At 36.5% G+C, this 72,089-nt stretch overlaps 2 long non-coding RNA genes across 2 annotated transcripts; both read left to right on the top strand.

Moving 5' to 3' along the window:
• Positions 1-23,913: 23,913 nt before the first annotated feature.
• LOC120500455 lies at positions 23,914-37,380 on the top strand. Its single transcript, XR_005627099.1, has 3 exons — positions 23,914-24,120; positions 29,170-29,290; positions 37,197-37,380. It is a non-coding gene; the product is annotated as an uncharacterized LOC120500455 (long non-coding RNA).
• A 616-nt stretch (positions 37,381-37,996) lies between these two features.
• Positions 37,997-56,693, top strand: LOC120500456. The gene is made up of 4 exons (XR_005627100.1): positions 37,997-38,146; positions 45,450-45,566; positions 53,951-54,057; positions 56,557-56,693. It is a non-coding gene; the product is annotated as an uncharacterized LOC120500456 (long non-coding RNA).
• Positions 56,694-72,089: the final 15,396 nt, after the last annotated feature.

The following is a 72,089-nucleotide window of genomic DNA, read 5'->3' as shown; positions in this document are numbered from 1 at the left end:
TGCTCAGGAAAACAGGAGCAATAAGTTCAGCAGAAACAGTAGTATGTAGAACAGAACTGGAAAAAAAAAACGTTTCAAAAAAAGGCTTGCTGTATTCATCTGTCCTGCCAGAAAGTTCTTATATGGTCCAGAGATCAATGAGTGTTAAGAGCCCCTTTCTGGGCTAGGTTGTTGAGATCTTATGTTTAGCCAGTGCCAACCTAAACTTCTGAAGTTATTCTGCAACCTAACGACAAAAGCTATCATTGCACACATTTTTAGCATTTTGTTTCCATACAAAAGGAAAAAAAAAATCAGTTGTGAATAAACAACTCTTTATCAGGCATCTGCATTGATGAAAAAGCCATGATAAGGCCAGACTGAATCTTCCAAATTCAAGTGCATGAGCTGTTCTACCTACATATTATTCCTTCACAATATCATACTATGCGGGGTGTGACAGAAAGACTGCATATCTCTGTCCTATTGCAATACTAAGGAGTCACCAAAAATCTTTTTTGTTTAATACTAGGCAATAAGTTTAGTATCAGATTTGGAAAAATAATCTTATCCCTAAATTTAGCCCATCGCTTTCTCTGCTTTTCTGCAGCACTTCAGCTTATCCAGTTGAGCCATCTCTAGTTCTGAATGAGTAGATAAGCAGCTGTCACATTTCCTTCTGCCATTCACAAGAAACAGGTGCATCCAGAACCGAAGCAGAATCTAAGTGCCAGATTTTATCTTCCCTTTGGGTACATATTCATTGTAGTAAAAGTGCCACACACTGCTACTGACTGTGTTTATTACAGTAATGTCTTGACACATCAAGAGGAGCCCTACACTGGGCTAAGCCAAACTTCCCATTTGCTACATGTGAGTCAGAATTTTATCAACCCTGCTTTTATTGTGATCCTTGATGCTGAGCTATTAACAGGAGTTAACAAGTAATGGAAAACTATTATGACCATTAAAGTATGCAGAGGAATAGTGGCCAACTCATGCTTATGCATATGCCAGAAACCAGAATACACATTTTTTCCAGTTCACAAACACTTGAGAAAGGAATTTTGGCCCTGGCATTTTTGGGAAAAACCAAATGCCTGAAGGACACTTAGTTCCAGCAATGGTGAAGTTTTTTTCTTGGTTTCAGAAGGCAAACCAGGCAAAGATATTGAAAGATGCAATTTTAAAAGAAAAAAAAAATCAACACATTTTATTAATGTTTTGAAAAACACACATTTCAGGTTACTTATTTTCAGCCTAATATTGAAGCCATTTTTCTGAACTTGCCCAGGAAAACTTATTGAAGTCAATAGAAGTTTTGCTCAGTGAGGACTGCAGGATTTGTTTCTAAGAGCCATTAAAATAATGTGTTTATTACTGAAGCAGTAGCAAAATAAGCAGTCACTATGAATCATCCAAAATAACAGTTTCCTTTAAAGACTAGAAATTCAGGCAGATAATTCCATCAGATCTTTGTGTACTTGGATAGAGTGGTCTTTGGCCGACATTTGGATAACTTACAAGAAGCATATGGACATCTAGAAAAAGAAGAGGCAAAGAATGAACTTCTTGTTTGAGGTAAAGACCAGTGCTGTAACTCTAAGTGTGAGGGGATATTAAGGACAGTGGGAAGTTTCTGCCAGGATGCAGGCAGAGTGGATTTCTGGAAGAAAACATGTTTTCACCAAAAGAAAAGGGAAAAAATAAACAAGGTGGAAAAAGAAGCCAACACTTTCCACTGAAAGAAAGAAAAACTATTGAAGGGAAAGAAGAGGTAAAAGAAGAGCTGCTTTGCAGACTTGTCACTTCCTATTGCCCTTTTTGTTTGATGGACTCAAAATCATGGATTTACTTTTTACTTCTGTACTTAAAGGTTATCCTAATTTGATCTTCTTTATTCATGTGCTTGCTTTTAAATTCTGCTTGCTTTCATGTTTCCATTGCCTTTCCTCCCATTAAAAGAGCATGCATGGATATGGATCTCATATAGAACAGTTCTGAAAATATTTCTTTTACTTTACAGCCCTCTCAAGAGACTGCGGATAAAGGTGAGTGTTAGAAGAAAACCATATTCTAGCAAATAGCCTACTTTGTCTGATATTTGGTGTCTGATATCTGGCAGTTTAAAGATGCATTTGAGGAAAGCACTGAAACTCCAATTCTTTGACAACATATCCGGAGGAAAATGCATTTTCTAATATTTATTTATTTACCAAGGTTGTTCTTTCCTCTGATTCATTCCTTACACTGGCATGTGTTAACTTTTCCTCTTTATTTGCTGACTATCTGATTTATGGCTGGGGCTGCTAGACTTCATCACTGTACAGTACAGATAGTCTGGCAATAATTTGCTCTGTTTCTTGTATTTCCTACATCCCTTGTTTAGGAAAGCATCAAAATTCTGGCCCACATATGTTCTATTGTAAACAGGCAAAGTTCAAAAATATATCTTTGCCAATGCCATTTAAAATAAGTATATAAATATAAAAATACTGAAAAGAAGTAACTTATAGAAGTCAAATCAGCTACCAAAATTTAAAAAGCAAATGCAAAAAGTGTTTGTTTTCATAGACTCGGCACTTGAAAATCATAGAATCATGGAATATTCTGAGTTGGAAGGGACCCACAACAATCATCAGGTCCAACTCTTGAACTCTCATGTTATTTTTTAAATATTATGAAAAGCACCACAGGTTTCTTCCACAACCTCACATGTGATCTCTAAGAGCAATCACATTTCAAATTATAAATTTAGCAAATGTGTCTGCAGTATATTTTCATGAAGAAATATACATGAAGTTTTAAGGCAGAGTCTATCAACTTGTTTTCAATCACTGACATGCAAATAAGAGTTCTGACACATTCCCAGGAGATTTAATATGGGCAACTATTTCTAGAGCTGAGAAAAGGGCAGAAGCCAGAACACAGAACTCAAAGCCTCTCTGCTTGGGGACCCATGTCCCCTTTAAGTAGTACATTAACAGGGTGCATGCTAATTGAAGCAACCCTGAGATAGAAGGTATATCAAAATATGGAATATTCAATTTCAGACACTCTTGGTACTGTCAGAGTAGTTGGTTTAGGTTACATAATCCTTCACTGACAAATTAGTGTCATAATTTCAGTGTGTTTTTAAGATATACAGTGCGTTTCTTTGGAAGTCCCACTCTCAGCAATACATTATTTTTGGAATTTTTCCTGCATGAGCTACAATATCAGTGAGATATTGTGAATAAATTCTTCTATTTAGATAACCACCAGGCGTTTGGCTAATCCCAGAGTACCAGTGTAGCTACCCAAGATTTGTGGCAACTCTGCTTATTTTGGGGATATGGCCTCTTACCAGTCTGTGTGCATGTATTAAAGTGCTACACAGCCGACCTTGTGCTTTATCTCACAGACACTTATAAAGCTCAGCTTTGAAACAAAAATTCATGTCCTGGAATGAATTACTATTTTCCAGTAGAGGCAGATTTCAGTGATGAATACTATAGCTGGTTCAGAAAAGGGATATAGGTCACCAGACGGACACTGACTATGGTAGCTTCCTAAAAGGAACTCTCAGGGCAGTTATATCCTGTCTAGAATTCCCTACAATTTATCCACATCAAGAAAAACAGTGCAATTTCAAGGTGGTGAATGGGTTTTCTGTCCTTACAACAACCTTCTTTTCAATAATTTTTTCATGAGCAATGAGAAGCATTCTCAAGCCAAATGTGGGCCTGTTTTTAAGCAAATGGAAATGTTTGTTTCTTAGATGCAGGATGTAAATCAGACAGCCCTCATACAAGAAAATCCAATTGTTCTGTGACTGCAACATTCATCTGACATGAAAGTGTTCTGTCCTTGCATCAAATCAAGCAAACCAGGACTCTACTTCTATTTTCCACTTCCTAGTATTGTCTATTGACTTACTGACTGCTCCAAGTAAGACATGTCACTCCTTAGAGCACTTACACTCCTTCACTGAATTTCCTTCTCTCAAAATATACAAAAGTCCAAATAAAAGGACAACTGCAAATACTTGCCTCATAAAGGGTTGAAAGATGCAAAAAAACTCAGTAGCTACCATTACACAGAACATTTCCAAAGCAGCCCTTTTCAGGGCTTTTTGAAGACCCTAGTCTACAAAAAGACTAAGCTTAAGGAAGAGTGAATAGAAAATGTTGGTCACATGAACCAGTTTCTCCATAGTGCCACTGTCAGTTCAGTTCTTCAATGTAAAATGAATACAATTGGACTCAGAAGTGAAATCAGATCTGCCGCAAAATAGAGGATACTGAGTTGAGTAGTATCAATCTCATAACTATAACTTCTTTACTGGAGTAGCTTGAGGATTGAGCACAAATATTAATTTGTTTCCAAAAGTGTAATGTCCAAATAACTGAAGAAAAAAAATAAAAGGAGTCCCTTTCTGACCTTCAAAGTCCAGACTTGCTCTGATGAGCCGAGAAGGAGAGCATTCTCTTCTGGCCCTTCTCTGATGACAACTTTTTCACATCTTTTCTATAAGTACAACTTTTGCCATCTGGAAAAATCACCACTGCATAAATGGTGTTGGGCAGTTTGACAGCTTTATTCCTGCTGTGAATTGTCTTTATTAGTTTGAAATAATAGTTTCAATTATTCATAAAATTATTTATTATATAATAATCATGAAAATGAGGACTGATTTTGAGCCAGATCTTGGGAATAACAGCCAATTATTATTAAATGCAATCTTCATTCTTTGAAGACTACGGGGTGTGTAGACCACTAGACTCTTTGACTGAATGAATGCAAGATTGATGTTAAGTGTATTAAATATTCATTATTTCAAATTAGTGAAGATCAGCTTTAAATTTACTTTAGTTGCAAAATTACTAGTGATATTTCAAGTAGCAGAATTTTCAATGCAAAGGGAGCAAAAAATTTAATTTGAAATATGTTAGACAACTATGATATTACGCAGTTACTTCTAGAATCAGAGTTGAATTACCACGTCCAAATTGAGGAGAGGATTTATAAGTCCAGCACCTGAGAATTTTAAAACAAGCACTTTGGAAATGGTATGTTTAAAAGATTTGGGTCAGTCACTACATAATGATCTGAATGAGAGTTTTTAAACACTTTCACCAAAAAACCACAAAGAAACAAACATCAAACAAAAGAAAACCCACAAGAAAACCCTACAATTTGGGGCTCAGTTATTTTGATTTTGTTGCATTTTAAATAAAATCAGTACTTGTTTGCATGAAGTTTAATATTCACTCCCTTTTGCATTACAATGTAATATCTACTGCTATCTACTGGTAGCACTATACTGATAAAAACCTTCCCTGACACTACCTCATCCCATTTAAATGACAGACAGTGACCTGGACACCATTTCCCTAAGGAATGTGAGCCAATTTTCAATCATGAAATCCCATGGCAGCTTTTCAAACTACTTCCAAAGAGGTAAATAAATCCCATTTGTTTATCACTTTAATTCTAGATCTTTAATACTTTGTGTTGCCTATCTGATCTGTAACCAGAACAAAAGTTCTGGAAGCCATTAAGAGAGTAACTCCGCAGCAAAGGCACAGAGCATTGCTGAGATTTAAGGGCAAATTCTGTCTGCTGCTTAGCTGGTACACTGGGGATGAGAAGGCCAACATGAAGAATGCTCAGCATCATCACTGTCTATTTTGATTTGAGGGCATAAAGGCTGTACAATGAGACACCCTCTCCTAACCACTGTCAGGATATATTTATTTACAGCTGGAATGATAATTACATGGATGACTCTTTTAAGATGAAGTATGATTCCTCCTTTTCACTTTAAAGTAAGGGTGATCATACTAAATCTGTTATTACAAGTGGTGTTTTCTTTTTCGTGATACTATATAAGACTGCCAGCCTGCCAGCTCAGCAAAGATATCAACAAGCACTTGTTTTGTTGACCAGACAAATTCAAGTGCATTTTGGTTTAAAAACTTCAGCATTTCAAACACATGCTTTTCAAGCAAAATAATACACTTTTCCAAAGGAAGGAACACTTTTTGAGTGAGTTCTCCCGCACCTTCCTTAACTTCAGAGGATGCTGAACTGTGTCAGAGGAAAGGTCCACTGCAGCAGTGTCCAGTCCAACCTGTGGACCTGTTCTGCAGGGATCAAGCATGTGACTGTCTATAAAATAGCTTTAAAAAAAGTATTTTAGAATTTACTACAGACTCTCAATGCTAGTCCTAGACGTACTCTAGAGACTCATTAATTTCAGTAGAAAAAGTAGTTTTGTTTTTATCTCTAGACATTTCTACAAGCATGAAAAAAACCCAAACCCTTCTGTTAATTTTAGAGAATGTTTTTGCCATAAATAAAAAATAAATAGATAAAAAAAGAGAAGCATATCTATATAGGAAAAACTAAAAACATCTAAGTAATAAAAGTTTGAATACCTGATATATCTGAATACCTGATATCAGGTAGAGGCCTGGCTGGAAGACTTACCTTTACTATCTGGCTATCCAATATTATTTTCATGCACTAAGACCAGATGTATAAATATATACCAGGAATTACTTTCATGTGTTTCCATATAAAATATTCTCTCTTCTCATGTTTAATAAATTTCCTGTTTCAAGAGATGTAAGCTCCTTGCTCCCCCTTTCCTTTCTTTTTTTCACTTTTCCTTTCCCACCATTTCATAATTTTTTCCCTTTCCTGCCTCTTTCTTTCTTTTTAACTTTCCTTTTATCATCTACTTCTCATTTTCTTATTTTTATTTTCTTCCACGCAATGCCCTTTTTTCTCTGTTCCATTAAAAAAAAAATACTATGCAAGGGCATAAGTATATGTATAAAATAAAAATTTTTGAATTTCATTAAATTTCATTCTGGAGGGTTCATCCTTTTAGAGTTCCTTTTTTAGAACACATTGTTGCTGTCCACTATCATTTAAGAAAGTTGAGAAGTAAAACTAGAAAAATGGTATTAGCAAAATATAGAGACATGAAGGCTCAAGTTAATATCCAAACAAACATATGCACTAAATAAAATCCTAGTATACATAATTGCAAGTTCATTATAAATATTTGCACACTCTTCCTGTCAAATAAAAGTTGACAGTGAGCAGTGACGAATCACTACGCTTCTTTAAATTTGGAGCTTGAAGATATTAAGGTTTTCTTCTAAAATTTTATTTTGTCCTATATCTTGTAGATGGTAGATGTAGATAGTTACCCAGACACCACAGGGTAACTTTGCAGTCAGTTTCTTGACAAGGCAAAGTCAAAAGCCTGGCTACTGAAAAAACACTTCAGAATTCACAGTTTTGATACAGAAAAACAGGCAAGAAATAAAGTAAAACTCGTACACATTTTTTGTGTAAGTGTATAAACTAATCATCATGCAGAATTGATTTGAAATAATCTCACAACACCTGACACTCATTCTGCGTATTTAGACAATACAGAAGGACACTAGATTTTGCAAATTCCCAGTTGCATTTGTTTTAGCTTGAGAGGCCATTTGCTTGCAAGTAATCCTATGGGTCCTAAGTCCATCTGAACATGAAAACATCACACAGCTCTATTTTTAAACAAGGCATTTCCATTCCTTTGTATGACTAAAACTTCTGAAATCTGCGGAGAAAATAAACCAGCAGTTAGCTACGGTGTGACAGTGCCACTGTTATTTAAATGCTTAAATAGCATCCTGTGGTGCTGCTGGTCAGTGGCATCTGACAGGCTGGCACCCTGCACTGAACCAAGGGCACCTCTGAGAGGGGAAGCACTGTAAGGCGGCACCACCTGTAAAGAACTGTAAAGAAACTGTAAATTTCTGTAAAGAAATTTTAAATGAAAACATAAATTTCAGCTTCATCTTCCAAGTAAAAAGGGAGATGTCTATAGAAGGAAATGGCTCATTTGTAAACTATACAAACCATATGGCTGCTCAGGAGTGAATATAGTCATATTCTGATCCATACCATAAGACCAGAAGAGCAAGCTGACTTAAACTCTCAGTTAACAGAAAAACATAACATTTAATGTGAAATTGAGATAATGCATGAGATGGCTTCATATTCTAGGACTCTCTAAAGTGTATCATAAGTCGTGCTATTCCTGAGTAAAACTTATCTGTCAGTTTTCTTAAGCATTTTCTTCACAAATCTGATATTTAGATTTAACAAAAAAAACCAAAAAAATCCCATGAAATAGCTAGATAATATCGTAAGAATACAAAACTCTTCACCTTAGGGACATGAAGGAGCTCTCTTTTGTCTCCTGGTCAGATTGAAACTTCAAGATGTGTATTACTTACACTTCTCCTTTAGGACTCCAGTAATCACTTCAATTTTGTGTCAGACACGCATATTTAGTGATTTTATACATTTGCCAGAAGTAAAATATCACAATACATCAAGGTATGAAGAAAAAAGTATATAGATCCTTTAATTCATAAATAACATGAATGCAGCCATGCAAAACCTATTGCTATCAAAGACCACTTCCATAGACGATCACCCCTTACACATCTTTGAGGAAAATAAAAAAATGCATATTTAGAAATTACATACTTAGAAATTGTCATGGAAACAAACCCATAATAAAAGGAACAACCCACAAAACCCTCTGAACTTTGTGACTAAAAATGAAAACTAACTAAACTATTTTACCCATAAACACAAATAATTTTGTTCATGTTTTAGCCATGTGCAAGTTTGAAGATCAGTCCTCTTATACCAGCCTAAACAAAAGGACCCAGGGGAAAGCATCAAGCCGCCTCTCTGCTTCATCATGCGAGGCCACACCTGTGCCTGGCCAACTCTTCTGTACAAATTTTAACATCCTGAAGTCTGCTCTAATTTATACCAGATGGTGAAGTTCCAAAGGAGCTGCCTTTGTGGCCATAGCTGACAGGTGCTCAGAAAAGCATCAGTCATGGCTCCAAGCTGACACTGGCACCAAGACAGAATACAGCTTTTCCAGGCTCTTTGCTAGAAGGCATCCCACCTACAAGTCTAGAAAAATATCAGGTATCAGAGTGGTCAAAAGTATTCCTGATGGCAATATTTCTAGAGCTTTCTATTTTAGCTTGTTTATAAACCTACATAAGTAATTACAGTCTGCATTAAATATGTACATTAACATGCAGATAGGTAAAATGTACACTGTTCAAAAGAAAAGGGCTGAATCCAGACACAGGAGAAGAAAAATTTAAAAATATTTTTGTATTTTTCTTTCCCAATGTGCAATACTCACATTTCAGTTTGCTCTTTATTTAACATTATTTCTCATCATCTATCTGTGTTCTATGAAAGTGATGTCTGTATGCCATTAAATGGATCTTCCTTTTTCCATTGAGATGTAAATAGAAGATATAATTATAGGATTTCTTCTGCTGAAAACAGTCATACTTTACACCTTTTTTACTTGTGCCCACTAGGTAGTGATTTTCTCTCTTACCCATTGATTACTCCCTTTCAAATCCATCATTCCTAACTACTCATTTGGTGGAGCACAGAAAGCTTTTTCAATCACTCCTTTTTGCTGACCATGCACATGAGGTTGTGGAACTCAGCCTTGTCAACACAAGAGATTTGTTTTGGTACACTTTTATTGTAAATTTGAAATAATGCAGTTACAACCTTAAATGCAGATGTTTTGCTTTCAATACCACAAAACTTTTTGAAGCTTGTTTGCATCACATGGGAAGAGCTCAAAGTTAAAGTAAGCAAATGCTTCTTCTCTAATAAAAGTGTCCTTGTAGGAGATTATATCCATCCAACATTTCAAATTATTTGTCTCCTGCCCAAACAAAGTCCTAGACAATGACGTGTTCCATGCAGTTATAGAAGCAGTATCCACATGACAGGTCTCAATGCTGTTTTAATTGGTTCAGATAACATGGTTTTCTTTTAAATAGCATGCCTCTATTTTTTTGCCAATTTTTAAAAGAAGATATAACCTTTCAGATGAAATCTTACTATAAGTCATTGAGTGGCAAAGAACCCTTCAAAAACGTGTTATAAAGACTTGGGAAGCCTCAGACTCTGGTAAAATTTATGTAGTAAATATTTTCTAATATTGTGTTTCCCACATGCATGGCACATTCTTTTTATTTTCAGCCATCTAAGGAAAAATAACACCACATGCCATGGTACACAGTTAACAGTCCAAAGAGCGACTTCTGCAAAAAAAAAAATGTACAGACAGGTACTTGGAGAGGAGATTCACATAGTAGAAAATTAAAGAAAAGCTTTCTAGGGGAAAATTCAGGTCCAAAACCACCAGATTTTTTGCACTCAAAAGCGAAAGAAGCCACTTGTCCAAAAAAATATAAATTAAATTTATCATCTGAAAAAATTGATTTTCTTACGACTTCAGTGACAGAATTATAACTCAGTCACAGAGTCCTATAAGGAGAGATGGATGTACTATTTACATGTACACTGAGGAATTTTAGATTAAAAGTACTTATATTAGCTAATTAGATCTGCAAACATTTGCACTAGTTTTCTGTTTCATCTAATCCTTGTGCCCTGAAAACTCCATTTTCTGCTTTTAGTTCAATCAAGAAAACATGGAGGTGAACAGTGTTAGTTCATATGTTGAAAATACTCATATTTCTTTCTAGAGGAAAATTTCAGATAATAAAAGTTAAAATACTACTAGAAATGCAATTTTAAGTCTAGGAAAAGGTGGGTAGCTGCTGCTGACATGAATGCTAAGCAAGCAAGTACCCATCATTTTTAGGAGTTTAGTTAAGAGTACAAACCAATAGGTTTACATAACACTAGTAAACAACTAGTCAAAATTTTTTTGCTTATCTGGCAACCACAAAATCCTTTCTTAGAACTGCCTTTGCTCAGTACTTGACCAGTACATGGTCAAATACAGATACTAAACTAATTTTTGGTATTCCACATATCTTCAGAAAGCCTTATTGCTTTTAAATCATATTGCCTCATATAACTGAAAACAGGGTGGAGCAAATAGAAATTGCATATTTTCTAAGCAATAGAATTCCACACTGCAATTCTAACCTAACTATCTCTTAATTGACAAGACAGTCTTAGAGTTCAAATTCCTTCATTCCACCTAGACAATGCCCTATATCCTTTGTATTCATTTACCACTTTTTACAGGCAAATTCTATAACACTTTTAATTAAAGAATACCTGGAAAATGAAAAAGCAGATAGAAACAGCACTGGAGTGCATTGCTCTGACCCCAAAACCCTTATTTATTCAAGGAATCATAGAATATCATAAGCTGGGAGGGACCCATAAGGATCATTGAAGTCCACCTCCCACCCCTGCACAGGACATCTCCAAGAATTACACTATGTGCCTGAGAGCCAAAATGTTTCTTGAACTTTTGTCAAGCTGGTGCTGTGACCACTTCCCTGTGCAGCCTATTTCAGTGACCAAATACCCTCTGGGTGAAGAACCTTTTCCTAATATCCAACATAAATGTCCCCTAACATAGGTAATTTCCTCAGGTCCTGTCACTAGTCATCACAGAGAAGAGATTGGTACCTGCCACTCTGCATTTCCTCATGAGGAATCTGGAGACAGTTTTGAAGTCTTCCCTCAGTCTCCTCTTGGATGAACAGACCAAATGACCTCAGCCACTCCCCACATAGCTTCCCCTCTAGATCCTTCCCCATCTTCATCCACCCTTCATGTCCTCTTCTGGACTCTCTCCAGAAAGTCAGTGTTCTTCTTATACTTACACCAAACTGCCCCCAGCACTCGAGGTGACACCTTCCCAGCTCAGAGCAGAGCAGGACAATCCCCTCCCTTGCCTGGCTGTGATGCTGTGCCTGATGCACCTCAGGACAGCGATGGCCCTCCTGGCGGCCAGAGCACTGCTGACTCACGTTCAACTTGCCACAGACCAGGACCACCAGGTCCTGTTCCACAGTGCTCCATCTCAGCCTCTCCATTCCCCATTCTGTCCATACACCCAGGGATGCCCCACCCCAGGTGTGGAATCCAGCACTTTCTCTTGTTGAATTTCATGTGGTTGGTGATTGCACAGTTCTCTGATTTGTCAAGGTTTTTCTGCAGGGCCTCTCTGCCTTTGAGGGAGTCAACAGTTCCTCCCAATTTAGTATCATCATTAAACATACCTAGGTCTGTGTTCAAGTCATTTCCCCAAAATGGAACCCTCCAGAACCCCACAGGAATGACTGACAGGTTGCCAGTCTCATGTGACCCCATTTTGCATCCAACCCATGAACCAGTTGCTCACCCATCACATGATGTGTTTATCCAGAGCTAAATTGGACATTTTACCCAAAGGGATACTGTGTGACACAGTACCGAAAGATTTACTAAAATCCATAAATATTAGATCAACTGGCTTCCCTTGATCAGCTAGGTGGGTTACCTTGTCATAAAAGGAAATCAGGCTTGAAAGCAGAACTTTCCCCTCAAGAAGCCATGCTGGTTGTGATTGATGACTGTGTTGTCTTTCAGGTGTTTCCCAATCTTTCCCACAATAATCATCTCCAGAATTTTACCAAACACTGAAGTATTACTGACAGGCCTGTAGTTTTCAGGATCATTCCTCTCACCCTTTATGAAAATTGGGACAACATTAAGGACTTGTAAAAAGTTTACAACCTAATTTTTGTTTAAGAAGAAGAAAGAACAACAGTCAATGTCTTACAAAATTCTACTGTAAGAGAATTTCAAGAATATGTAGGAGTTTGGTCCACAGAATTTAGAGCATTACAAAGGAAAGTTTTTTCTTTACACTAACTGTCCATATGCAGTTGGGAATAGGAAGATCCAATGTCCACCATCTCATCTATATTCTCTATCTTCCAAGATGTGATTCCTTGATGTTCACTGAATATCACCATTTGAAGATCATTTAAGCATTACTTAGCTCCAATATATTCTAAGATTATGTAAACATTTAGACATGCAGTATTTGTGGTATTGCATTAGTTGTTCAGGGTTACCTCTAAGACACATGAAAGAGAGAAGGTTAATGACACTTATGAAATGATGGTGCCACCCAAGTTGCCTTTTCAGAACTGCAAGACCAAGCAGCAGTTTTGCCACAATCAAACTTAAAAGAAAAAATTATTAATTAATTAATTAATAAGTTTCTATCCCTACTTATCACATCAGATCTTCAACATAGATTTCTCTGACTGAAAAAACTCATTTTGTAGGACATACAGGAAGAGATTGCTCCTCAAGCACTTCCCAATAGCAGCATTCCCTAAACACTGAGAATTTATTTCCAGTCACAGGTTCTATCTGAAAACTCCACTTATAAATACCTGATTTAATTCTTGGGCACTTCAGGGGAAGCACAAACTAGGTCTTTTGCATTCCATTTATTTTTTTTCTTTTTCTTTATTTTCTTTTGCTTTCATAAGAAGTCTTTGACAAATTGTTTGCTTTTTTCCTTTAACTTTCCTATATTTATCCAGAAGTAAAAAAATATTAATTACTGCAAACAATTAAGTACTTTTGAGTGCTATATAAATTCCAAGAGTAGTGAGAAAAAAATGGAACCTGGAATGATACCCTGGAAAAACAATACCACATGGGCAAAAAAATGAAAGAAGAGGAAAATGAGGGATAACAAAGACTTAGGAATACCAAGAAGAAATTAGTAACATGCAAGACAATTGCTTATAATTGGTTTGTTTCCCCTAGTTTGTCAGTTCCTCTACATCAGAAGAAAGACAGGATAGATATCTGGTGAGCTCAAATTCCATTATGGACCTACCTGGAGGGGAAATAATGAATCAACAAAATGAGAGTCCTCTAGCACATAATACTTCACACACACACAACTGTTGATTTGTTTCATAAAATTGCTGATTTGTTTTACAGTCCACTGCTAAACTTAGCAAGATGGCTTTCATCTCTACTACAGAAAAGGTTGCTTTTGTCTCATCTTTATGCAAGTAGAACCCATTGTAATACAATAATCTGGGAACAGAATAGTATTTCTACAAATTGATATTATTGCTGAGAATTTCCACTGATACTTGAAATTTCATTCATGTTTAGGGCAAAAATCATATCTTTAGCAGTGTTAGCAAAAGGGTATCTTGGTCCACAAACAGAGTGATCAACATTTCCAGGAAAATATTGTTTCCCCACTGAAGGAAAATTGTGTGCTTTTGGAAATAGGCCAGGTTTTTGCACCTTTTGGTTCTCTAAACAATAAAGAAAAAGCCCATTTCCTTCATTTGCATAACCAGAATATCTTTTTTAGCAGCTGATTTTTCCTAGTATATTGTTCATCTAAGCAAAAAATAATCACTAAATCAATTAATTCTGCCTCTTTCCCTTCATCTGCATATTGCTCCCAAAATGTCCCATTTTTTTACATAATTGATCAGCGTTGGTTGGATGAATGTGTTTGCACAGCTTTGGCAAACCAATGTGGGTTTTTTTCCTTCTCATGCTGGAGGGAACCATCTATTCAAAGAGTTAAACAGCCACAGGGACCCTTGAGATGTTCTACATCCTCTAGCTGTGGTATGCACTCTGCTAAGCTTTGAAAGATACCCTATACAGCAGCCCCTTTGAGGATATGGCTGTGTAAACCATCCAGACGCTTTTCCTACCTATACTAAAGGCCTAGTGTCTCCAGGAAAAAAAAACCCTAACGATTCCTGTAATTGGAAAAAATTACTGCTAGAAAGAATCAACAACAGGAAACGACTGAAATGGATAGGTAATCCAAACACGTGCCTGAAATTCCATCATTCATAATATAATTGGTACAAATATTCTCAACAAAGCTCCACTGTTAGTCACACAAACCACTGTTTACATTGTTGTGATGCTTAGATTACCACAGATATAACTGTACCTTAAGCCTGTGACATTTGTGGCATGACATAAGTCAACCCCCTGTCACATATCTGTTTATCTTGCTGACTTTTAAAACAGAAGTCATCAACAAAGATCCAGATCCCATATGTCCTGAAGTCCCAGAGCTGCATGGGTTTCTTCTGGAAACTGGGATCATAAAGTGAAAAATGCTGTGAAATAAGCCCTTTAAACACAATAGCCAAATTATTTTCTCAGTCACTAACTGTAGCTCAGGAATCTTTACTCTGGCATCATTCCTTTTTCTCAGAAAATAGAAATTAATAACATCCCTCATGTCACCATGTGTGATGGCTCTGTGTAACTTAATATTGTGATCTCTCCCATTCAGTATATACTTGCAGCCACTTAAACACAGCAAAATATTTAGTTAAGTGTGTGCAGGAAAGAGCTAATTTGGACAAGGTATGTTAAACCTCACATTTCCATAACTGATTTACATAGCATTTCACTTCTGAAAATGAAGACTTGTAGGCCAGCTCATCTCTGCTTCTTAATTTAAAGGCAGACAACCTTTTACGACCCCACTTCACTAACTATAACATATCAGAACTTACTCACGTCTAAAAGGCTCCATGGAAAGTTATCAGCTTTATCTTGACAGAAAAAGGGCATTTTAAAATCCTCCAGTCAGACTCCTTTCTTAACAGTCACCTGGTTCACTGTAGGTTCTGAGACCTTTTTTCTGGTGCATGTAAGTACTATACCACTGTAACAGAGTAAGGACAGAGAAAAAGTGAGTCAAGGAAGGAAAACCAATCAAGAATGAAGGTAAACAGCATGGGAAAAACAGATTCCTAAAAGGTTTTTTCCTGGCAGGAAAATGCAGGCATAGGTTGTGCGAAGGGTAGTGGGAATCAAGGAATTGAGTGATCTCTGCTTCAACTGAAGAAAAGATTTCTGGATGTAAGACATTTGCTGTTATTGGAAGATGAACAGAAGCGACAGAATACAGAACCTCTGTAAAATGAATAGACCCAAAGGAGACTGAAACACAGCACTCCAAATAATTTAGGAAAAAAAAAATATTGAGGGCAAACATTTCCTTTATATAACTTGGCAGGCCAGAGCTAAAAAATGAAATGTGGATCTCTATTACTTGGCAAGACCAAATGGCCAAAAATGGCCTTGTGTGAATAATATACACAGCAACTGTGAGTTTTAATTCAATTTATCAGAAAAAATTATGAAAAGGAAGATCTTCTACTCTGCCAAATTTTAAACTGTTTTTCCGATCTGTTTTCTTGAGGGTTTTGTTATTGTCAATTTCTTTTAATTTTAGTGAATATTGTATATCAAACGCTAACAATTATTTATCTATTTCAAAATATAATACAAGTAATAGAATTAACAGCAAAATGCTCAGTAAGTTCAGAATGTCTTTTAGCAATTTTGTAGAAAGAATACATAATTCTATTCTTTTCCTTGAAGTTCATCATGCACTAAACATACTTCAAGAAACAAAAATTAAGGAAAAAGTTTACTACTAAGATTTGATACAGAGAGTTAGAAGCACACTTTTAAGAAGTCTGGTCTCCACCAAAGAGCAACTCAAAATTTATAATATGCAACCATTTCTTGTTTGGGCTTTTCTTAGTAAAAGAGAAGTTTGTAAAAGTTTAAAAAGATAATTATTTGCAAAATTACTGGAGAAGAAAATGACATGTTGGACAACCTTCTACATTAATTCCTTAGCAAACCTCTGCCTTTTTTACCACATTTATTTCTATGAAAGATTAATTTCAATTTTTAGCTTAGTCAAAAGAGCTTTACAAGGTTTATGATTTTTTTATGATGAACAAATAAGAAAGGGGATGAGTCAAAGATGCTATTTCTGCCTCTCTTCTGATTGGTGTTTTATCTAAAAATCTTCTTTTCAGCTACAAGTATTATTCAATGATGAAAGCAAAAGCCCACCGATTTCAACAGAGCAAGAAATCGGCAGATTTTATGATCTGAAATTTGCAAGCTTCTGAAGAAGCACCAATTTCATTACAAGATCTAAGAAGTTCTACTAGGCTTAATCGTTTCATCATCCAATGATAAAACCTCTTGTTTAATCTGTGTTCCCCTCACCATTTCTTTGGACCAGATGATTGCACTGAAGGTCTCAAGATTTATCAGCTACAGGTAGCAAATCCTGACAAACGTTAACCCGAAGGGAAGTTTGATATAAAATTCTGGCCTTTGCAACTCAAAGGAAAGAAACTAAAGGAACACAGGCTGAAAAGAACTGAAAGTGTGTCAAGTCATCCAAATAAGGCCATTTGTAGGACCTATTGATCAGGAAATTATAGACTTATTCCTGCAGCTTTGCACCAGTTGTGGGGAAAGCCTTGGAAAAGAGAAAATGCAAGGTCAGTAAATCACATCTTGAATCAAGGATAGCCAACATGGTCTCAGGAAGGGAAGGGCATGCATGCCTCACTTAGTTGCTGGAATTGTTTGAGCCTGTGGCTGCCAATACAAACATGGGGAATGCTGAGGATACTGTGCACCTGGATTTTCAGAAAACCCTTGCCAGAATTCCTAACTGAGATTATTGTCTAATGTGCAAAGCCATAGTCTAATTTCAAAAGGGCAAAGGTGACCTCACAGAAGTGCCTCACAGAAGAAGAAGAAGAAGAAGAAGAAGAAGGCTGCCCCTTGAGCAGGAAACAAGACAAGTCCCTCTAAATTGCAGGGAGGTTTCTGATGTTAAGACTTGGCCTTATTAATAAGCTTACAAATGCACTGTGAGGTGAAACTAATATGTACCTACACTTGGAAAGAATGAATTATGGCACATCTTGAGGACAAATAGAACATCATGTTATTTATTATGAAGGCTTATTAATAATAAAATTGTCATTTTGTCAATTTTATGAAAGCAAAAAGTGAATTTCAGCATTAAATTCTGGGGCACAGAATTAAATTCAAGGGGAACAGCTGTAATATCACACACAAAGCCACTACAAAACTTGCTAGAAATATAGGCTCGAACACAGCAACAAAGTTTTAAACTCAAGAACCTCTGGGAAAAAAATGTTAAGAGTAACTGTGAAGCTGCAAATAAGTAAATTGTCAATTTAGCTGCAGAATTGAACAGAAGAATCCAAATTTGGGTTTATCTGACATGAAAGTGCAAAAAAAAAAAATTAAGATGAAAAAATTATTAAGGACTAGGAAAACAAACTGGCTCAATTCTTCGTAAATGTTGCATTTCCAAATAGTATTAAAAAAGTGAAGGCACAAAGTTATGAAATAAGAAATTGGCAAAAAATCACTTACTGTGCAACTGAAAGCACTCACTCAGAATAAATTTTAAAAAACCACATATCCCCTGCCATTTTCCTAACCCCTAGAAGTTTGACTTGAATAAATGCACTAGAAGGGGTTTTTTTTCCTATACCACTGTACATATTTTTTCTTCCTTTGAAATTATTCTCCCTTTAAAAATGCATTTACATATTTATTGGGGGGGGGGGGGGGAATTTTCTAATTTTCTAATCAGTGGAGAAACATCCCAGTCCTTGATTTAATAATTATTTTATACCAAGAAAATTTAGGTAATTTAACACTGGCGCCTTTAGATTGGACTAGAAGTCTTTCTTTCAATCAGAAAAATGTGAGGATTCTGTGCAAACCTCTTCAACAGAGAAGATATTTTGTTGTCTAGTGAACATCAGCCTTTGAGGACTCAGCATTTTAATATCACAACCCCTACTGGATAGTTAAATTCTACTACAGATAAATTAAATTCCTGGCAAACTTGGGGAATCACTTCACAGTGAATCACTTCACAGATTTTATCTGTCTGGTTATCATAAACTACATCTACTCTCATTTTCCCAGTACAGAGAATATGGAACTCAAACTGTAAAGTATCAGTTTTAACATACTGGTCTAGAGGTATGAATTTTAAAGATGAATTGTAAAAATTGTTGCCTGATTTTTTCAAAATCACATGGATTTTTTTTCATCAATGTGTAAAATGAAGAAAAAAGACTAGTCATGGTATCATGGTGATAGCCAGAGTCAATTGTATAATAAACAAAGTAACTTTTATTCTGTAATACTCTTGGAGATGATAAATTGAATTGTCCTGTACTCACTTTTGTAGGTTAAAACATCTCTTTGATTTGTCAAAGAAACAAAATATTTTGTTTCTAAAATGAAGTCCTTTCCTTAAAAAAAAACGCAAAAACACTTGTAAGGCTTGATCCTGTATAAATAAGTAGAGGTAACACAAGGGAGACACAGCCTCCTTGGATTAGGAGGAGTCTGCTGGCCTCCAGCAGGACTTCTTCACAAGGTAGGAATACTTCCACTCCAGCTATCACTACTAATAAAGAAAGACAGAACCCACATTTCACCAAATCTGCAGCCTGATAATGAGCTACCGCTAAATATCAGACAGAGGAAGGAGCTTTGTAGCAGGTGATTCAGTGTCTTGAGAGTTCCATACAGCAGTAACTCAGATCTTTACATTTACACAACAGAATTTAACAAAACAGGAGTTTATGTCAGTAATTCACTTGCATACTGAAGATTTCCTTGAAATCCCTCTCTCTTCTGGTCACATCCAGCCCTCTGCTTCAATGTCTGCAGAAAGAAATGTGGCTATTGCCACAACAGCTTGTGGCTCACTTTTCAAAGCAGTCTGCACAAATTCAGTACTGCCTTTATCATAGCAAACTCATAAAACTATGATGGGGTAAATCAGCAGTAGGTGTGTTGAAAAAAATGCAAATATCACGTGTTGCGCATTTATATTGCTACTTTTTTTTTTTCTCACAGGCAAGCGACTGCATGGGAATGAAACTTAACATTAATATAACTTTTTGCAACATCAAGGGGTTTTTTTAGTTTGGGACTGCTGCCTCAAATTACAGTGAATGGATTAGACTAATGAATGAAGGACAAGTTGATTTTCTGTGCAGCACAGAAAATACGGGTAACAGTGGAATGGTATTTTGCAGAACAGAAAAATGCAGTGACACATACATCACAAAGTGATACAATGTTTACTACTTGTTCATCATAAATCAGAAATTCATGTAATCTGGCACCATAATTACATGCCTTTAGAAAGGTATGATACTGTGGCAATTTAGACACTAATTTAAGTGGTAAGAGCCCTGGCAACCTCTATAATTTTAAAGCATCAGGTCAACAAAAGCAAAAATGGCAAAAAATTATTTCAAGAACGGTTTTGAAAAACCTCAGTGGAATAGCTGTGAATCCAGATTTCATTTAATACAAACCACTAAAGCCTGAGGAGAAAGGGAGTTCCTTAAGATGGCCCCGGTTTTGGCATGGTGCTTGGTGTTCAAACAAGACAATTGGAATATGTGTTTTCCTGTACTAAAAACTAAATTGGCATAAATTTTGAAGACAGAAGGAAAACAGACACCACATTCAGGGTCTGTATCTCAATGGCTGGGATAATGGAATTAGACAAGGGATCATGGTTTGAATCAATCTTTACAGTACACGGCAAACTGTGCCTGTGCATGAACAAATAAAGCAGAGTTAATTAAAAAAACCTGATTGCTGAATCTTGGATATTTTGTTCTTCCTTTTATATGTATTTATCATTTGAAAGATTCCTTTGTGCCATGTAATGTGCATGTAGATGGAGGAGGAAAGCAAGAAATCTTAATTTTCTGTGGTAAAACAACTCTAAAAGTATGTTTGTTTAAAAAGCTATTTTCACTATTGCTAAGATTACTAACTATGGTAAGGTGCCTTGGATTTATATGAGGAACACAGCAGTGGAATCAGCAATATTTCCAAAAGTATATAATTCTTTTTAGAGATGCTCAACACAACTCCACTTCAAGAACCACTGGATTACAAACTTGAGTCTTCACTATATTTTGACATTCAAAGGTACTAAGGACAAGCCTCCTAAGAGGATCCAGTGTCACACTTGCTCACAGATTTCGTTGCTAAAAGTTTTTAAAAACAAGTGATAAACTAAAAATATCACTACAGAGCATTCAATGTGTTTCATGTAGTTTGAAAGTAGAGGAAAAGGCCAAAAGTTCTTAAGAAATCATAAATTTTCTATTAAGTTCTCTCTAAAGTTAGCTACTTAATTTAGAAGCACTGAACAAATAACTGAATTACATAAAGACACCTAGCAGATAGAAGTCATAAAGAATAAAAATAAAACACAAAGTCATAAAAACCATAAAACCCATAAGATTCAAGGAAATGTCATGAAACTGTGTCAGGGGAGATTTAGATTGGATATTAGCAAAAGTTCTCCACCCAGAGGGTGGCTGGACACTGGAACAGGCCTTGAGGGAAGTAGTCACAGCAGCAGGCTGTCAGAGTCCAGGAAGCATTTGGAGAATGCTCTCAGGCACATGGTGCAATTCCTGGGGCTCTCCTGTACAGGGCCAGAAGCTGGACTCAGTGATCATTGTGGATCCCTTCCAAATCAGGACATTCTGTGATTGCATTCAGTGATTCTTTCTGTCTGAATTAAGACACAAATCTTGAAGTTAAATATATATATATCTACCTCATTACTCATTCCTTATTTCAGAGGAAATTATTTATTACCTCCGAAAGTGTCTTCATCACAAGCTTCTTAAAGGGCTTCTTGGACGGGCTTCTTAAAGGCCAGATGCAGGGAGCCAACATCCAGCAACAGAACTGCTCTGAGAGGCCTAAAGTCCCAAAATTACTCTTTCAACTCAGCAAATCCACCAGTCCAGATATGCAGCATGTCTCTTTTTCACTTTTGCAGTAAATGAACACAGTTCTTACTGTGCTTGAGGCAGGGAGCATACTACATCTGAAATACTTTCCAAATCAGTAATCACCGCTTTGCAAAGAGAATTGTTCAGCTTCTGAGACAACTAAAATGCCCTGAATTACCTTCTCTGCCACCCTTGGCTTCTGTGTGAGAATAAGCAGGACTGACACAAAAAAACTCTGCTAGGCATTAATCCCCTGCTGACAGAACTGTCATATTCAGTCAAGTACATTTGATGCAGATAACGATTTAGGCTCTGTAAAATACCAATGTTGATAGTTACAATTTTTAGCTGTCAGATTTTATTCCTCTACCAGCAAACTGTTTTCTACTAAAAATGTTAACTGGTTCCCTGGACCATAAAGAGTAAAAAGTGAAGCCGGAAGATACCATGGACAAAGCTGCAATTACAGAAGGTCCTGGTGACAACAGCAAGCTCTGGAACCTTGCCCTTCTGGTTAATTACGATGTCATCATCCGCTCAATGCTCAGTGTTTATACGGCTTTACTTCAGGGCCTATCATTTATTCTATATATTAACATCTAGAACTATAACCATGATATAACCTAGTCATTGGAAAAGGCCACAAACCCTGCTATGCTATGTCTCAATGCCAGTGCTGCAGCTTTACTGCATCTGAGACAGAACCACAAAAAAACATGGGTTTTAAATCTGAGGAAAGTCAGAAAAGCACTGCTAAGGGGGAGGTACTTTGAAGTAACTGATAGCTCTGTACCTCTCGTGCTGTGCAATTTAAAAAGTGTCTGCAAAGGGTACTAATTAATTAACTAACACATATCCACAGCAGGCAACTCATCCTACTGGAGATATGTCTCATTTAGAATATTAAAATGTATGGACTGAGGCTTAGATGTTGGGTTTGATTCCTTTTTTCCCATGTTCAAAACAAGAAACAGATGTGGAATATCTGTTTATGATTTCTACTGCAGTGTATAGATCAGGAGGAGCTCTACTGAGTAAAGCCAGATTACATATAAATTATTTGCCTTGTAAATATTGCAGATGATGTGGAATTAGAGCCCTGGAAGTTGTTTCAGACCACAAGATCTCCTTCTCTCTCTCTAATGTCTCAATAACAAACCTCGCATATCTCCATTTCCAAAACAGAAGACATTATTCCCAGTCAGACCTAACCCTGCCCAGAAGCAAACAAATTATTTTAAAGTTTAAAAACCATGGCTTGTTTTCTTCAAAATCTCCCATGACTGTTATCTAGCCCATCGCTAGAGAAAATGGTATTTAAAAAGAAAAACATAGTGCTGGAAAGTCAACTTCTTGCATTTGACAGAATATTTGTTACTACCCTTGAGATTCTTTCACTTCAGATCCAAGATCTTGAAGATGGCATATTGTGACTTGCTCTACACTATAAACCAGCAAACCTCTAAATATATTTTAGTACTAGTAAATAGACAGGAAAACCTCTCAACACCAATATATATATATTGTTCTGATATGGGATGTGATACAGGCTGATATGGGCACCATTTTTAAAAGTCAAGTCTAGGCATGCACTTAAATAAATGTATTGAGGCAAAAGCATATCTCTGCCTGGATCCTTGGGTGCATAAACAGGATATTTCTTTTTCTTCTACCTTTTGAAATTTACACTTGAAATACTTTAAAACCACCTTTTGAAATTTACACTTGAAATATTTTTAAACTGTTATAACAGAAGTGAAGACCTGAAAAGGTGGCTTCCCCTCTGCTGTTTCTCACTTGGTACTTGGCCAGGCAGCCAGAGTAAAGGTGTTCGGGCTACTTTGTACAGCCCTCTCCCTGAGTTACCGGCGCTGAGAGCCACCCCTGGGGGGTTCCACAGCCGGAATGTCTGAACAGCCCCCGAGCCGGCCGGGGGTACCTCCCGCACCCGGGGCGGGGGCTGTGGAGCAGCGGGGACTCCATGGCCGCTATGGGCTGTGGGGTTCCCAGGATGATGGGGTAGCGGGGACTCCAGGGCCGCTATGGGCTGTGGGGTTCCCAGGATGCGGGGGCAGCGGGGACTCCATGGCCGCTATGGGCTGTGGGGTTCCCAGGATGCGGGGGCAGCGGGGACGCCATGGCCGCTGTGGGCTGTGGGGTTCCCAGGTGCGCGGGTGCGCAGCGCAGCCCCTCGGGCCCGCGGCGGGCGGTGCGCGGGCGCCCTCTGCTGTCCCGCCGCGGCAGCGCCAGCGCCCGCGGAGGCGGGTCCGGAGCTGCGGCTCCGCGGAGGGCCCGGGGCAACGAGAGCCGGGGCATGGGTGGGAAGGCACGGCACGGGCCAGCCAGGAGCGAGTCCGTCGGGAGTTGGCAAACAAACACTACTAGGACCTACCAGATAAAATACGTACTTTTCTTTTCAGATTAAAGGGCGCAGCTGTTATAAATAAGGGGTGAGAATGCCACTGCAGTGTTAAAAATTGTAGGGGCGCACCTAAGCGCACGGACATCCTTCTGCCCGCCCAGCGGTACCGCCAGGGCGGCCCCTCAGCCCCGCAGCGGGCGCGGGCAGCGGCACGGCTCTCTCTGCTCTCTTACCTTGCAGGTGAGTGCATCGGCCTCAAAACATGACCTTCAAGCAGTAAAAATATTCAAGCAATCAGGTCTTCTAGGTCTTCTGCTTCTTCCGTACCAGAAAGCTGCCCGAGGGAATACAGGATGCCACATTCCGCCCTAAGCGGGCCAAGCCAAACCCGGGCTGGCAGGGCAGCTCCCGCACGGCCCTGGCTGCCAGAGGCGCTGCCTTTGCTCTCTGCCCTCGCTCCGGCAAGTCATCCGCGGCAGCGGCCAGCTCTCGGGTTCGGACAGCCCGGTTTGATGCTTTCGTGTTTTCTTAATCTTGATAAAGGGACCAGACAAGCAGAATGTTATGGTAAATAAATATTTGTTTATAACTCTGTCCACTTCAGTGAGGTGGAGCTAGTAGGGGGACAGTATCCTGTGTTAAATGAGTACAGAATGAAAATAAACAGCTTAAAATCTTCAACCCGTTTTAAGAACAAAGATATTTATGAGATTATGACATTTAGGAACCTAAGGAATATTTATGACATTAACCAAAATCAACTAACAGGTCACTTTAGGAAGGCTATATCTGGGTAGTGAAAATCCTGGAACTCTTGAAAAAGAGAACCAAATTCTTTCATTGCATCAATTGTTTTAAATAAACAGTACGCTAAAATGAGGCCTCATATTAAACACCATCATTTTAATGGTTTTCAACAGAAGGAAATGGAAAACATTGGTGAAATTAACCTGACAGATGAGGTAGCAGAGCTGCAATTTTAGAAGTAATATCCTTCCACAAGATCCAAGAAAAATGAAACAGTCCTGTGTTTTTCTGTAGGCTCCTTATTTTATTTTCTGTTGCTTTGACTGGCAAGCCCAAATATTTTAGCATGAATTTTATTGCTGAAGAAAACAACATGATTATTTAATGAAGATTACATCAGAGATGCATCTCATACCTCTAATATCATAATATTAACTTAAGAAAAAAGTTTATCCAGCTGTTCTTATTAAAAACTCAGTAGATCAACAAGCAAATTGTAGCAATGAGGTTTTTTCCATGTTTTTCTGAAATGAGCATTCACAGAAAGTAGAATTTCTGCAAAGTATTTTTCCTTCAGGAAATCTAAAATTTCTGATGAAGATTACAGTGAAAAAAATATAGACACTAGTTAGAAATATATTTTTCTTCTATAGAAGTAGAACTATATCTGTGTCACTGTTTTACCATTTTCCCTATTGATGGTTATTGTGATGTGAAATGTTAGTGGACCCCATGAACAGAATACTGATGGCAGAAAGGAAAGGAAATTGCAGAAATGTGTATTTCTGATTCATTTGGGGTTTGGAAAATATTTTCTTTCTGAATTTACTGCGTGAATTCACACACTTGTTCGTTACACTACAAGTATCTTTACTTACATTTCAGTCTACCAGAAGGACTGAAATGCAATTTTAGTCCAAACCTTTGGATGACCCTTTTTAAAAATACCAATCTGCTGAACAGTGTCACAGACTTGCCTGGAGGTTGCCATCAAGGATAGCAAATCTCTTGGGAAGCCTGAAATACAGGACACTTGCCAGAGTAAATACTATTTATGATTCTTCTGATTTGTGTATAAGTAATGATCATTAGAGCATTTTCAGGGATAGTTATTGAAAGAGTGAGGACTAAGCCTGTTCCCTGACAGCATTACCTGGAGTTACCTAAACAGCAGAGCATGGTTCCATCAATAACTTCATTGTTATAGACAGGGAGAAAAAAAAAATTGTTTTTCTTTCCTATGTAGTCAAAGCATAGAAAGGAATCTGTTTCTTCATAGTGGAGGCAGCCCTTCATCCCTACTAACACCAGCAATGCAAATGTTTCCTACAACAGACAGTGTGTTGTGGGGTTTTATAATAGCTGCCCACTTCTCACTTAAATAAAATGATTATAATTCCATGTAAACAGCCTTTCAGTCATATGTCATATTCTAGTTAAGGCTGACCAGTACAGAATTTGATCTGTGAGAGGAGTCCAATGTGACTGGCAGAATTGTCCCAGGAATAATCAATAAGGATTTATGTTGAAAAATAAACAGGGTAGATGTCATCTGCTGGGAAACACAGCTGAGAAAAAGTAAGAACAGGAAATACCTGAACTGCAGGTCCCACGTGATGAAAGAGCAACATTAAAGAATGTTTTTCTTGGCCTTCACTAAACAGATGGTTTCTCCAAAAGATGTTCTTTAATTAAAAGAAAAATAAGAGTATTCCCTTGATTTAAAAGAAAATAAACCATAACTGATACATTGTAAACTACCTGTTTTCAGGTTTGAATTATCTACTTCATGCACGTAGACAATATGATCCTCTTAACCAGTATTGTAAAGCTTCTTAGCATCAAGAATATGCCATCAAACAGCAACCTCAGTAACCTTATAGGCTATTTGGTCCATGTTTCTGATTTAGGCTGAAGTTGTTTAGTGAAGATTGAAATTTTGTGGGCTCTGCTCAAAGAGAACATGACATTATGCATCCCACACACAGGGATTCATGTAAAAATAGATATGGTTACTTCAAACTGCAAGAAATATAAATACTTCTATTCCAAACATTAGAGAACAAAATTAAGTACTTGTGCTCACATTTTCAACAGGAAGAGAAGAAATAATCACGGTTTTCAGGAGGGTCTCTTTGCACCTGCAGTTTAGTTGCTGCAGTCCATCATCTCCACTACCTTTGAAAGTATACTATTTAAAAAATGTTAAGCCACACTTACAAAGAACTCTGAGTGCTTCCTGTGCTGTCTCCTTGCCTCAGTCTCAACCAGGGCTGGAATCTAATAACTCGGAACTAGTGATTTCCTGGCAAAATATTATATTTCAGCTTACAATCATTCTTTCTGGGAACTGAGGTAGTGCTGTGGAGAGCATTAAATCCATAACTGTGCAGGCTGGATTAGATCTACTCTAATCAATGTTTAAAAACAATATTTACCTTACTTTAGTGGAATTTTAGCCATTTCCTTTATTACTTTGATAATACTTCAGAGATAGTTCTAAACCCAGTTGAGAAGGAAGGAAAAAAAGTCCCAGGGAGAATTAGAGAAGTCTATATAAACGTGACTTTTCCCAGCATTCTGATATATGCATGTTTATATTGATATATGTATATAATACACAATCTGTTATGAAGAAATAGTTTACAGGAAATATTTATATAAAGCATGTTGACACCAGGGATTGCATACTATTTGACATATTCTGTTCTCATTATTGAAAATTATTGGTGCTTTCTAATGTACTGTTGATAAGAAGGCAACCACCACATTAATCTTCCAGGGATTAGCAGTCCAAATCTCCTTCACAAGAGACAACATGAAATGCATTCATATTTTTGCATTCTTATACCAGATCCATATATATCTAGCAAGCACCAACTTATTTTCACCAGTCCTGAAATGATTTGACTGGATGCAGCCTGGAGATTTATGAATACCGCTGTAAGGATCAAAGTTTGTTGTCACCATGTCTGGTTAACACAGGCAATTATTAAAAGGAAGGAGAAAAATATTTGTGCCAGAACTTGGACCCTTTAATAACTCAGAGTTCTATGTTTAGAACAGAACAAGGAATCACAACACACAATATTTTGAGGCTTTATTTCCAGTCATTTTATTCCATTCAGGATTTCAAATAGAAATCCTAAGCTGCCACAGGTTTTGTTTTTGCATGAACAGTTCTTCCACAAACAGGGTAGAAATTACTTTCAGACAGGAATCATTATTTAAATAACACATGATTCCACCCAGTTACAAATACGCTGGCAGAGCAAGAAAATTAAATTGGGGGGGGAAGACCTGGCATGTTTCATCAGTCCAAAGAATTATGAAACAAAGTTCTAGAGGATCTGCAAACTCAAAACACCACAAAGGTCGCTTATCCATAGCTATTTATTCTACTATGCTTAATGACAAGTTTTGCAAGCAAACCATTTGGTAAGAGTTTTATCCTGAAGAAATGAAAATAACAATATTAAAACTTAACAGTTATATAAAATCATATATGTTTAGAGATACACAATTTAAGTGATGAGGTTTTTCCTCAAAGAAAAAAAGCCTTCAAATTGCTACTGAATGGAAAAGAGAGGCTACTCAAAGTACTTGGGGTGATTCAAGTTCACACCTTTCTCAGGAGTAAAAAAGAGTTCACAGTCATTCCTCAATATCCAGAGAATCATTTAATCAGTCTTAGGTGTCTCCAACCTGGGATTCATTTTTCTCCTAGCTCTTTGTTTTCAGGATGCTCACTTCTCTTCTGCAAGAGAGAAAGTTAGATCCACCTTCATCCCTGTAATTCTTACTGGCCTCAATCCCCACATTGTCCATTTGATCTCACACTTAAACCCTCTTTGAGGCAGTTCCCAGCCTGTCCATGTATTTCTGTGGGCAATATTCTTTCATAACACCTGGTTTGGGCAATCACCTTGAGTAAAGCTGAGGACATAATTCGGTCCTCCATGGGCCCTGATATATAGATCATCTACATACCCCCTTACCAGGATGGAAGAGTAATTCTGAAATTAAAATAGTCACAGTCTCTGGAGTTTTACAAAATGTGGACTTTGCCTAAATTTTCTGTTTGGCTACAACTTTCACAAGACGTTAAGTAGCAGTGGGTCCATTTAAAGAATGTTTATGTCTTCTACATAAAGAAGTGAAGACCTTCAGAAGACTTCTGAAGTGAAAGTAGGAAGACTTAACTCATCAAAATTCTTTTCAGTGGTTAGGAAGTTTATTCTTATACAGACTTCAGCTTTACCAGTACTAGAGAGCTCTAGAAGATACAGGAATTGAGGAATACCATCAAAGAACTAAAGCTATACTTCTCAAATCTTGATGATTTGTAATAAATCTTAACAGTATTAAAGCTTGGGGGAAATGATACTTAATTTCATTTTGTTCACTATCTTTTTTTTAAGATACCATGGAAAGTTATGGGAGACTCATCCCAACTTTTGGAGACCCAATCTATCATAAACCCTTAAAATTACATGTTAGCCTATTTAACGGGCTGTTGCTTTCATTTTTCTTGTGTTTCAGCATTTTCTGATGCCATCAGAGACCACAGGTGGGGCGTTGAAATGAAGCAAGAAAGAGTTTTCTCCTGATGAGATGTCCAGACAGACATGACTAAAGAGATGAGCAGCTACCCATATCCTAGGTATGAGGTTCCATTATTATATTACCCAGCACAGGAGAATTTAATCTAATCTGTTTAATTAATTTTAGTACTTACATTTCATGCTACTTATTTTTCCCCACCTCAATATATTGTGACCTGAGGATCTTTTTGAGAGAAAATAATCATTAGAATACTCTCAGTAATATTCTGGGGGAAAAAGGAAAAGAAAAAAATGAGAAACAAGTTCTGCATTGTTTCACAATATTGTTTCACCAACATTCCTTTTTCTTTAACCTTTTGGACATTAGGCACTGTCTTTATTTTAAATTATCTTCATTTAACTACCATCTAAGAGTAATTGTAGCCACATTGTTTCTTCTGTGGCAGTTGCCCATAAAAGAGTGGAACAATAGTGTGAAGGAATGGGTCACCCAGCCTCCTTTGACCAAAAGATCTGCCCAAATATTAAAACTAGCCCTTCTATCTATTGAGGGTGGCAGAGCACTGGAACGGGCTGCAGAGGGAGGTCATGGAGTCTCTCCATCCAGAGACATACAAAACCCCCCTGGACACATTCCTGTGTCACCTGCCCTATGTCACTCTGCCTTGGCAGAGGGATTGGACTTGATCTTCAGAGGTCCCTTCCAAACCTGGCTACTCTGTGATTATTGCAGTATCTGCAATACAAGTGTACGTTTTTTCTGTCTCACAGGTTTTGTTCCTTAGTCCCAGTGCAAGTATATCTTTCAAAGCATCTGGAAGGCTGAAAAACAGCTGACAAAGTGAATTTTCTTTTCTGCACAAAATATTTAAGTTAAAATGGTTTCGTTTTCATCTACTTTCTTTATGCAAAGCAATGACAGATAACTATCCTTCAGAAAAATACCAGCTGTGTTAGTTTGAAGGTCATCTTTTGAAAACTATGTGTAGTATGTATCTTGTATGCTTCTATACACAATTATTACTTTCCTTGGTTTTGTTAGCATGTCCTAACTATCAACCGCAACTCCTGTTGTCCTTGGCAAGCCTCCCAACAGTCAACAGATGTTTTCTCCCTCCTATTTCTTCCCTGAGCAAATGACTTCCAAATGATATCATCTCTCCTTGAACATAGGGTGACTCCCTTTGTCTCGGGGTTCTCTTCTGAGCCCTTGTGTTTAGAAACTTGGTAAATAAAAAGGACTCATTTTCTGAGACAGTGCAAACTTTGTGTCTACAAAACTATACTATGGACCACCAAGGCTATCAGTATAGCCAACCAGACTTACCTCTAAAGTGTCAGAAGGCAAGAGTCTCAGTTATGAAAATCTGCAATTCATAATGGGTTTGCATGGCATGCTTCTCTGCCCAACAAAATAGATTCCATTTATCTGCTGGAAAGCTTTATTTGATAAGTGATTTGGTGCTTGCCACACAGTGTCCTACAATTGCCTATAGGAGCCACTAAGATTCAAAGAATATGCATTGATCATCTGATGCTACTTTCTTTTGTAATTTCTTTAGTGGAGGCAACATATGACTTGGAAAGAAAATCAAGAATTCTCAAGCTTGGGCTGAATTGAAATATCACAGTTAAGTCATCTAACTTTTCATGCTAAAGGTTTAAAAATAAAACAGGTATTTTTTGGAGTTAACCTTCTAGACCAGGAAAAAAATCAAGAGAGAGTATTTTTCAATTAGCACTTATTTCTGTTAAGAATCCTGGATATCTTTTAAGACTCAGCTGAGCTCTTTTTATTCATCTAGAAATCTCAGTTAGTTAAAAGTACAATTTTGCAACCTGTGCTCGAAACATGTGTTTGATAAAGTACAATAGATATACTTTCAGGAAGGGACATAATTATTAGCACTTGAAAAGCACATATTTCAATGTACATTTGAAAAATACACTTCTCAGTTGGGTAGGGAATGGTGCTAATAACCCCAAGGTCATGGGTTTGATCCTCGTATGGGCCATTCATTTAACAGTTGGACTCAGTGATCCCTGTGGGGCCCTTCCAACTCAGGATATTCTGTGACTTTTGTGACTTCTCTCTCTCCAAGCAATTTGCAGTTCTAAAAATGTGATACACAAAATGAGCACACAGGAAGAAGGTATTTGTGAAGAAAGAAGGATTCTGTATATCTTATACTTTACTCTCCTAGTTTTCCAGCAGAGAGAGTTATGGCTGTTCAAAGCAGAATACTCCATTCTCTTACATAAAGTTACTCTTCCAGGCTGTCTGGTGTTAGCAGGACTTCTTATAACACTCCTCAGAGCTGCCCTCTCCCTGTGCAACATGCATCCTCTGGCCTGGAGGTCCAAGTGTTCAATATAAATCTTAGACAAGATGCGGAGAAACCCTTCTTCAAGAATTTTCAATTGCCTGAGATTGTCTGCAATGGTGCACTGCTACCATTTCAGCTGTTAGGATCTTTCTTTCTTTAAAGAGTTGCTCTTTGCTGAATACAAAACCCATCTCTAGCAGGTACATTCTGTGACATTATTCTTGACTTTATTTTTAGAATCCTTTACTGACACTGGCAAATCCTAGCCACAGTCCTGTGAGTGACTGGCATAATATGAAACCAGAAAAAGGTGCAAAACAATAAAAAAATTACTTATCCTGACCACTGAGACAGACAGCATTTCAGATTTAAAGAAGCAGAAATTCCTGGATGTCAACTGCATAATTGACTACAGATTCTCTTCAAATAATACATACAGAATCTAAAGGCAAAAGATCAACAGAGACTTACTGCAGGCTCAGGTAGAGCAGAAGGCTTTCTAAGACTGCAGGCTCTGGGTTGTTATCAGTAACCTTTACCCACACCTAAGGTGTGGAAAACCAGTCTGGCAGCTTCCAAACCAGTATTGGTTTGGCAAAAGCTCATTCTGTGGTGAGGAGTGGCCCTCACAAACTGCCGCTGTCTGATCATCCTTCCCGTGCCAGTGGGAGCAGCAATCCCTGCTCTCCACGGTCTTTCCCTATAACAGACTTCCTGGACATGTGTCCCATGCTTCCTGTGGCAGAACCCTCCCCTGAGACAGCAAAATTCATGTTCTACATTGCTGAGAAGTACTGGGCCAGTTCTGCTTGGGAATCACAATTTTGAATTACCAGTAAGTGGTTATTTTCAAAATCATTACTATTACAAAGGGCCTATATTTTTAATACTAAAGGCACCAATGTAAGGAAAACCACAAGGTGCCAAGGCTTAGTAGATAGTAAGCTGATTCACTGTCTCCACCTTTCACTATGGTTGAAATCTTAGACTCTAGTTTTACTGCTCTTCAGGGACCTCTGACACATCTTTGAGATCTGTGTTGAGATTAAACAAAAAAAAATTGAGAGCATGGACCACCTACACAGAGTTAAACCATTTGAAATTAAATACTTTTCTGATTATGCAGTGTTGAAATCCTTACTGTTAATACAGTTTAGCTTATTCTGGATTGCAAATTCTCAATTTTATTTAGCATGTAAAGCTAAAGCCCGGAATCAGTTGAGCCATTTTTCACTATAAGTAATGGTTCTTCCATTTGATATACACTAGGAATCATCTCTCGGCAAGATTTTCCCCCATCATTAGGTTTTGTTCTCATAACAGAGCTGTTGGATTTGTAACAAAAATGTGGTTCTCTAACCACAAAAATCCAACAAGGAGCACAAAGTAAAAGAATCCTTAAAAGGCTTCTGGTTTTGGTTTTAATTTTAAATATAGTATTAGTAAAGCACTTTTAAAATTAGATATGTCAGAAATCTACAGACAGAGCACCTAATATAAACGGAATGCAGCTTAAAATCACAAGTCTTCATATGGAGGCTTCACATGCAGACACTTAAAAATATAATTTTGAACATCAAAAATACAAGGATGAGAAGAAAAGTTATAAATTCTTATTCCTTCAGATCTCCTCTTTGTAGAAAATGCTGGCATAACCCTTCAAAGCTCTGGTGTATTCTGAAGCATTTATTACCTTCAAATTCATTAAATGATCTGCAAATTTTACTAAAGTTTTGAGCTAATGTCTAATAAAATAACAGATCTCAGTAAAATGAAGTTGCCATCCTTCTAAAGATACATTTTGTATTTTATTGTGACTGATCCAGAATTAAGGTATAAAACCCCCTTCACATTAGTTTTTAAACATGAGTTTAGGACTCCTGTCCTGCTTCTTCGACTGTTTGTTATGAACATGAAATGTTACCACCTTCTCAGTCACTAAATCACATTGACTTGCATTGTGCTAGATAATCTATTGGTATATATTTCATTATGTTGGATTCTAGAAGAAAATAGATTACTGAGAAAGACACAATGTTTTCTACAAATGCATGTTTGATAAATGTTTTTGGCAAATCAAATAAAAATCCCAGGAATTTGTATAGCTTCTTTTCATTTTATGACATTCAAAGATTTCTTTCTAGTCATCTGGGGACATTTCTATAAAGTGGATAGTCACACAAAGCCATATTTCTGAGCTCACTGACTTTAATAGAGCTACACAAAAGAAAAAAAAGATGGCCTCTTTTTGCTAATAAAATGCTAGATAAAAGATAAAAGAAGAAGTCATATGAAGTAAAAAAATCACTAATTCAAGCTGTATCCCACAGTCTGAATTTATCCTCTGCAGTGTTTTCCTGATCTACTTGGCCCAAGAAGTATGAAATAATGAAAGACTTGTGAGACAGTCATGACTACATTTCAATACCCCCATTACACAGAAAATGCATCTCATTCATAGAAGAAAATAATGAAGATAGCTAGGCTCAGAATTTGCTGTGTATAACAATCAAAAACAGTCCTGAAAAGAAGTGTTGATAATTGTGACAAAAAAATATTTGAATATATTATTGGTGTTGTGCCAGAACCATGCTCCATATAGTTTTTTCTCAGACAGAGATTTTCTTAGTTAGAAGATTTCATTGCCTACGTAATTGCTTTATTTCTTCAAATTTCTGTCTTTCATAAGCTATCTAAAATGCAGAGCAATGGCACTCTGCCGTGCACCTCAGCATATCACTTCCCCATCTGTCCAAATCAGGTCCAGACTAAAATGAAACTTTTCTCTGTTGCACATCTAGACTTAATGCTGAAGGAAATCCAAGGCTGTGAATAATGGGATGTGCAACTGCATCTGACTGCAACACAGAATCAAAATACTGCTTGGGCATGTGTCCATCACCAGCTTAATGCGTGGCAGGAAGTCCTGGACCTCTTTCACGGTGCCACTGTAGCTGCTGTCTCAGATGCCTCTTGCAGAGGTCAGACAGATCCTGTCAGGTCCTGTTCTGGAGACCATTTGTCACAATGCCTTAAAATCTCATCAGCAATACAAATTCAATTACCATTCATGGTGCCATTAATTGCCTTATTTCTTATCAGAAAAAGCACTGAGCTTTCTCTCTAATAGATAGTGTTGGCTATGAAATCAAGCTCACCATGATTTAACCAGTTCTGAATAATTTTTCACCTTGTTCTCACTGCAGATAAATACTATTTCATGTCTGATTAAGATGCCTAAATTAGACCTCACCTTTTCTGACATGAACAGAATTTTGGCAGTTTAATATCTACTATGAGAAATTAGTAAGACTTTCACTTAGTCTGGATTTAGAATAGTTCTGCTTCCAAATTACTTATAGGTTACTTAAGCTATGTATTCATTATCTGAAAAGAACATTTTTGGTTGTCCACAAATGCACCAGCAGCTTCATTGTATGCTCCATGGTCCTCAAACTGTGAGATATATAGTAAAAAATAATTCTGTGGTTAAGAATATGGTACAACCAAACAACAGCACTCCTGAAATGTCCTAGATTTTTTAAATCAGAAATCTGTTATGATTTTGTCAATGAGATTTGGAACTCACTTTTCTGGCCAGTCTGTTCTTGTGCATTGTTCACCTATAGGCTTTAAAATCTCACAAAATGCATTGATTTATATGCCATGACATGGCATATAGCCTGATGCCATGTCTGACATTTTTCATAATAATTTCTCATTTCATGCCACCATCATCACTTTTTTTGCAGGAAAAATTGGAGGAACAACTAAGCAAAGTTAGAAGACATTTTAGCAAATTGTCTGATGTACACTTTAACTAGACACACAGCCCTAGAAAAGGGAACAAAATTCAAGAGTTACAACTATACAGTTCTGCAATACCAAAACCACCAAAAGACATCAATGGCAGAGACACTTATGCAGAGCTTTCTCTCTCTACTCCCACACTCAGTCTTCTTCCATGAGCACTTCCAGGACAAAACTTCAATGTCCACAAAAGCTTCAGATTTGGAAATACCCAATGATAGTCTCTACAGTGGAATCATCTAGGTGAAGTTCAGGGCCAAACAGCACATGTGTCTTAGTACAAAATTAAATCTTTGACCCCTTCCACACAAGGATACACATATACAGCTGTCAAGATTATTATCTACTCTCTTTACCTTTCTACATTTCAGAGTTTTAGGATACATTTGATTTCTTGGAAAGCATCTTGCTGAATATCTACATCATAAACAAACCTGAAGAAAATGTAAGGCTTAATTTTATTTTTAGGGGCAGCCAATAGAAGGCATACAAATATGCTTTCTTCAGTATTGATGTGGGTGCCTAAACTCGGGGAGGAAAAAGTGTAAGAAATTTTCCAGATGGACCAAAACGCCCTGTTACTTGTTTAGAATCTCACAGCACAAACACTCAGAGTCTAACAGCTGCCAGAATGGGTGTGTTTGTGTGTGGTGCACACATATGTGTGTGTATCTCTCTCTTTTTCCTGCTCTGTCTTTTCCTATTTTTGTAGAGCCTGCTCTCTGGCTTTACTTTTTTACAGCAGTTTTTGCCAATCCAAAATATGTAGACACTAAGTTAAATCACTCATTTTGTTTATGTGGCAACAAGTTCAGACTTCTTGCCGAAAAATGTTCTTGGCTTTGGACAAAGCAGGCTTTGAGATGCTTCCATCTGTTTTGAATACACCACAAATCGTAGTATGGAAACCATTGCTCTCAACTGGTAGCCAATTTGCTGAATAAACCTATATTAAAAAAAATAAGTATGATTCAACTGCAGACTATTTTCATATTTTTATATCATTTAATTTCAAAGGAATCCAATCCTTATATGGAAGAACTTTAAATACTTATGAATTTTCTTGCTGGGAAGAGGGTCAAGTGAGTAAAAAAAAATTAAATTCATAAATTGGTATTATCAGTGAGGGGAAAAGGTTTAGGCTTTTGATGTACTTATATAGTATTTCTCATAACGGGGTCTGAGCACTGTTGCAAAGGTAAGCTTTCAATCTCTCAGCAGTTTCACTCCTTTGTATGTTCTACTACTGCTTGAAGAATTTGAGAGAATTTGTGAGTCAACAGTATACACAGTCTTGGAAAATGGAGGATATTATCTGCTATGCCTTTTGTCTGTTTTGGCAACCTTGGCATATATTTTTAATCTTCCTTTTTTCCTTACTCCCATTTTGACTTCCACTTCTAGTTTTGGAAAGAGACAAGGGTTTCTTTAACAAGATGTATAGATAGCACCAGCAATAAGGACCCCCAAACAAAACTGTTTTCAAACACTGCTCCTTTGAACTCCAGGAGATTATAATCATAGAATCATAGCATATCTCAAGTTGGAAGGGACACATAAAGATTGTCAAGTCCAATTCTCTGTTCCTCACAAGGAGTTCCATCTTTCAAGACAGTCAGTAAAATGTGATTTGTGTATACTTGTGTGTGATTTTACATGAAAACTAACTACAGGATTTACTCAAAAGAGCAGAGACTCAGTAGTAAAACCTTGAGCAATTTTTTCAAATATGTCTTTCAACCCACAGCACTGATGCCCATATTCTGCTTCTAAAATCAAGCATAGAGTGGGAATGTATTCTAATTTGTCTACATCGTGCTAAACTGAGTCTTTCTGATAGGAATTTCTGTCTTGTGTTCCCTTCCAGGTATGGTTTGTTTTCAGAGACACAGCAAAACAAAAATATACAAAGTCCAGAAGTCAAGAGCCAGAAGCAAGAGATTCCGTGACTGTGGTAAATTGCCTGTGATCAAATGTCGTGGCTCATAGTTGTGTTCCAAATTTATTGCAGAAGAACCTGGCTTAGGAGAGCCAATGATGGAGAAGGCACCTCATACTGCAGCATCTAGTAATAATTCCTAATTTTACTTCAGGGCAGATGTGATATAAATGATTCAGCTGAGCTTGAGAATGTCCAGAAGTTTTAACCTTTCAACAGATCCACAGTCCAACTGCATTGTTGAAAACACCAAGCTGCAAGCAAAGGCTGGCATGTAATAGAGCTGTTAATAAGGACAGAACATTGGTTTCCATATGCAATATTTAAAATATACCAGGAGAAAATCACTGGAACAAGGGTCTTTACTATAGTTTTGCAGTCATTATCAGTCAACTCTGTCAGACATTATGTTATCCTCCATTCTTTTATGCTGAGCCAAAATTTAGAATTATATGAGGACTGCATGTATTCAGTAAAGAGGAAACAAAATCATGTTCCTTCATTTGAAAAAAAATTTTGCATGTTTTAACTCAAAGATTCCCTCTTATTCTATCTCCATGTTTTTTTATGGTTGCAGATGTTGTGAAGTATAACCTCAGATGATGCAGAAGTAACATCTACAAGCATGCAAAATTAAATCAAATCTTGCAGGTGCTAATGCTAACAATTGACCTGTGATGCTAGCTCTCTCCTCATTTCTGTGTTTCTGCTTCATCATGTCTCCTAGTGTTGCCTGAACAAAAACTCTGAGAAGCAAGAGGCAGCTTTGCTGTGTACCTGGGCTGGAGCTGCTCCTCCCCTCAGCAGAGGGCAGGACAGGAGGATGCTGCTGCATGTGTGGGATAAGTGACAATCTGCAGTGCTGAGAAGAGCACAAGGTAGGTACTGGTTGCATACTCTAAAGATACAAAGGAGAAAAGATCTCATTTCCTCTACCATGTGCTTGTCAAGATACCCTTGAAAGAACAGATCCAAGGAATGTTAGGGTAAGAATTCAATCCCATTCACAAACCTTCATTATACCTTTCACACTTTAGGGAAAATATTTGTTAGTATTCAACACTTGTTGATCCTTTCTGCTATCAATATTATTACAAATTTAACTGATGAGATCTTTCATTGTTAAATTGCCAGTGCTATTACAGTTTGCTCCCTGGGTGGGGACTTGTCTCTCTTTCACTTTCTAATAAGTTACACTTTTTAAAAAATATTTTTTGTAATTTCTTCTAAGGACAATAGCTCATACCTTAATAGCACCCAAACCATGAAGAAAGGAACTAGTAGTTAAACCATTGAACCCTCTCACTTCTCTAAATTTGAATGGTATGTGTTAGAGAAAGTATTTCTATACAATTAACTGATTCATTGACTCACTTATTTTGAACCACAAACATCACATATATAAATCTTATACAGTTTTAATCATAGCCTAAACCCTTTTACCTCTTTTAGGACTGGTACAAAATGACCTTACATCAGTAACTTATCAACACAGTAAATCTCTCATGCCATAAAAAGAGACCTTCAAATGACTTCTTAATATGCTGCAATTTACACTTCGTCATCCCTGACTATTCTTCAACAGACATCACTACTTATATCTCCAGTTTGATATATCAAACAAGACATTTTTCTGCTATATTCCTAGATTTTTATTAACTTGGTGAAATCATTGTAATCTGTAACTTTACTGAGGCATTGGTCCAGTTTGACAGACTCAGCTGGATCTAGTAGTCTGACCTGGGAGCAGGTTGAGGCTCTGGTGTTTACAATTACATCCTTATAAGGCATCTTGGTTCACTTCCAATTATTGCTATTTCTATTTCTATAAAGCTTTCATATTTCGGTGCATTATTTATGCCATCAAACCAAGAACTCTCATTATTGATAGTATAACAATGTTATTAGGTAAGAAGTAACATCTGACATTTCAACTTCCATGTGCCTCCACAGAGTGAGAAGTGAAGAATTCCTCTGTTCTTCCCCACAAGCAGGTAGCTGGAATACTAATGACAGTATAGGCTGAGCACAATGTACAAGGAAAGCTGAGTCCCTGGGCTTTCAGCAAGTTGTCAGCTTGTGCTTACTCACACAGTGCTCCTCCACAAACCTATTTTACAACACATATCCTTCACCCAAACCTGCTGAACATCAGAAGGCAACAGATTTTTATCCTGAAGTTCTGAATTGTAATATAAGTGAGGGAGGGGAAAACTTGAAAGAAAAAGCCCAGGTTACAAGAGGGCCTGTCCTTCTCTGGCTGGAGTAGTGCATGTTCTCACTAGGTAACACTTGGCACAAGCATGGCTGTGACTTTTTCCCTCCTTTTTCAACCAAACACAGTTCCACCACAATCTTCTAGCAATCTCTCTAATCACTTCCAGATCAAAAATGTAACAAACGTGCATATTTTTCTCCCATGGCAATGCAGTGTTTGTCTCAGTACCTCAGTAGACCAGGGCAAACAGGGTTTTTTGTGTGTGTACACTATGTGCACATGGAGTTCTTTCTGATAAGGGTCTGAAACCACTGCAACACAAATTACTTATATCAGCATATTGGAAAGTGATAGCATCACCCAGCCATATCTATCTGCTAACCCAGCATGCCAGATGGGTACCTACAGAGACTTTTGGAGCTTTGCCAGTAGTATCTGCTAGCTAGACACAAGAGTAAACTGTGCGCCTTATTTACTTAACATAAATCCTACCTTTTGTTCTGATCTGTCCACATCTTCAGGTTGAAATACTAGCCAGGCAGTGGTATGTAGAAGTGTATATATGTCTATGATTCAGTTTTCATGCAGACAGAATATTAATATAAATTTCAGTGAAAACAGGGAGGTTTAATTTTGAGTGGTAATTTCATAATCAGACAAAATATTCAAAATGCTAAACTGTGTAACTTTTCTACAGGCAATTAATCAGAACTGACTGAGAAAAGGTGGTAACATGAAATTTTAAATCACATAAACTGACAATAGGTTTTTTTCAAAGTAGTTCTGAACAGAGCATTCTAGCTTCTCTGTTTCTTCACTAATGTGCTGTTCCTGTGAATGCAGTTTGCTTTGCATGCTTTGTTCTCTTTTCCTACAGCAACACCTACTGTTAAAAATACAACTGAAATTTTCATTTACAAGTCCATGAAGTTATTTTTAAGTAACCACTAGCAGTTCAAACTTTCAAAGTGATCCTAATCCTGTTATACAATGTGTTTTGTTTCCCCAACAACCTTTTTAGGAAGCGATCTCCTGTCTAAACTTCTCTCTGAGTGCAAAAGACATGAATTAGAGATTTTTAAGACAATCCTGAACCTGATTGAAATATCTGAACTGACATTCCACCCTGCAGTAGGTCAATGACAAAACTCAGATGTGGACTAAGAGTTTTTAAATCCAGCAGCCAACCTGACTTAAAATCAAAATGTTAAAATAAAAATCAGATATTCAACAAAGATAATTTTAATGAATAATAAAGCCATCTTATAAAATTTGATCTGGTTTTAATTTAGGATTTCAGTTTCAGGGAAGGTTGATCCCAGGTTTTGGATGCAATTCTATCCTTAATTTCACCTAAGCTATGAGGAAAAGTTTACTTTTATAATTTAATGTTCATGCTTTGAAGAAAAATTATATGGAACAGAAAATAGAGGCCTACAGAAAGCCCAAGTACAGTGGAATTTTGTTATTCTATTTTAAATATTCACTTAACTTTATAAGAAGTTAAGTGAATATTTAAAATAGAATAACAAAAAACATGTACTTGGTGGCTGTTAGGACATTGTTTTGACAGAAGGTTGGTTCACAGCTTCTGTTCCCAGATTTATAGAAACTGACAGCAGAGCTAGCACTATTTCTTGTTTTGAGAAAATGTATTCTATGTTTCTCTGTGACTAAGGTCACTGTGTGTCATCATGTTCCCTAGAGCATGCTGCGAGCAAAGTTCAGCTCCAAGAAGCCTGTTAGCAGACTGTTTTCTGAAGTAATGTTCTATGTCTGTATTTTATACCTAGAAGAATTTACAAGTTTATATACAGAAACACTCTGTAACTATGTCATACTTTGTCTGAATTTGAATGACTCATATATTCAAAAGATAAGCTGTTTAAATGAAACACATCATTTGATTTGAGCCAGCTGCAAAAAACATACAATGGAAAAAATCCTACAATGGATTTTTTCTAACCTTTAAAGATAAAAAAATCTTTCAAAATCTCACATATACTTCAGAAAATAAAAACATTTTTAATTGCCCTCTTCAGTCTTCCCTGATCCCTTGTATATGAACCTGTATTTCTTTATTCATTGGCCTGACAGGTCATGAAGATGTGAATTTCCAGAGACACAGTGAGAAAGATTGAATAACAGGATCAGTGAATAGATGGCAGCCCAGTAACACCCACTAGCTGTCTGGGTCAGCCAACACTCTCAACACTTTCTGTTAGCTTTCCCTTGTCTGAACTGCCAGAGATGCACTGATCTGCATAACCAAGCAATCTGTGTTTACCCATTTATTTATGAGAGAAGGATATGTATTACATACATTGGAACAGGCTGCCCAGAGGAGCTGTGGGATGCCCTGGAAGGGTTCAAGGCCAGGTTGGATGGGGCTTTGAGCACTGTGGCCTAGTGGAAGATGTCCCTGGCCATGGAAAGTGGGACGGAACTAGATTATCTTTAAAGGTCTCTTCCAATTCAGACCTTTATATGATTCTGAAATTTTTGTAGACTTAGGATGACAGTCCTTAGCAATCCCATTTAATAGTAATGTACTCACTCCTTGAAACCTGGCTTTTGTCACATTCATGTAGCAAAATACTCGTGGCTCAAACTGGTAAAACCCCTAAACTTTCAAGTTCCCTTGAGAGAAATGCAAGAAATACACATCACAGGATGGTATAGAGGCTGCTTTTCACTATGAAAAGCAATTCACTATGGATGAAGCAATTTCCTTTTGCAAATTACCATATCAAACCAGGCTCAACTAAAATATAGAAGACACATAGGAGCTGAACTGCAGGCCATACCCTACCTTGTAGGGTAGGTTTTCCCTTGTATAGTAGATTTCAAAAATATCTGTATATAAGAAATTGTCAAAGGCCTGGTTAATGATCTGTATGTCCTTTAAAGCCAACTCAAACTATCCCTTCTCAGCAGGAGAATTTGTGCATATAAAGAGGAATTTTCATGTCTATGAATTAGTTTAGGCTTATTTTACAGGGAATGCAAATTTCATAAGATTTTTTCTATGGACAGTGTGCAATATTCACCATGATTTTACTGCAGCATAAAAATGAATAATCATGTCATGACACTGGGTCTGGCACACATCAGAGTGTGCTGTGAGCTTATGACTTATGGAGTTACTTCTTTAAATCAGCTGCTAAAAGTGGAGTTAGAACTTGAAAGAAAACCCGCTGCAGTCCATGTGAAAATTTCCACTGACTTCAATATGCTGTAGTATAAGCCTTTTCAGCTGAGCGTCTCCAGTGGAGTTCAACTGATGAAAGCATTTGTATGTGGATGTGATTTGCTATGTAAACATATGATGGAATATGCTTTCTGTGGATTCTTTGGCTGGTAACAAAGAATCTGGTAAACATTCACCCCCCTCAGACTGCAGTTTCAGCAACTGAAAGTTTTGTTTTTTCTGAGAACTGTGTGAACAGAAGCTAAAGTTCATAATAGCTCTCTAAACACTACTGTCTGGTTTCTGTTAACATTTCCATTACCACAGTTTCTCAGATAGTTTCACAACAATGCTAAATTCCCAAGGATGCATTAGGAAAAGATATGAGTTCCCAGTGAGTAGGTTTTTTAACTGGTAGCTCAAGTGTCACACTAGGGATAGATTTTTACTTAGACACTCACCTGGGAAGAGCAGAATCACCTAGGGAGCCAAGTCTGGCCAATAATAAGCATGCAATAAACTTGCAGGAGGAACAAAGGCTGAGTGCCTACCTATTGTTGTCAAGAAATGGTCTTGAGATAGTGGTGCACGGCTCATCAGAAAGGAATGTTATGAGAACTCTGTGTACTTAAGTTTGCACAGATGCGCCCAGATAAATCTATTTACCTGGTATGACTGAACCTTGGTAGACATAACTAAACTATCTAGTGTGACCAAGAATCTTAATTTTTAAATGTTATACATATAAAATATTTTTAATACTTTTAGTTAGAATAAAAACCTTCATTATTTTCAGTCAGTCACTTCAAAAGGACTACTACAGCTAATATAAAAAAAAATTCTCTTGCATTTTGACCAAAAGTATCTAGTAAAGCTTATTTTCACTCAGTGAAGATATACACAAGCAACTGGAGTAGCATTAAGTTTTATCTTATGGAAAACTTGGAACTGACTTTTCGCTATTTCAGATAGACATAGTGGAGAGGCATTTCTAACAATGATAATTCCACTGATTTTGTGGATGCACTGCCTTAGCATGAGTGAATTTACATGAAGAAAAATTATCCCATTTATAAATCAGGTGCAAGATGCAACTTAGAAAAGGTTAAAGAATACATCTTTCATGCACACCTGTACAAATCCAACAAAACTAAGAAAGCCATCTGTAGGGAATGAGTCCCTGTCTGATGGATAAAAGTTTCTCATAATTTTGACATTGCTTTCAGCTACAATTACATTCTAAATATTAAAGAATAGATATAGGTGCAACTGATATTATTTCACAAACCTATTTTTCAATGGCACTGACAAGCTCTTCAATTGAAAGAAAATTCTCCTTTCATGTAAAACAGCAGATTGCAGTTCCAGTATCTTGCTTCCCCAGCACGCACAGAATTGATCTCAGCATCTGACAGAAGCTTTAGGAATGATCTCTGAAAGAACTAAAAAGCAGAACTAAAATCTATGAAGTAAATGTAAATGAACCACAGATCATAAATAATGTTGTCCCAAACGAAAAAAGAATCTCCCCAAACTTCCAGGGACAGAATGAGACCGGTCTCATTCACAGATAAGACCAATGTTCTGTACTGCAGTAAGATGCAAAGTGCACATGCATTCATGTGCTGTATAAAAGACATATGTTATGTGACTGTTGTAAGTATAATAATCCTGTGATCCCAGAATCAACTGCTATCTTATTCTACTTGTATAGGCATTGTTAAAAGTCTTAGTGAGGCTGCAGATTCACCAGGGGAGGACCTAAGCCTTGTAATGCACTTTGAGATCTACTATAAGGAGAGATGGTAAATATGTTTCTATTACTTACACAGATATAAAGCCAAAAATACACATTTGTGCATGCACACAAGCACATACATATTAAAAAAAATTACAAAAGACTAGTTCCTGTCCTTAGGCAACCATGTGGCCAAGTGACAAGTACACAAAGGTTAGGAAAAGGATATAAATACTTTCCCATATAGTTTGTCAGAAATATTCTCACTTACTTGAAGTCTTTTCTATAAAGTTGATTATTTATTATTTGTCAAAAAATCATAAATTGATCCTCATGTTTTCACTGCCAGGAACATTTAAAGGAAGCTTTAAGGGCAGTTCAGAGTCTAGGAAGTGAAAAATTCTGCTGCCCAAAAGAGGCATAAAAATGCCAGTTTCACAAAATAAGCTCTGCTAAAGTGATCAGACTACAGACTGAAAAATCTAGTTCAGAAGTCAAAAATGTAATACCAAACCAGGCAGTACAGACTAGATAGAACGTTTTCAGCACCAGACAAAGAGGACAAATTGGCTGAGCAACTGTCTTGAAGGAAATACTTTACTGGTCTGTAGTATCTCCAAGCTAAAGGACGAATGTTGGAAAGTGACAGAAGCTTCAGCTGCCTTCCAAAAGGTGTGTTCAGAAGGCCTTATGTCCCACAAAATCCACACACAGGGTGCTGCTGCCAGAGCTATTTTTAGTTTTGTCTTCTTTTGTGTCTTTCTACTTTAGTGGTTCAAATCTCTTTGATTTTGTTTCTTCCAAACTATGGCTAAGTTCGCTTCCAGTCCAGGATATTATTAGAGTCTCTCCTTTTTTCAAAGATTATGTTTTTTAAATGTCAGTATTTAATAAATATAATAAAGTTATAAGTTTCCTATATTTTATTTTAGAATAAGCATATTTTCTCACTTATTTCTTAAAAAACATTCTTTGCCAAAACAGTGACCTTGAGGGTATGAGTCTCATCTATTCATGGAAATGTTTTCTTTTCAGCTGAAAACAAGGGTTCTGTGGTTTTGTCCTGTATTGCAACCTTCCAGCCGAAGACCATCTAAGTCAAAGCAGAAGGAACGGAAAGCCTCATTTTTCTGAGGCAGCGGCTTCTTGCAGGTGAGAAACAAAGGAGACATTTCCACTCCATTGCAATGGCAGGACTTGCTACAAGCTTGACATAGCAAAATATAAACAAATCAATGCACAACTACTTTTGTTTGTGGAGGCAAGCAAAAATTATCCAAAATGTAGCATCCACAGCTGGCATTACTTGTAGACTGGCTGGCAGCCTCTGCAGAGAGAACAAACAATACTAAAATACATTCAAAGGTCCTATTTCCAAGGCACTTTAGGGATGTGCCAGCCAGGCAATACGGGAAATGGGCCTTCCATATGTGTGTGACACCCCTAGCAGATTTAGAAGGTAAAGTAAAGGGACTAGTAGAGTTTAATCTAAAGTACTTATTGCTGTAGATGTATTGGCACTTTTTTTTCTTTGAAAATTAAAATGTATGGACTCATTCCCAAAGTTCAAAAAAGGAAGACTTGCACCATTTTGGATTGTTCTTCAGTTCTAAGCTACATGTTTCTGCTCTGTTGGGCAAGTGTAACAGCAGACAATAAATAGAGAGCATCTTCTGCAGGGATTAAAGGAAAAGCTATACCACAGTAAAACTAAGGCATATTACCTTGTCTAATTCTATACCACAATTTCAATTTTCTGCCATTTTTAGTCCTATGTGCTGTAGACATCAAAGGCTCTGAATTTTGTCAGTCTTGAAGTATTATAAAAGCTACAGTCTGGCAATTCATCTTTAATGAGTTGTTTACATGGAAATCAAACAGACGAGGAATTTCTTGAAAATAGCCAAGGATCATTCCTAGCACTCTGTCTCTTAAAAACAACTTCTGTGGCCATACATCAACTATCATTGAGTGACATTCATAGCTATAATAAAGCTGTTTACTGTTTCACTCTGAACAGGTTTCTTGTTTATGTGCCCCAGCCTACAACTTCTAAAATATATACCATCTCTTACTGCTGCAACCTGGAATTTGCCAGCAGTATCAGTAGTAAATCACAAGCAACTACTCTTACTTTTATTCCTCTCTTAGGAATAGAATGGGAGCCTTTAGACACAGCTGTCTGAACTTGGATAATTTTCAGATAAAAGCATTATTTATACTCTAAAGTGTCCCAGGAGCTGCCTGGACAGAACTGTACACAGTTAGGATCTACCTATTTTTACATGTGGGGCAACCAAGCAAGATTCATAATGCAAAATTTAATTCCAGATCTGCATTTAGGCGAGTCTGGACCATGCACATGCACAAAGTCCATACTAGCTGCTCGAGAGGTCATTGGACCTTCAGCATGATCACTTCAGGAAAATGCTGACATTTCCACTGGTTTTGCTACATCTGTTTATTCCTGTGTTCCAGTTTGTTCCTTTTTCAAAGATCCCTTCTTGGTCTCACTATATTTTTTCCAAAATTCTATATTGTTGTTTTGTGTTTTAGACACCAAGAGTTTTAGTTCAGTTGTAAGATATACTGTTCCATGTAAGCACATTTTGACACTGGATACAATCCAGGATGAAGTACATAAAACCTGGGCTGTCACATCAAAGGATACTCGGTAAATGTAGTCCTTTAACCTTATTACTTTCAGCATTTTTAATTATATTTTATGAGTGAGGATCTTTGTGCATTCAGTTTGTAAAGGGATGCTCTATTTGGTGCAAGAGTTAATCCTCCTATTTTAGCTGTACTCACACTCTGCTATCAAAGTTCTCAGTAACAGAGGCTAAATTCAAGGACTTGTTTATATTAATGCAGTTTTTTAAGTTCTCTAGGGTGAAAGACACTGCAAAAATGCAAACCCCCACCTACTTACTTAATAAGAAGTCAGAAAGACTAGCATGACTTGCATGACATTTAAATTTCACAGTAATTTTGTCCCCCTTTGTTTTGAACTAACATGTGACTTAAAAATCATTAATTTGTCAATCTATGTGTAAAAAGACCCAAATAAGTTAAATAAAATTTCTGATCTAGTTTTTCTCTAGCCCTTTAAAACAGAGAAATACCTGAAAATCTAATATTTAAATTTAGACTATTTGTGTGCTTAAAGGTGCAAGTAGAGATAGGTAATGTTATTAAACTACAGTCACACCATGTAATAATATAGTTGTAATTATCTAAAAATGGTCTATCAGACAAAAATATGTGTTCAGTGTTTTTAACTGGAAGTTTATTTAGAATACCTATGGGCTTAATATGAAGGTGAATAAACCTGTATCCTCAACAGATTGGCATTTTACTGGGATTTAAATGCAAGGCTTCTGTGGCAATAAAAAAGAGGTAATTTTTAAATGTAGCTTGCAAGAAGCTGGTAAAAGCAGGAGTGTCATATATTAGATAGGTGGGATATTTGCTGGGACAGAAAGGTAGTTCTTGAAGCTTGGCTTGTAAGTGTAATCTTGTCCCATATTCCTGTTATGGATTTTTTAATGGCTCATTTACAAAAACCCCAAAGCTTAAGTGAGAGATACAAAGTGGTAGAGATTGTTGGATCATCAGCAAAGCACAGCTATCATGCAGGAAAACAGACTGTTCAGTGTCCATGGAGGTAAGTGATTTTAATGAAAGGGAGCAGTGAGGGTAACTCTCCAGATATAGAGTTCCTATATTAAAATGAAAGATTTTCTAGGATTATGGACAGATGCATATCAAGAAGGCACTTGATTTATTTAAAAAAATTGAAAATAATTCACCTAACATTTGCCAAGCAACCAGACACAGTATTTGATTTGAAATGTGGTATAGTTAAATAAGTTTATTTCACTCTGACACGTGAACAATGCAAAGAATAAAAAGGCAGAAGCCAGACAGACCTTCTTTCCTAGTAAGCTAACAACAGACAGGAACTGTTTTCTGAGTTACTCTGTTTACTTTTAGCAGTAGGAACTGACAGGACTCACAGCTACAAAGCAAAAAAGCATGGATCTGTTTCATGAATTAGAATTTACCTCTACTTTTCTAAAGAAAAGGCTGCCAAAACACATTTTTAATTACTTTCAGAGATATTTTTGTCTCTCTTGTCTACAGCTGTCACTTATTGAATAACTTAAAAAATCAAATGAAATCTCCTAAAAATCATTCTGCTCAGAAGCAGTTCTTATATATCACATATTCGCCATTCCTTGACAGTTGCATTCCTTTGAATATTGGAATGAAAATAAATGCTTCATAATCGAGGTTTTTGTTTCTGCTACTTATTTTCCTGTTTGTACAGTAAGTCCTTGGATTTAGAAACATAGTTAGGCTTAAGATATCCCTAAAAATACCTAATAAAGCAATAACATTAAAAAATGTAAACCACTGTTGATTGCATGTTTTCCATTCCCCAAAACAGACAGAATAGGACAGACTGAATGAGAGGAAGGGTTGTGTCCTTGTCTTTGTGTGAATAAATGTAGCAAAATAAAATGTCATTATGGAAGACAGAATATAAAATTTTGAAATTTCCAGTGGTTTCCAATAGGAGCTTGAAGAATCAGTATCAATGAAATTATTCAGGATAACTTTTTTGTGCAGTATTTTGTAGCATTCTTCAAGAATAATGACAGAGGACATACAAGGGAGAAAATAGCTAAAAGCATTCCTGAAGTCATGCTCTTCTTCAGCTGCTGTAAGACTTTTAGCAAAGCCATCTGTATTTCAAAATATATGCAGAGCCATTGGTACTTCAGCAGCATGTAAAGGGAACTGAAGTACTAATATTTGCACCATCTTGGTTGAAGTCTTCAGCTGAAATACTTTCTGCATTCTGACATAAGTAAAAAATGAGTACCAGGAGTACCTATTTATAGTATTAGCAGTTCTACTTCTATATATTTGTTTACAGAAGAAGCAGAATGGAAAAGAGATCAGGATAGTTTTCTAGTACTAACTTTAACCACAGAAACTCAGTTTCTATTATTCACATTAACAGAATCAAGTTCAACCTTCACATGAGCCAAACCCACTCTAGGCAAGCTCTTGGACAATTAGTATATACCTAGACAATAATGGACTACTCTTTGAAAAAGGATACAACAAAATTTGGTGGAGTTTCAGAGGTATCAAAGGACAATCATATAGATATATGGACTACCCATGTTCACAGTTTTCTACAGTGTTTCCTAAAGATTCCAGCTGCTTAACTAAGCCTTAAAGGGTATGTGAATACCACGTTTATAGAAGAAAATATGGCATTCCATAAAAAGCTTCTTTATTCTTCATTTCTACAGACATCACAAGAGGCCACAGTTCTCTGTATCTCTAGTCATAACACCTGCTTTCAGACAGAATTCTGTGCAGTCTTTAAATGGGACCAGGATAGTATGGAGAATGTAGAGCCTTTGGTTGCTCTCTTCGGTGCATAGACTAGCAGATTTATGCCAGAAATCATAGTCAGCAAGAGATAAGGCTGGTACAGTTCTGGAGGAATCCAAAAGGAAAGTCACAGTCCTATTGCTGGTTGATCCCAGAGAAAAACTGCAGTTAAAGATAATTAGTAATAGCTCTATCTTCTTACGTCAAAACTATAATGCATTAATTACCTATTTTAAAATTTACATTATTTAGTTATACAGTATTTCTAACTTCTGGGGTAGACATTCTATTGATTGCAAATCAGTTTGTTTCCGTCTCTTATGCTTCTTTAGAAACTGTCTTATAAAAGTACTGACAATTTGGTAATTATTTTATCCAGAATTTTAGTTTAAAAAAGAATATTGTGTCCAACCATCAAAAAACTTGTTTTCTGTGCAAGGAAACAGCCCTAAAGGCTGCTTGTTGATCTCTAAATGTCAGGCTCATTATGCTGCAGAGTAGTATAAAATGAGGTTTTAATCTTTTTTTCCTAATAGATAGAAACAATAAAATTTTAAAAGTGAGAAGTTACTTCTGTCACAACCTCATACTCTTAGCTGCCTGTGAGATTCAACTGTGGAACCTTGGCTCACATTCTGCAGTAGCCATCTTTGTCCTTGGAGAATATTTAGAGTCACAGAGGTGGATTACTGAGAAAAAAATAGTTTGCCACTGAAGTGGGACATCAGTAATAGAAATGAACCAGAACACTGCACATAAGTTTGTAATTAGGGGCCTGATTCTGCAATAGTCTGAGTATTTCCTGAATGGTTTGGTGCTGAGTACCTTTAACTCATTAAGTGATGTCATGGGTTTAGTTTGTTCAATAACACAGCACTGTGGTGAGAGGAATGTACAGAAGGTTATTTAATAGGAGATGTGTTTCAATTGCTATTGAAAAGCAAAAAATCAGTCTCAGAAAACTGACTTCTTGGTTGAGACTGCACACATCCTGTGCCAACCAAGTCATTAGAGCACCTCACCTGAAGTAGAGAGAAAGCCACTTCATGAATTAAATGGCTGGACAGCTGCCCAGCTAAGCACATAGATTCCCTTTCACAGTCAAAGCACCCTCACAGAATTAAAATTTGATGTTATCCAAGCCACAGAGCTACTTTTCTTGGTACTGATTACAAGGATAATGTGCAGCTGTGTTGGTTGGGCTTGAAAACTGTTCAGATTGGCTCTGAGTTTGTTTTGCTTCAACTGTCTTACATGAAAAAGAAATTTCCCTCATAAATCCATATCTGCAAGCATGCTTCCTTATCACGCATTACGTGTTTACCCATGAGGAAGAAAAACACTGTTCTATTTCCTAGAAAGTCCAGATCAACAAGTTCATATAAACATTGGAACAAGCTGGTACGATCATCTCATCATATGTGAAGGAGGAAAGAAACAATGAAATCATAGTGAATGAATTGTATCTGATGAGGAATAAGTTCATCTGCCCAGAAGTTAAGCTTTTGTTCCTCATTGATTTAAATAGAGATAGTAGGAAAAATATATTTTTCACTTTTAAACTAGTTCTATGAAATCTATTAAGAAATTTCCAAACTTTCACACCATCTCCTTGTGTCAGAAAAGGATTTTTGGATTCAGTGCATCATTGCTAAAAAGTACTGAAATAGAAATTAGCAAGTGCTGCTTTGTTTGGGGAAGGACCATTTAGAGTTTTAACAACAAAAAAAAGACACTATTTAGTTTTGTAGTCTAACAGTGCTGGACTATCAGGCTTATTTTATAGCATTTAATTATCATAGGAAATAAACTCACAATATAAGAATCATATTCCCACAATGACAAGTATATAGTAAAATGTTTTTTCTATTCTTAAATCTTCTAGTCAATTTACAACCTGAAATCCAGAAACTTGGATTGTGAGCTTGCACCTCTGATACTTCAAAGAGTGCTTTTATACTTACCATCACTATAGCCTAAAGCATCAGTGTAACCTAATTTTTCACTTTTTTTTGCTGAACTGGAAAGACCAGCAATGGCATACAGGTACCCAAACTCATAGGTCTTTTGAGAGCAGGTGAACCTTAAATGTATACAGAAGTTGTGATAGGATTACTTAATAAAAATTTCCATCTGCAAAAAGCAATTTTGGGGGCATGCAAGTGAGTTCACATTCAAAAATGTCAAATCTTCAAAAGGATCTCAAAATTTTATGTCTAGTTAGAGTGAACAAGATTTAGTCCTTTTTTTTCCCTCAAAAATATTTTCCTGTTTCTTCCTCTTTTAACTGAAGGATGTGAAAGTCTACTACATATACACACTTTGTTATGTACATTCTTAGTTTCAGTCCTCTTGCTGGATTTAATTTCAAAGTTGATGTTAATTCAATTTCTTATGGAATAAGACCCAGATAAGATGGGATCAAAAGACTTGTTTTTTTAATTAAACCAGACTCCTAATTCTGTGGCTGTCTAGGTAAGTTAGAATTCAAAAATTTTATCCATTATTTTTGCTGAAATGTAAATTTCCATTACTCTGTTTCATATTATCTATGAAGGCTTCTATAGCCATATAAACTGAATAAAGAAAAGAATTTCTTGTCAACACTTCACCCAGAAATGACATTTTGTTCTTTATTATTGCTTCATATAAAGAACTTCTACAGAAAACCATAGAATCACAGAATAGTTTGGGCTGGAAGGGACATTTAAAGACCATCTAGTCCCATCCTTCTGCAATGAGCAAGGATATCTTCAACTACATCAAGTTTCTGAAGTTCCTACATGAACTGTTTCCCCTCACATTAATGAAGGCAAATAGTTATTGAAAATGTCATTATCCAGGCATAAAGGAACCTTATTTCAGGTACATGCAAATAACTTTGCAGATAATAAACAGGAAATGTATAGCTTTTTCTCAGTCACAGATGCTACATTCTAACAGAGAAACAAAAGTTGGTAAAGGTGTTCATGCCCAAATTTTTAAATAAATTTCAGTTTAATTGCTGCAATGGAAATCTGTCTTTCTGTGAATTGTTAGAGTAAAATACAGAGTAAAATATTGTATTCTTAGCGCATCCAAACTGATTCTTACTCCAGTATTCCTAACATTTTCCACTGTCCAAGATTTGTAGATAGAAAAGGGTAAAATGTTTTCATAAGAATAGCTGATGTCAGGAGGATCAGAATTTGAATCCAAGTCCTTTCCCTGGATAAAGAATGTATAACCAGATATTCAGGAACACTAGCTGTGGTACTGATCAGGATACCTCAGTAAAAGACTGTCTGACAAAGTAAGAATCATGTACACAAGAGTCCAAGCGAGGAAACACTTTCTTGTGATATGCTCAATAAAAAAATAATTTATTATGTTATAATGGGCATTTTCTTTTCAAGAAATCAGCAGAAGCCCAAGGCATGATCAGCAGAAAATATTTTTCAGGATTTGAAGTGCTAGAAGTGATGACTTTGTTACAAGTCTTCTGCAAAAACAAGCAGAATTTATGTAAATAATTCACCAGAGTGCACAGAAGAGATGTGGGGAGAAGTCTATTTCTTATGGTCTCAGCATTCATTGACTGTTTCTCGAGAGGGACTTTAATTAATGCTTATTGTTTTTATGCAAGCAATAATGTTCTCTCTTACCTGCCCTAACTGGACAAGCAAATGGTTTGTGACTGATTTTCAAGTGTTAGAGCAAGTGACATCTGGCGTTAGTTTCTTTCCAGTTCTCCAAATCAATTCAGTATATGCAGTCTATACTTGGCTCCTAGAGATGCAGTGCAAGTGATTTATCAGCTGCAAATTTGTCTAAAAGTGCCATATAGCATGTTGGACATTACTTCTAGAAATGAAACTCAGGTGTCTGATATTTAAAGGCTAAAAATCACTAGCTTGAATTCCTTCATGAACTGTTTCCCCTTACATTAATGAAGGCAAATAGTTATTTAAACATTCATTATTCAAGCATCTATGAACCTTATTTCAGGAAAAGCCAAGTTTTCCGTGTGAGTAGTTTGACACCACCACCCCCTTTCTCCTCACACACAAATGTAAAGGCAAACACAGCCTATTCAGACACTGAACTTTAGCTGACTCTTTTTTTTTTTTTTTCCCTCCCAGTCATCATCCTCCAACTGCTTTGATGTTACAAGAGATTACATTGAGGTATGATTAGAAGGGATGCTGGAACTATGCCCACCTCTCCTCCCAGGATTTTTAAGAGAGATGTGAGTAGAACTTTTGACTTTGGCTAAAGATGAAAGACTAAAAATATGAAGTGTGGAAACAAGAAGAACTCACCACACTCTGTAATCAAGTAGAGCCCTCAAAATTTTCTTCTGTGCAGTATCTCACATTAGAACTGCCTCAAAGGAAACAAAATAGTTTATAAAAAGCACATTTTGTATCAGATGTCTAGAACTATTTTGCAAATAATCCAGATAGTGAATGTTTTTGTTCAGTTCTTCAACTGAGGTTAAATTTTTTTTTAAAGTTAAAATACCTGTTTATTCATAAAAATAGGGTTTGTACATTAGAATCTTAGTGCATGTTTTGCTACCAAGTATCTTATCCTAAAACAGCACTTGAAATACAGTACTGTGCAGTAGGATGGTATTCATTATTCCTGAGGAGTAAATAACTCATACCCTTCCAATATCATCCAGGAGCTGGAACAGAATCCTGTAAGCTGCAGGTCCCACGACCCCATCAAAAGTCTTTGCAGAAAGCAGCTGCTGTCTTAATCTTTACCCACACCTCATCTCTCACATTTCACAAAGTCAATAGGAAAAAAAAAACCTTCTCAATGTCTTTGCATGAGGAGATAATTTTAACTAAATATTGCAACAAGCAATAGAATTGCTGAACATACCATTAACTAGCAAATTATTAAGTGCAGCATTTAGGGAATTATTTTTAATAGATAGTAAAAGTGGTAAAATTAAACTTTCCTCAGTCTATCAGAAAATTATGTTTTATACAATTACTACATGATAAAACTAATTCTCACTAAGACCTGTTGAGTAAGCAGCATTAATCCTGCATTTTGACCATCAGCCAATGTAAAACTTTGCTCAGATTTAACATTTAATACTACTCTGGGACATGTGTTGGGAACAAAATACAAAAACAGTATCTAAATGTGATAATCTATTTTTAATTTGACACATTTTTTTTCCAGATCACCAAAAATGGTAGGATGTCAATAGAAAAAATCTGTTCTTCATGTTTTATGAGTGCTATGGATAAGTACAGAGCTGAACAAATTACTGCATAGGGTGCAGAGCAGTCATGCAGAAATTTTTCCATGATAGACAGAGATTTTCCTGTTTGATGCCTCAGCACACATCTTAGACAAAATTCCGTAAGGGTTTTCCCAAATAATTTCAAAGCAGTCCAGAGAGAATAGGGCTTGAACAAAGCTGAAACTATTCAGCTTTCTGAATATTATATGTAGCTCAACTGTTTATTTTCTGCATGATTCTGGTCCAGATCACAGGTACACATCACGTTACTCACCAGAATTTCAAGGGACTATGCAAAGTAGGGAAACCAAGACTAATTAAAGAACAAATGTGCTGCTCTTATTACCAAGCAAGTAATGTTTTAACTGTGGCTCACCAGAATATCCAGCATTTCTCATACCACAAGCAGTAAGAGAGGTTTTGAACAGGACTAGATGGCCTCTTGAAATCTTTTCCAACTCACTTAATATCATAAAAAATGTCATGTTCCAAATGTCATGTTGTTTAGTGGTGTTGGTATAGACCAGAAGTAATAAAACCAGTAAATAAAAAAAAATACTATTAGACTTTCCTATTTAGTAAGATTTGGCTTATGAATAATTTTCTTCCATATTCAGGTAAGCAATCTTTTCCAAATTTATGAATTTCAGAGTGCTGATATTTAGTCTATGTTCCGTGAGGAAAAAAACCCAACCTATAAAATTCCTAATATATTAGTGTTGTTTATCAAACTCAAAACGTGTTCTCTGAGTAGTTACACTGCTCACAGCAAAATACTTCTAAGTTTGTGCATTTCATTATCACAGTGAGAAATACCAAAACAATAGCATTTTGAAGAACTAAGACTGCTCCCTCACACTGATTGGCAGGGGCATTTCAATATAAAATTTTTGTGATTTCATCTGTAAATTAAGTAATCAAGATTTATTCCAGAAGCAAATAGGAAGCTATGAAAAATCTGGCAGTTACATAAACAGTCCTTTGTTCTTAAACAAATGAGAAGGAAACAAATATGTCAAGATTAAGAACGCATAATGAAAAATAAGTGTACTGGAAAAACAGCTGCTCCTGAAATGACTGATCACTTGTCTGAACTTTTGGCTGGGCAGATCTTGGAGTGCATGTTAGTGTGATTGGTCCTGACTGAATCAGCTGCAGTGAAAACTAGGCTTGCAATAAGAAAGATATATATTAAATTATTTACTGCTTGTCAGCCAGTATCCTCAGCTCCTTATACTGTTACTTCCCCCAAGGCTTGACTCTGCATATATGAAGGGAATGGGTATCCTGCTCTTGACTACAAGTGGAGAATGACTAGGTTCTGACCTTGATTTGCTTAAAGTATGAAAAAAATCCTCAGTTGTTTATCACAAACTGAAATCATGGTTAACATTGCATTGTTATTCTCATTAAAACCCTTGACCTTACTCACCAAGTAACTATAGCTACAGTTAAAAACTTTAAATTTGTTTTCAATAATAGCAGTGAAAATCCAGCCTGCCTTGAAACCAGGAAAGAGGTGTAGATCCTTACCTATGAAATTTCCAGGAGGAAGCTCTAGCAAGAAACATCTCTAGATGATCCAAAGGAGATGTCCCCTCCATTGTGCTGCATCTGAGCAGAGACTGAACATCTCAACAGCTGTGGCTCCTACAGCAAGCACTGACTTTGCTGCAAGACTTTTTCTTGGACAATTCATCATCAGTATTTCTCAGAATTAAGTTTTCTGAGAAAGACTATGTCAATTGGAATCATTATATATTTTTGGAATATTTTTTAGAGGGGAAAAATATATTCCTTCACATTCAATATACATTTGGCTTATTATGACTGCCTCTTCTGCAAGAATGGTATCTGTATCACAGAAAATCTTAAAACACCAGTCAAATGATTGTAGTTGCACTAAATTTCTGCAGGAACTTTGTCTCATAATTTTATTCTGAATTTTCATATGAAAAAAGTGGTGATATTTGTTTTCCTTCAAACTGTTTTTTGACCAGTGCTGGGCATCCAAATAAGAGAAAATTGCAATAAGTACACTTATATTACATAAGTACTGCTAATTTCAGTCTTGTCTGCTTCTGTGTTGTTTTTAAAGCTATAAGTGAAAGAATGCTTTGAATCAGGAATTCAGCAAACATCCATCTTGAAGCTGGGTGGTCCTGAACTAGCCCCTTAAAACTTTCTGCACAGTTTCATCAGGAAAGGTAGCAGGTGCCCAGGCAGAAATCTCTGCTGGATGTTGGTGAGAGTGTCTTCAAGAACAGTTGTGAATTAAATTCAGAATATGCTTCAGCCACCATGCTATATTCACAAAAGAAAGGATGAGCCTAACTTGTATTTTAAGGAAAAATTACATGAGCAACTAACTCCAGGAGGGAATTTAGTGCTGCAGATCCTGTGTAAGAGGATGCATCCCTGTAAACTGGAGGAAACAGTCTGAGGAATGGGATTTGAGATTTCCCCTCACTTCAGATTAGATATTGGCTGAGATTCCTTTTTAGCAATAGAGCTTTATAAATCTTTCTCTTCAAACCCACTATGAAGTTCCATAGTAATAAAAGATGGGTTCTGTATTCTAGGGGTAAAGTTCTTTAAAAACTAAATTTTATGGTGTCAAACTTTATTGAGTATAGCCTCTAATTACTTTTCCTTTTTATTACCAAATTAAAAAAACAAGTACAAATTATCAAGATATTTTCAGCACAGAAATAAAGCTGTATGTATTATTATTTAAATCAGCTAGAGCAGACTAAGACATACTCACTTTCTAAGGCCAGTCTTGGTTTCTTTAAATAAAAGGAAGACACAAGATGAGCAAAATATTTGTAACAAAAAATGTTTAAATAACAGTTTTGTAAAAGTTATTTAATCCCACAGGTGTACATTTTTTAATTAAAAACTTCTAAAATAAGATAGAAGTCCAACAATTTAAAAGATTTGACAGTGAAAATTCTGTGGCTGCTCCACCCTGTCCTAAATGTTAAAATGAACAGTAGCAGGAAGGCATGTGTGTTCTTAGAACAATTTCTTCTTGTTTACAATTGCAGTAGGCTAAAATGAGTCATCGTTCTGTACAAATAGAGAACTGTGTGCTCACAAAAAATGTTTTGGTACTATCAGAAAAGTTTCAGTAAATTAGAATGTCAGAATGATATATGCAATTTCTTTGAATATAAATTTGTAAGTCATGGTGCCAACAAGAATGAAAAGATATACAATTTCTGGGGATTCTTTTTCATACTGATAACCTAGAGAACAATATCTATTTTTATTTGCAACTGATCAAAGGGCAGGAATTATAAAACTTAAATTAGGATCATTGCAATATTTGTCCCTCAGGAATTTCTAAAATAGAACACATTCTAGGGTTGTAAAATTATATGCAGCATTTTAGAAAATGTTAAAAATTCTTATCACTAATAATTTTCCCTTATATACATAATAAATATGGAGTTTTTATGAAAGGTTCCTATATTAAAACATAAGTGGTAAAGATATAATTTTTAAAATTACCTGTACTAACCATAAGCTGACAGTTTTAGTCATAATTCAAAGGCAGTAGAATAAGACAAGCACTTTGTGCTTGAAAATAACTCAGAAATTAATTTTTAAGTGTAATTCTGCTCAAGTTACATTTTGACATAATGTCTATATAAATACTTTTATAGATTTATATATAAGATTTATGTATAAATCTTTTCTCAGTTTAAAAAAAATTGCTTTTCTCTTGCCTTTAAAAACTACCATATATTTCAGTAAGTTATCAAATCAGTTGGAGAATAATGCAAAAAATACATAAACACAAACTTTTATAAAGATCCATGAAGGATTGAATCTATTCTTCAGCCTCAGTGTTGAAACATAAGCTGACTTCAGTTGAAAAAAATGAGGTCAAGGGGTTTTAGACAAAGAATGAACCATGCTACTTGTCTAAAAATTCAGTGAAGTAGACAAAGAGGCTAAAATCTTTGTTTCAGGAATGAAAAATCAAACAGAAAGGAGACATATTCCTTCCTGTAAGTGTTCTCCATGAACAAACTACTAGAAAAGTAAATCCCATGTACTTTAGCAAATATTCCAGGAAAGAGTATTTGTGTTTTGTGGTAGAGGAGAACACCAGCATAGAAGAGGGCTTTTGACTTTCTTTGAAGGTCAAAAGGGACAGAGAAACAAGGACTTTTAAAGAACAATATCCTTTCACATCAAAATCAAATATCAAAACACACTGGAAAGTACAGAGACAAAAGCATTCACAGCGAGTTTGCCAGTCAATTCTCTATTGACCCAAAACTTTCCATAAAAATGAAGGATTTCCAGGTCTTTCCTGTCTCTCTTCTGTCTCCTTCTCTATTGTTCCTTTTGTGCTGACTTATTCTAACTTATATTTGAAATTAACAGCTCTTTCAAGGTGGGTTATTGGGATGGTTGGCCAAGTGATTGCATTGTATCCACACCATTCTCCTCATAAATTGATGTTTCTTCAAAGTAGAATGCATATCTATGATACAATGAGGTGCACATCTCATTTTAAAATTTTGTTTAAAATTCTGTATATTTTCTCATATTTAGTCTGCAAAATCCCAAGGAATTTTTCTGTGTGGAACAGAAATCAAAGCGATGATAAAGTCTTTTTTACGACATTTGCTTCAGAAAGTCATAAACACTTGTTAAACTTGGCTGGTTTTGCACATTAACTCACATGGGATTTCATTTGGATTCCATGTAGCCAAAACAGATGTGTTTTAATAGCAGTGAAAGTTGATTATAATTTGTTTTCTTGAACAAGCAGCTTTCATTGATGTTTTGTAGTTCAAATAAACTCTAGTGACTTGCCTCAGAAAGTCTGAACACCTCTTTTGAGGCTAAAGTTGTAGAAAGCGCTCTGAAACAATCTTTAATGTGATTTTTCAAGCACTGACAGGTCAAAGTGACTGAAGGGGACTTTCTATGGAGAAGTCAATGAGTCTTTTCCCTTTCTGCTCTCATTTACAGTCTGCCTGAAATTCTAGGAATCTTACCTGTCCATCTACTGCTTTTTCTGTAAGACAGCCCCTATTGCTACAATCAGCATGGGTTTTATAAATCCCTTTCATAATGAGATGTGTTGTGAAGTAGCAGAAATTTTTATTGTACTTAATTAACTTCACTGCCAAGTCCATGGGGAAAAGACAGGAAACACAGGGAAAGAGCCAAAACTTCTGACCCCATTCAATTTCTTAAAATTTCGTATTCTACACAAGTTTTATGGGAATATTAGTATTTCTACTCATTAAATGAATCTTAGTGAAAATATGAGGCTCTGATAACTGTTCATTCATTCTTTCCACTAAAATTTTCATTTCCCTAATTTGTACCTGCATGTGGGTTCAGATACAGTGAGAAATGCTAGTGTAAGTAAAAAATGGAGATTAGATTAATAAAGATGGAATTTAAAAAATAAAAATAAAATAAAATAACATTATTATATTCACTATTTATTTTTTTTTATTATTATTCTGGCAGGTATACTTCATTCTGATACACATGTAGGACACAACACAAGCCAAAAAAGTCTCTACTCTACAAGCTCTACTTCATAGTGGGATCTTATTTCTCTGTTCTGCTACAAATTTTCACTATACTTGAAAAACATTCTATATTCTTAAAGGCTTCTGCACCTATTGGAAACCTTTAAATGTATCAGAGTTCAAATGTTACTTGGAGAAATACAGGAAAAAGGACTTTTCCCTCACTGTGATGCAGCACTAGGGCTTTGAGTTCTCTTTTCTAAGCTACAAAATTATCCATTAAAATACACATTATAAAAGTATTATTTGTGTGTAGAATCAAGCACCTAACAATTAGGAACTGTTTTAATTTTCATTGTTCTTGACTGCATTATGATACAGCCTTTAACTATTACTACTACTATTGCTACTAGTCTTTTCTTCAAGCTCATTCTATCCTGAATCACACTTACAAACTCCTGTGCAATGCTGAGAAATCAATTAAACTGAGCATTTCACAGACTGCCAGTAGAGCATGTTCTAAATAACAAACATTACTTTATTGGAAGTCATGTCTAAACATATGAAATGTTTAATGCCAAATTCAGTGAAGAAATCATACCATGACCCATAGTAGCTCATGGAATTCAGTCTTGGCTTCCTTTTGCTGGCAAAACTGGCAGCCAGGGTCTGAAAAGTGATTTACTTACACACTAATTGTTATTTTGAATTCAGATCACATGCAGTCCTTCAAATCTGTGTCTCCCCTTCACTAAGCAAGGTAATAATCACTCCTTTTGCAGAGTTGTGGTGTAAATGAGTAATATCTGTACACTTCTGAGATAGTATTGAAAGATGGAATAAAAAGGTGGATGAGGGGATTAATCATTTTCTCTGAAAAGCAAAATTTGAATACTGCAAAATGTGTGTGGTGCTGGACTGTTTTATTGTCAGTTATTGAGGATTATTGATTTTATCAAGGGGTTTTATCAAGGCCTTTAACAAAATGGGCACTGTTTTAAACTATGCTTCACAGAAGTTTTCTGTAAAAATTCTCTTAAAAACTTGTTTCAGAGACTGAGATCATGGAATGGTGGTTTTGTGAGCAGCTGCAAACTTATCTTTGGCATAATAGCTATGAACCAGTGGCACCTATTAATAGTTCATACCTTTACACCTTATTTCTATATTACCAAGATTGACCTGGAAATTCTCAATACAGAAAAAAAAAAGGCGTGTCAGACCCAAATCTTCTAACATTTAACTCATCTTATAGATCCTCAAGAACTGCACTTGAAGCAATTGGAACAAAAGTCTGCTCACATGATAAAGGAGAGGTAAGAGAAGAAAAAAATCATAAATTAAGATTTTTTTAATTGCTTTACATTACATAGAATATATAAATTCATTTAACAAGAGGAATGAGAGATGTTTGTATATAGACTTTTGCACCAGCTGATGACCAGATTTCAAAAACATAGTATGAAAGATGCTAAGCATGAAATCCTAACCTACTATTAAATAATAACACCGAAAGACCTGCCATTTACTTCACTGTGAACAGTTCTTTATTCCAGCTCCCAGCAGGACTTTGATGACAAAATTACTAATTTGCTCTGAGTTTATTCCACAAGTACCTAAAAAGGAGGAAGCATTAGGAAGAATTCTGCATTACTGTAGGTTTTCTTCTGAAGTAACTGGAACATTTTCACTGTAAGCAGCAACAGCTAGTTTTGCATTCCAACAAAGACCTGGAGAGAAAACTCTACCTCCTTAAAAATTGCTGTCTCGCACGTAAGTTAATTTATGATGTATTACAATGAAACTATTTACAACCTTTGACTCAGAGCTCAGCCTCCTGTGTTAGACACTAGCATGTCCACCCTTCCTGCTGGAGCCGTGGTGATTCCATACAGGAAGGCATATAAAACTCAGAGGGTGAGAGGGAGCCGAGGTATGTAACACAGAGTTCTGGATCTGAAACACCAGCAAGTGGCTGCATAAAAGACATAGTAACACCTGCTTTTTGAGGTTTCCAAACTGTCCTTAGCAATTTGCTGTGATATAATTTTTAAAAATATATCCTTTCGCATTTTACTTACAGTTTTATGCTTTATGCTTCATTCTCTGTAGTGTCTTCTCTAAATTAAAAAAGGCAGTGTAGGCATTTCTTTTTATGACTATTAATGATTAGTGATTCCGTAAAAACTGTCATGTACATTCACCTTGGTCCTTTAAAATGCTGCATTTATACCCGTATTGTTTGAGGACTTCCAGGCTTTCTTATCCTGGTTTTCTAATTTCAAGGTACACCAAGAATTGAATATATTAGCTGTCATGCTTTTAGCTACCTACTTCTAAAAAGTCCACTTGTGTAATAGCTGACCCAGGTCTCCAGGCAGCTCTTACACATGAAAATAATTTTGTCTTGATAAAGCAAAACCAAAAATCTCAGTGCTTTGTAAGCATCAGGTATTTGAATTCCAAGATTAGATGGAATAGTTTTCTACAGTTTTCTCAGGAGGAGAGATGGCCCATGCAGACTGACACTTTCTCCAGTAACAGTGAGAACGGTGACTACTCCGGCTTTCTAAAGTCTGGGAAGTGTCTTAAAAGCTTATCTCCATTCTAACAGTCTCAGTAACTAAGGCATTCACTGCAACTGATGCTGTCACAAAATGGGAGAAGGAACCTGTGAAAGACTTTGCCAGGTCAGGTAACTTTTTATACATCATACTCCTTTTACATGACTTACTTCTTTCTGCATGTCTTTCCCTATGTTTCTGTCTTTCTATATATTGTATACCACTAACCTTTGGGTCCTCAGCACAATTCCTCAGTACACTAAAAGTAACATTAGAATTTTCTCCTTAAAAGACAGATTATTTCCAACATTCAACTTTATAAATTAGGTAACAAGAACAACCTTGCAAACATAGACTAGTCCAAGCTGAAAGGTGGCTGTTAAAATGACCTGGTCTAAACTCCTGAAGGCAGGGATCTAGATTAGGTTACCCAGGGCTCTGTCAAGCCAAGCTCTTAATAACTCCTGTGAGGAACATTCCACCATTTCTCTGAGCAATCTATTCCAAAGTTTAGTTGTTCTCATGGTAAAGAAAATCTTTCCTGTGTACACAGGGATTATTTTCTGAAGAACTTGTGCCTATTTCCTCTTGTCCTGTCCCTGTGCACACTTGAGAAGAAAGCATCTCCCTCTCCACCACAGCTGCACTTTCAAGTACTGAAAGAGTGAAACTGCACTACCCCAAACCTTCTCGTCTCCAGGTTTAAAAAATTCCACTCCTCTGATTTTCTTCTCAGGGATTTTTTTACATGCTATTCCACTATCCCACTGTCTTACTTGGGAATCTACAGTGCCTGTTGAACAACATTGCTTCTGAATGTGCATATTTAGAAAGTAAAGAAGAATCACTTCAAAAACTTCAAAAGCCATGTTCTTCTAACATACTTAACTCCCTAAAGCAACTTAAAATTATTCATCTACTAGGTCACCTTCCTTAAAGAAAACAAAAAATCAAATCTTCAAAGTAAAGAGCTTTAAATCTTGTCAAATCACAAATGGATCAGACATGAACTGTGTGTTAATGCACATGTGCACAGGAGAGAAGGAAAGAATGAAAGGCTGGATTCAAAGGGAACTGGCTTCTGAATTATTTTTAAAGATTTACAGTCCATGAAGACACCATGTGGAGTGATGCAGAATAACAGGCTTAGAAGTACAATCAGAACTAGAGTGGGCTTTTTTTGACATGTCCGAAGTCAGAAATAAACTTGGACCCAGAAATAAACTGTCTGTACTTTGAAGGAAGTGAGAAACAATCAAATAGTACAGGCACAGGAGAAGAGAGAGTCATGAGATTGTTGGAGTATTGTACTGCAGTATTGCAGTTAAAATAACATATCCTTGCCTTGTCCTTTCTTTGCATGCCTGAATACACATTTGTAGCCTAATAGCTGCACACTATTTTGGTCACTGTTGGATGTGGACTTTGTCAACCACAGCATTTTAGGCTGCATTTCATATTTCAATTACACTTCAGTTTTATAACAGCTTATGTAATCAATCTGAATTTGATTTTGAGAATAGCTGTTTTACTGAAGTTATGAAAAATTGTCTACTACAGAGTATGGAGTAGATAACCCTGAAGGGAAATATGCTCCACCTTTTTAACAAAGATTGACAGAAATTATCTGCTTTGAATCTTTATGTTTTTAAATGAATCAGAAGAAAACCAGAAATAGTTATAGAAGTCTACACAAAGCTTTTCTTCAGTCAATAGCCACAGCATTATGTTTGTTCAAAATCATGAAAACTTTGCAAAATATGATTACAAATAAGAACTGAGCTATCATCTGAAATACCATAATGTGGCAATTCATTAATTGCATTGCCATTAAACACACTTTAAAACACAATATTAAAATGTGAATGAGGAGCAGGCAGCTCTTCATGTTAAGTGCAGAAAGTTGCAAAGAATCTCACAGCAACAGACCAAAATAAATGGATGCTCCAAGATGCAGACTACATCTGGAGGTTCCTACACAGCCCCTTAGAAGCTTAGCAGCTCTCCCACTCCTATTTGCAGGGACAATCAGGATGAAAGATAAATAGGATCAGGTACAGAATAAAAAAACTTATAATAAAATTTAAAAAATACAATAAAAGAGACAGGAAGAAGAATAATTTTTTTACAGATCTTCCAAATCTGTATCTCATGCAAATGAAACATATAACGAACAGAATGTGTAGCCTATAATGTGAAAGTACTAAATCAGATTTCTGAAAGACTTCTCTTACTTAAAGAAAAAATGTCAGCCTAGAAGTTATATATACAAATTTTTTAAACCCAAAATGGAAAAACTGTAGCCGAAAAGGAAAATACTGAAGAATGTAGCTGCAGAAGAATAAACAGACACAGAAAGGAAAAAATAGAGACAGATTTAAAATTGTAAAAATAGAACCTGTTACCTCCTTACCATTTAGTAAAGTGGCAAAATGTTCATATCATAGCCTAAACTCTCAGGTAAAAGTAAAGGTTTAAAAACTCATCAAATCCAAACTCCCTGAAGAATTACCTGTTTCTGGGGGGTTTTTTGCCTTGACAGACTTCAACAAAGATAATAAGAAGAGGCTATCTAACAAACATGAAAGAGCTGTGAAGACAGGGCAACATTAAGCTACAAAGATCATGCAAGATTAAGGTGCAGGATAGACACAAATGATTCTGTTAAGATACTATAGGTTATATTTAGTGAAAGAGGAAAATATCAAAGAACTTGTTTGCTTAAGGCATTACTCCTCATTAACATCAAGAAGCAGGTCAAAAATGAAGAAACCAGGTTGATGCTTTGTTGCCCTAATAATGGTATATGCACACCTCATTGTGCATAATGACTATTATGCATATAGACTATGCTCATTGTGCATAATGACTATTATGATTATTACTAAAAGGCTGCAGGGATTCAATAGTGATCATTGTGAACAAGTATGACTGGTCCTTAAATTGATTTATTTCACTTACATCGTTTCTTCACAGCTCTAATAATTTTATGCAAGTAACATCAAGCTCAAAGATATTGCAGTCATCATGAATTCTCTTAAAGAGTCAAGCAATGTAGTGTCCAGGCTATTTTCAATAAATATACAGCATTTTTATCAGCAGTGACAAATGTTAAGGGAAAGAGGAAAATAAGGGGTCTGGCAGCAGTATTAAGATGGTGCCATTTTTGTCACATTACTACCAATTAAAATATTTCCCCTTATTTTTAAGTACTTGCAACATTTTTACTTTCTCTTTTAACTGTTCTTTTTTATATTATGTCACATCATATTATGCTATTTGTCTCAGTAACATCCTGCAGAGGTGAACTCAACTGTGCAGGTAATCTGAGCTGATAAAGAGAGTTGTTTACTTGGTCCACATGCGCAAAAACTGTGCATGTCCCAAAACATCCCTGTTTTTCCAAAAGTGTTAGATTGATTGAAAAAAAAAAACCAACAAACCTGTATTATCTTTACCTAGACATTTTGACACAGCAGCTACATTTTAAATGCTGCTTTATAGTGTCTTTAATCATCTAATTGTATTGAGAAATACAAGAAATGTGTGCTGGGTATTGTGTCTTTCTCAATGCTCCTTATTAATTAGTAAGTTTTGCCATGAGATAGCTCTGCTCTCATTGACTCCACTGGGGAAATCCAAACACATGTGTTCTCCTCCACAAATTGTACCACACAAGTCTTTTCAAGGTCTCTTCTCCCAAAATTATTTTTCTCCCACATGCTATATCTTCCCATGTTTGTTGTCCCTTCTTGTAACTACAATATGTCCTTTTTGGTGTAGGATGGGAAAGTGAGTTTAGGAGTCTGGTTATTCTAAATTAAAAAAAAAAAAGTTTTATTTTCAATAGCTTAGTTTTGGTTATTGAATCTCCAGTAAATATATTCTCCCAAGAAATCATATTGAGAAAATAGTTCTGGGCATTCTGTTGCTTCCAGCTGAGCTTCGTGTGCCTTATAAGGAGAATTCATATTTTCCTAGGCAGAACTTCTTTCAAAGACATGCTGGAAAAGGTGATGCCATAAATCTGTGTCAAACCCAGATGTGCAAGTCTCCAGTGCCTAAAAGTCATCCCAGCATATTTTGATATAAATACTCCCATGGTTTGTTTAGGCAATTTAAAGTAATGTGTATATATTTAAAAAGTCACTCCATGTACACCTGGTAAATATGCAGTGTATTAATTGTACATAAAAGGCATAGATGTGAGGGCTAGAGGCTGTGGCTCAAACACTGGTTGAGAATTTTGCTCACAGGTCATAAAAACAGTAACAAGGAAAGTCTCCCTCTATTTGAGCTTGCAGGATTCAAGCTATCAATGTACATCCCTTCATAAGCATGTGTACCATCCCCCCAACAGCTGAACACAGAACAAAATTGCAGATTTCATGACTCTTCTGTTTATCATTATCTCCAAAGAAATGTATCTTTCTTACTACCCAAAACAAAAATCATAGTTTAGAACTTTTTGCTAACACAGGTGCTTAATGTTGGAAACAGGATTGTGGAGTTTTTTCAGCTAGGATAATAACATTTAATAATTATTTAAAATGCATACAAAATTCACAGATACACATATATAGTTCCTTTATTTCTTCAGGCTAATTTTTTTTCTATTACTCACATTCTAGGTGTTTGTTTCCTGTATTTTCACATGCTTAATTTGGTGCTCCTCTTCTTGATACCACTCTGGTTTTTTGGTCTCTTTCTGCCTTTATATTCTTTTCTCCACTGCACTTTTGGACCTCACTAAACCCCAGTCTATTATGACATTATCATTTGCTTTCACCATTGTCAACAGGGCATTTTCTTTCAGTACTGTAAGTCATTAAAATGTGCAGCCTTTTTTTAAATTTCCTGCCATACCTTTATTTCCTTTTCCCCTTAATAATATTATATAAAATTGTTCTTCATTATCTTTTTTAATATAATTCTTGTTAACAAAATCACTTGTAAATTTTAGTCAGACCCTGGTCCACTCATTCCTCTTTTAAAAATTAAAATAAATAAAATAAGTAAAGATATGACTACTTATTTACAAAATACCTTCCAGGAAAAATAATAAATACCATAAACAAGCATCATCATCCTAATATTCAGAATCTTCTAAGTGAAATTAATATAATGTGTTTATTAAGTGTTTAAACAAATATTCAGGCAAACCAATATAGTATCATCAAGTGCTGTCATTCTTAGATGCCTGAATTAAACTGGTTATACACCTTACACAGTATGCAAAAAAACACTTTTGAAGAGACAGAAAGAATTTGGGAATAGTTACTTAACATCAAAATGATCAAAATCTAGGCTTTACTGGGATTAATTACTTGGGATTACATCAAGGTCAACTATAAATTCTGCCTAAAAGAAGCAATTGGTCTAAGAGTGGAAGGCAGCCACTACTATTTTTACAATGCTCATAGTAATACTGTGACACTGAGCCCTGCTATAAATGGGAACTATGTGGCATGAAATTTTCCTAGGAAAGAAAATGCAGCAGTAAACATCATTAGTCAAGCAAGACCTACACGTCACAAGCAATAGGCAAGAGTCCAGGAAGGCCACAAGGTTAAAATGCTTTGTTTGAGTAATTATAGGATTTGAAGGATTAGGCTGAACCAAAGGATTTAAGGACATGGACGGATTAAAGGGAGAAATAAATAAATTAAATTAAAGAGAATGAAGGTATAGACAGCAGCACAAAACCTGATATTACAGTCACTAACTTTTGAAACAAGAATTGTTAAATAAAATAGATGTAATTGAATGCAACATGATTTTGATGTATTTGTTTGCTAGTCATTAGCTGCGACTGCAGAGACAAAGATTCTTTCCAAAATATCTGTATGTTTCTGAGATTGAAGACCTAACAGAAAAAGCATGTATTTGAGGTGAGATGTCTCAGCCAACTTCTTTGCATCCCAGAATATATTCTGTGGCTTCTATGAAAGTGAAATCCCATAGGTGAGATCACAGCCACTACAGCTCGTTATTGAAATCTGAAAATTCCTGCCATACACACGCAAAAAGAATTCCAATATTTACCTTATACTACGCCGAGTTACAACATTTTGCAAAGCCAAGCTTGTTTATTTAAAAAGCCTACTGCCTTCGCAAGCTGTTCATAGTGAGAATTAATTTAGGGTGTGTTTCTTGAATATTGTGGATGAGAAAAATTATTCAAGGGTTATGATGCCCGAGCAATCCATAGCTCATGATGAATAAAAGGAGAAGATAACCGTAACAGTAGACATAAAAAGACTGGGGTGCTTTATGAAACAGTCACTGGCAAATGCAAGATGACGGCGCTTTCAGCAAAGCCGTGCAGAGAGGGCATGGATTGAAAACCAGCTTTGGGAAGAGCCCCGAGCAGCGGCGGTGCCGGGGCCGGGCCGGGCCGGGCGGGGCGGCCAGCGCGGGCGCGCCCCCTGCGGGCCGGCGGCGGGAGCGCAGCGGCCCGGCTCGGGAGCGGCCTGGCAGCGCCCGAGGGCAAACCGCGCCAAACAGCGACAGCAACCCAGCGAATCCGACACTAAAGTCTTCGTACATTCCCCTAAATCGCTTTAGTAAGGCCTAATCGTTCTGTTTCTCTCAGAGTGATCACCCTAGGAGTCTAGTTTTGCTTCAGGAACATTAGGCGAAGCCCTAAACTGGTTAGCATTGGTTTGTTATTTCCATATTTAAATCAAATATCATAGTAACAACTATTTTTAATATAAGCACTGTTTTTAATATTACAGTATGAGGGCATTTTTTCTCTCTCAAGTGCTATTTAACTTGCATTTCTTGATTCAGACAGAATATTGCTTCAGAAAACTTAGAAATTCAGACACTAGCCCAATTCACCTATAATTACACCTGGCCTTATTTCTAAGATAGGAAATGGATGTAGTGTCCAGAAGTGCTTTGTTACAAATAATCCCAATATGACACGCTGATTCATAATTCTTTATTCATAAAATCTGCTAATCTATCTCAGATTCCAAAAACTTTACACATTTGAATAGACCATCCTTTTCATCCTATTTGAGTATTGACATCATATGCTAACAAGAAATATTATTGGTGGACATTTGCCTTTTGAAGTTCAGCTTTTCTGCATGACAGAAAAATCAAGTTACCCTTCTTACAAACTGTTATTTTCAGCCAAGAATCATCAGCTGCTTGCTGTCTAAAAAACTAGCTTTCTCTAAAGTGAATATTCCAGTGAAACAGCATCCCTGACAGCTCATGCTGGCAAATTTTCCCACACTCCCTTCAGAGTGATGAGTCCTGGTCATCAAATTTCTAGAGGGATTTTTAGTCCTCGTGCTCATTTGGAGCTGTTAGTGGTGCAGTCGTTCTCACACAGTATGTATTGGGGGCTGAGGGGGTGTTCCTTGTAAAGCTATTCACCAGTACTTCTGATTTCCCTCATATGGGTCACTGACCAGACACCAGATGGTGGAAATGTCCTGTCCTGCTAATCTGGCCCAGAGTTGGCAATTCAGAGGTGAAAAGCTTTATCCCATTACCAATTGCCTGAGCCATCCTGTCTCCAACCTGTGGGCTAAAGATTAAACAGCTAATAGTCTTGGAGTAACTACCGCCCCCTCAAATATCCCATCCCCTGCACAGCCCAGGCAGCCACTGGGCAGATCTGGGAGAGGAACCATAAATGTCAGTGCATTTTATTGACTTTAAATTCTGCCTAAGGAGGAATGAAAAAGAAGCCAGGCTGGTAAAATTACAGCATCAATTCGGATAGTACTACTTATGCAATGTCTGGGAGAAAAAGTTTATTGCAGAAAAAAGTATCAGGAAAAGCAGAAAATCCAAGTAGGCTGTTTGTGAGAAATGCAGTCTGGAAATAAATGGAGTAGGCATCGTAAGGAAAAAATATCATTATGCAATTCCCTTTTGCAGGTTTCGGGAAAAGAATAACATTATTGGTATTAACACTATACAGTCAGAACACCTCAATCAGCTCAGAACTGAAGAACCAGTTTTAGTGAAGTTATTCATCCTATCATCCCCCTTTTCTTTGCCCTCTGCTCAGGTACTTTGCTTTGCTGCACATTCAAGCTTTTAATTTGTACACAATAGATTTCTGTATTGCATCCACAACTGCTTTCAAAATTTCTGGTTTACACTATAAATTGCAAGAGAAGCCACTTTTACATTTGTGAAGATGACATAAAACATATAAATTGGAATTCAAGACAACTGCAAGGGAAACAACTTATAGGATTTTTGAGCTTCTCTATATCCAGATGTAATCACTGGAATTCTTTAAAAATGCAAATGAATTGAGTACCAGTATAAATGCTGAAAATATGAGAACACAAGAGGAAGGAGCTAGGAGGTTATTTTTAAATGTAAATAAATGTACATTTCTGTGTTAGACTTGGATACATTTGGATCTATATTCTTTCACTCCTGCAGAAAAACATGATTCACATTACACATCATGGCCTTATAAAATCCTGTCCCACTATAATTACCATAATTACCAGGACATCTACTCAGACTCCTTCACCCATCTGGAAGACTGGACTGTTCAAATCTGTCAAGCCATGCACAAAGAACTCATTTACAGGGGAGCCATGGAAGTAACTGTAAAAGAGCTGCCCTTGAGAGAGGGGAATGGGTAAGCATAGCTCCTTGCTGCTGTCTTAGTATGCATTCCTCCCCTCATGTTTCATACAGCTCCACTTAGGGCAGCTACAGAAACGTGTGCAGTGTGTATATATAAAAGTTCTTGGTCACCTTTACTCATGATAACCTGCTTAATCCATTTATACTCATGACATTTCTAACAACTAAAATTATTCCATCTTTTGTCCATAGCTGTCCTACCACATCACACTTAGTGTCCAGTAAGTAGTAAAAAGCATTGTTCTAAGGTAGACTACACAAACTGGAATCTCTCACATGTAATTATTTTCCTTGAAAATATATA

The sequence above is a fragment of the Passer montanus genome, unplaced genomic scaffold, assembly GCF_014805655.1.
Source record: "Passer montanus isolate IOZ18808 unplaced genomic scaffold, ASM1480565v1 scaffold18, whole genome shotgun sequence".
Classification (NCBI taxonomy): Eukaryota; Metazoa; Chordata; class Aves; order Passeriformes; family Passeridae; genus Passer; species Passer montanus.
This window is presented reverse-complemented; position numbering and strand designations above follow the sequence as displayed.